The sequence below is a fragment of the Pelobates fuscus genome, chromosome 1 (genome assembly GCF_036172605.1).
Source record: "Pelobates fuscus isolate aPelFus1 chromosome 1, aPelFus1.pri, whole genome shotgun sequence".
Taxonomy (NCBI): domain Eukaryota; kingdom Metazoa; phylum Chordata; class Amphibia; order Anura; family Pelobatidae; genus Pelobates; species Pelobates fuscus.
Genome location: NC_086317.1, coordinates 241,987,844 through 242,059,932, shown reverse-complemented (window position 1 = coordinate 242,059,932; position 72,089 = coordinate 241,987,844). Strand labels below are relative to the sequence as shown.

Sequence of the window (72,089 nt, the reverse complement as noted above, 5' to 3'; positions counted from 1 at the left end):
ATTCCCTTTCGGGGATCCTTCCCTGACTTATTTAGGAAGGTGACAAATAACGGGTCGAACTCTGGTGTGAGAGCTACCTTATTTGGGATGGTTGGGCGAGGGCACTCGGCTCTGAGTTTCGCCCTGATTTCCTTATCAAGTGGTTTACGTAACCACATCTTACAAAAATTAGCGATATGGTCTGGTGGAGACCATTTGGCTGATCGTGGGTGCCTGATGATTCTGGGATCAAAAAATGGGACACCCGAAGCATCCAGGATTATGTCTGAGTCGGTTCCCTTCTGGGTAGGTACTTTAGTATCAGAATATTTAGGTATAAGGAAAGTCTCCTTGACAAACTCCGATGAAGTATCCCCTAGCGCATTCGCCGAGGGATCTTCATCAGAGTAGTCAAGGAAATAATCCTCAACCCTATCGCCCATGTGAAAAGCAGAGCCCTCTAAGGGGTCGATGGTTACGTGGGCGGGTTGAGGGGCAGATAATTTCAAGGACTTGGCGGGAGCCTTGCCTTTGCCAGCAGACTACAATCCCCTTTCCAGGGGCGTTTGCGTGTGGTTTCCTGATCTGAGGGCTGAGAGTCCTCGGAGTCAGAGAGCATGCCTGTGGTGGGGTTGACTTCAGTAGAAGTCCTTTCTTGGAAGGCTGCTAGCGCCTTAGGAATAGACTCGGCGATACTTGAGACCAGCCAAGCTCTAAGCTCTTGAGAAATTGCTGGCTCGGTATTATCGGACATTTTGTCTTATATGATCTGGCCGATAGGCAAAACTAAAAGGACAGATATAGTATAAAATGGGGTTCACCCAACAGTATAAAATGAGTTGTTTGTAATTGTGGGTCACCCAAATTCTTGCGCAGTAAATGAGTAAGGGCGGCACAATAATAAATAGTGGGGTTACCACTAAACATACACAAGTGGTTTGTACCACTATAATAAGAATAAGTGGGGTTCACCACTGAAATATTTGGACAGGTGGTTATGTCCTTATTATAGAACCAGTGTGGGATCACTTTAATTAATGGAATATAAAAAGAGTGGCAGTAATGGTGGGGGTCACCCACAATAAATACTCATACACAGAGCAATATAAGAAAGGTGGGGGTCACCCACAAGGCCTTTTATTAAAGGGTAAATCTGTAAAAGAACAAGAGAAAAGGCGAAATAAAAAACTGAACAAAAAGTGAACTGGCACTTTAAAAGTGCTAGAAAATAAATGGTGTACTTACCCGATCTGGCGGTAGATGGTGCAAGTGCGCCGTGAGAGCCAGAAGACCGCGCAGAAGATGGCCGCCGCAAGTAAAAGGCGGGAGGAAGCGCGTCTGGTAAGTGGGATGCGAGGGGCGGGAAGGCGAAAAAGGGCGCGAATAGAGTGACCTGCGGACTCCTGGGAAGTGGAGTCCGCGTCAGTGTTAACTTTTAAGCCGCGGTCCCTCAATAAAGGGAAATACCGCGGCTAAAGACCTTAGGGGGAAAAAAAACACGAAAGGGTAGAAAACCCAGTCACGGAATTCCGTGACTTAAAGAGACATACTTAGAAAATATGAATTTTTAGTCAGACTTATACTATGCATGAAAAATTAATAACATGTGTATAAATGTAACTAATGAGATATAAAACTTCTTAATAAAATATCAAATAGTATCAAAGACACTAATGAAAAGAATAAAAGGTATTAAGTGTATGAAGTAAGGCACAATAATTGGAATAGACTCACCTGGGAGGCAAGCAGCAAAGAAAGAGGAATTGGGAGGAGCTTCACAAGGCTATATAATACTGATATATACTATGATTGGTTGAACTACTTTACAATATTGTTAACTATTTATTTGCTGCTGGGAGGTTCAGTAAAGAAGCATAAAGAAAATATGAAGCCGATTAGACAGCATGATTATTACATAGGTGTGCCTTACGCTGGCCACAATAAAAGGCCACTCTAAAATGTGTAGTTTTACCGTATTGGGGTGTAACCACGGCTGGTTCCCTTATTTACCACTATAACGTCTTAAAGCATAGAAATTAGCAGGGCTAACCATACAGATACCATAATTTATATAGTTAGTAAGAGATCCTCTATTTAACATATATAAATAATTGAGAATACAAAATAAAATACGGATTGTCTTGGAAGCAATAAAGTTTTATCTTCTGAGATATTTATTATATAAAAATATAAATATAGACATATAAAATCCATTCCAAAAAATTATAAAAAATATTAAATTGTAGCAGAATTTATTAGATTAGACTAAATGCTTGCAAATATCATTAATAGATTATCATAACCTCCTGAACATGTCATCATGTCAGCCTCTCTCTAATTTTAAGATGGAGCAGCATCTGTCTCCATGTCTCTCCTTTGTCTGTCTTAACATTTAAAAGTTCACCTATTTATACCTTAGGTGTCTTCATTTTAGGGTTACCGAAGTTCATATATGAAAAACTCCTGCCTGAAAACACAAATTGCTCTACGATGCCTTCAAGAAGTTCAAGGAAGCGGTGGAGGGCATTGATGACTTCATGCAGGACTTCGAACGCCAGTGTCTCCTACAAGAAGTCGCACCACAGACTGGGTGCACCCGCAGGGCCGGCGCGTCCATAAGGCGGCACAGGCGGCCGCCTTAGGGCGCCAGAGGAGGGGGGCGCAAAAATCCGAATCCCCTGCCTCTGGCTGGAGACTCGGATTTGTAATCTCACCTCTCTCCCTGCAGCCAGCACACAGCAGGAGCAGGGCAGTGAAGTCAGCCTTCCTCCTCTGATGATGTCAGAAGGGGGCGGGACTTCTCCTGCTCCCAGACTCCCCAGCGGTCCTGACTGCACCTCCAGCCTCCAGTGCAGCCCTCCCAGCCGACCAGCAGTTGTAAGGTTCTCCCTCCTGGCCCAAAGTAAGCCTCTGGGAGGGGAAGGGGGGAACTTGTAGCATTTTTTTTTTTTAAATCAAAACGTTTTTTTTGTTCAGCCCCTTTCTACAGCCCCTGCCCCCACCATACTCCCCCTGCCCCCACCATACTCCCCCCTGCCCCCACCATACTCCTCCCTGCCCCACCATACTCCTCCCTGCCCCCACCATACTCCCCCCTGCCCCCACCATACTCCCCCCTGCCCCCACCATACTCCCCCCTGCCCCACCATACTCCCTCCTGCCCCCACCATACTCCCCCCTGCCTCCACCATACTCCCCCCTGCCCCTACCATACTCCCCCCTGCCCCCACCATACTCCCCCCTGCCTCCACCATACTCCCCCCTGCCCCCACCATACTCCCCCCTGCCCCCACCATACTCCCTCCTGCCCCCACCATACTCCCCCCTGCCTCCACCATACTCCCCCCTGCCCCTACCATACTCCCCCCTGCCCCCACCATACTCCCCCCTGCCTCCACCATACTCCCCCCTGCCCCTACCATACTCCCCCCTGCCCCACCATACTCCCCCCTGCCCCCACCATACTCCCCCTGCCCCCACCATACTCCCCCTGCCCCCACCATACTATCCCTGCCCCCACCATACTATCCCTGCCCCCACCATACTATCCCTGCCACCTCTATAGTCCCTGCCCCCACCATACTACCCCTGCCACCTCTATAGCCCCTGCCCCACCATAGTGCCCCCTTCACAGCCCCTGCCCCCACTATACTACTCCTGCCCCCACTATACTGCCCCTGCCCCCCACTATACTGCCCCTGCCCCCCACTATACTGCCCCTGCCCCCACTATACTGCCCCTGCCCCCACAATACTGCCCCTGCCCCACCATACTGCCCCTGCCCCCACCATACTACCCCTGCCCCACCATACTCCCCCTGCCCCCACCATACTCCCCCCTGCCCCCACCATACTCCCCCCTGCCCCCACCATACTCCCCCTGCCCCCACCATACTATCCCTGCCCCCACCATACTCCCCTGCCACCTCTATAGCCCCTGCCCCTTAACAGCCCCTCTATAGCCTCTGTCCCCACTCTACTGCCCCATGTGCCCCTCTCCAGCACTTCTATTTCCCTCTATAGACCCTGCCCCCACCATACTGCCCATGTCCCCTCTACGTCCCTCTAAAGCCCCTGCCCCACCATACTGCCCCATGTGCCCCTCTACAGCACCTCTATAGCCCCTGCCCCCACCATACTGACCCTGTCCTCCTCTACTGCCCCTGTGCCACTCTACATCACCTCTATTTCCCTCCATAACCCCTGCCCCCCCATACTGCCTCTCTACAGCTCCTCTATTTCCCTCTACAGCCCCTGCCCTGTCTACAGCCCCTCTTTCCCTCTAAAGCCTCTGCCCCACCATACTGCCCATGCGCCCCCTATACAGCCCATGCCCCCCTCTACAGCGCCTGTCCCCACTAACCCCCCTATTGCTTTTATGCCCCCCTCTTTATCCCCTGTGCCTCCTCTATTTCCCACTACAGCCCCTGCCCCCTGCCTCCCTTTCACACGCCTCTACTGCCCCTGTCTCCCCCCTCTACTTCCTCTACCCGCCTCAACAGCCCCTGTCCCCCCCCCACTTCCCATTTACCCCCTACCATACTGTCCCTGTGACACCACTTTATTGCCTCAGTGTCCCTCGTTACAGCCTGTGCCCACACCATACTGCCCCTGTGTCCCCCTCTACTGCCCCTGTTTCCCACCATACTGCCCGTTTCCAACCACATTGCCCCTTTGCTCCCAACAAAGCCCCTATACTCCCTTCTACAGCCTCTTACTCCCTTACTTCACATCCCTTCCACTCCCTTTTACCCCATAACTCCAGTACAGCCCCTATTCCCTTACTACAGTCCTTACCCCCACTACAGCCCCTCTCCCCAATTGCTGCCCATATCCCCCACACTACAGCCCCAATTCCCCACTACATTTCCTAAGCCCCCAATTACAGCCCCTAACTCTCAACTACAGCCCCTGACCCCCTACTACAGCCCTTAACTCCTTAATTAGAGCCCCTATTACCCCACTAAAACTCACTACCACCCTTACTCTAGTTCAACCCCAGATTGTTACCATGACCGGGGGTACAGTCGCCGTCCGGGTAGCAGGGGGCTCCATCCACCGTCTACCCACTGCCCCCGTTCACCTTGTCTCATGAACCAGCTTCCAGCGGAAGTGCTGACATGGGCCACCTTACCTCCACCTATGTGGCCCTACCAGCTCTGGAAGAAATGTACCCGGTGATGACCCGACAGCAAGCCTGCACCACCCGGCACGGCTCACACTCTGAGGCTCAGGTAGGCACACATAACCACCCCCATACACCAGTTCCACATAGTCGCTGTGATGAACTACATTTCACCACTGGCTTTTGGAGAGGCCTGCTTGCCAGCCTCTTGCCCTGTGACCATGGCCCCTGGAGTGTATTGCCGTTTAAAAACTCTATTTGTGCTTATTTGATTTTAAGACACTGTTTCTGCCCCTTTAAATATTATTGGAAAAGATTTGCACTTTCGAAATGGCACTTTGGAAACAGCCGAAGTGCCGAAGTAGTCAAACACGTGGCGGTGGCCATCTTGTTTAGCCAAACGCGGCCAATGGTGTTTTGCCGTCGAGTTCATGGAACTCAAATCGGACACACAACGGCGCGAACACCACTGAACTTTACCTTCTATGGAACTTTGATGCTTCAACGGGAATCGAACAGTGTTCGACAATTCGAACGCCACTTTAACATTGGGTATTTGCACGAATGGCCCCGTTCATGCATTCGAACGGAACTTAACTATTGGAAATAGACTGGCCGCGCAGCCAAAAGCTGTGGAACTATTTTAGGCATGAAAGCCATGCTTGCGGTCGGTCAAAAGAGACTTCCATAAAACTTTTGACGCCCTGCTCTGATCTGGGGGATTTTTGGATATGTTGTTCACCCAGATCAGGGCTATCTAGGGATGTGGGGATATGTGGTGTTTTGGGGTGTTTTCTGTGTTTTGTGAAAAATGTGTGTTTTCTGCCTGTGAGTAATTGGGTTAGCCCATTGTCTTTGTTAATTGTATCACAGGCAGAGGGGAGGGTTTGTATTGGATTGTGAGTTTTATGTCCTGTGCCCCACAAGGTTCACATGGGCGGTAACCTTGTGGGGAAATACCGTATAAAAGAAGCAGCTGTACCATTAAACCTTCAGTTCTACTTGACCCTCAACTCGCAGCCTTGACTTGTGTTTGGAGGGGATACCAATAATCACTACTGGGATTGCTATGCTCTTCATACTCCCCTAGCTTCACTAAGTTCATGTAAGAGCTTGTTCCTGTTCCTGCTTCGCTCTCTGAAGGAAGAGAGGTTCACCCAATGGAGCAAAATCCCAACCAAGCTGCGACGTTTCGTGGTGTCTGCAGTGCTTATGGTGTCTGGTGAGGTGCTGATGTTCCTTGGTAAGCGCTAGGAGCATCCGTTTATGGTCCAACCCTCAGCTAGCCTGAGGCAACCGTTACAGTCGCCACTGTAGACAGGTCCCTTGTGCTAGCCCAGTCACCCCGGTGCCCTGTGCTTTCCCCCTTGCCCCAGTCCCCTTGCCTTCGGATACCCCTGCCGAGTTTGGGAGGGAGGTAGTATCTGACCCTACCCTTCAGGTGTATAGGGATATGGCCGCCACTGGTCATGTGGGGAAGGACTGGGAACGATTTATCTGAGATAGGGGATTTCTATACCGCTTAGCGGAAAAGAGGAAGTCAGGGACAGCTCCTACTACCACCAAGCAGTTGGTGGCCCCCAAGGAAATATCGTCATGAGCTATTGAAGATAGTTCACGATATCCTCCTGGCAGGGCATTTGTGAAAGGGTTGTATGCAGCATTGAATCACCCAAAGCTTCTTCTGGCCAGGCATCTCGAGGGATCTGAGGCAGTATTGCCAGACCTGTGATGTCTGCCAGAGAGTGGGGAAGCGGGGCGATCGGAACAAGGCCCCGCTCCAGCAACCTACCCATCATCGAAGACCCCTTCGGCAGAGTAGCTGTCGATATCATCGGTCTCCTGGCTAAGCCTAGCCCCCCTGGGAAGAAGTATATTCTGACCATTGTGGACTACGCAAGTCGGTACCCCGACGCAGTCGCACTGAGCAATATTCAGGAAGAGACTGTGGCCGAAGCCCTGATGCAAGTGTTCTCCCAGATGGGTTTTCTCCGGGAGATCCTCTCATGTTGGTGGTCCCAGTTTACTGCTGAGATGACTAATCAACTGTGGAGATTATGCGGCATTAAACCGATCCTAAGTTCCTCCTATCACCCCCAGACCAATTGGCCTGTACGAGTGCTTCAATGGCACATTAAAGTAGATGCTCTGTACCTTTGCAGCGACTCGCAAAGATTAGGAGAGATTACTGCCGCATCTCCTGTTCGCATATTGGGAGGTGCCCCAGGAATCCACAGGATTCTCTCATGTAGCGGAGCTGCAATATTAAATCCCAATATCTCCGCTGGTAAAAGAAGGTAATCCAAGGAAAGCGCTGAAAATGAAGGCAATATCCCAAATCCCCCAGTGGGGCTGCGATAAGTATGTGGTATAATATGTTTTGTTGCATTTTTTGCAAGCCTTTTGGGGGTAGAAGGAGTAGAAATGTTTCCGGCTTGAGAGGAATTTGTGTGCCTGTGCATTGTTGTACGAGATTTTGAACAGCTTGCCAGTAGGCTTGGAGTTTGTCACATTGCCAACAGGTGTGCAGCATCGTGCCTTTTTGGGCTTGGCATCTCCAGCAAGTGTCTGATATATTCGGGTAGCTGTGTTTGAGCCGGGTGGGGACTAGGTACCATCTATATAGTACTTTGCGCGATAGTTCGACGTGCTCTGCGCACAGGGTCATTCGTTTTTGGGCTTGAATTATTGTTCTCCATTGTGTTAGTTTGTAATTAAATTCTCTTTCCCATGTGGTCTTGAATAGAAGGGATTCTATGTTGCATGTTTTATGTTCTGAGGAATAGATTGTGGAAATACGTTTTTTCGGTGGTTTGATGCCTAGACAGATCCTCTCCACCTCCGCGGGGGGTGTTATTGACTCCGCGGAGGGTCGTTCTTTGTGTTGCAATTTGGTCCAGGAGTGGAGTTGTTGGTATGAAAAATGAGCTACGGAGGGAAGGTGGAACTCTGCCTGTAGGTCAGCGAATGGTTTGAGGTGTGAGTCTTGGAGAATTTGGGATAATGTGTGTACCCCATGTCTATTCCAGATTTTGGGATTAAAATCAGGAATTAGAATCGGCATAGCTGCTATTGGCAGCGCAGGGGGGGTTTGTCTCATTAGACCTTGTTTCGTTCTGTAGTTGTCCCACAATGTTAAGGTTAGTTTCGTTGTGGGTAGCATGTTTTTGCATATGGGTCGTTTGTCTTTGGGTAGCCATGCTAGGTGTGTGAGTAAGTGTCCTTCAGCGAACCCCTGCTCAATCTTCATCCATGTGATTGGTTGTGTGTGGTGGAATGCGGATAGCAATGGGGCTATTTGGGCAGCTCTGTAGTATCCTGTTACGTCAGGCATGCCCATGCCCCCTTGGTTAAATGTTTTGTACATGGTTGTCTTTGCTACTCTGGGTTTTATGGGTCCCCAGATGTACGTGTTAAGGAGTGTTTGTGTGTTCTTGAGGTATTGTATCGGCAGTTTGAGTGGGAGTGTACGGAAGAGATATTGGAGTTTTGGTAAGAGTACCATCTTAACTGCTGCTATTCTACCGGTCCAGGATATATATTTCCCTTTCCAATTTTGAATGATGGTTTTGAGTTTGGTCAGTAATTTGATGTAGTTGGCTTTGTGTAGTTTTGTTGTCGTAGGGGTTATGTTGACCCCCAGGAATTTTATGTGGTCTTTGCGCCAATCATATGCATAGTTTTGTGTCAGGGATGTTATTTCGCCAGTAGGGATATGTAGGCCTTTTGCTTGGGTTTTGGTCAAATTTAGTTTATAGTAGGAGCATTGGTTGTATTTTTCGAGCAGTTTATGGAAGTTCGGTAGGGAGATATGAGGCTGTGTTAGCGTCAGCAGTATATCATCCGCGAATAAAGTTAGTTTGTGTTCTTGTCCGTGTAGGGTTATGCCGTGGATGTTTGGATTAGTTATGGTAGGGTGTGGAACTGCACTCTATCCCTTTAAGCAGTATGTAGCTGGGTGCAACTCAGACAGTCTCAGTACCAGAGACCAAAATGCTGAATAACAAAATAGAAAGACCGTGTAGACCGTGTAGGTCGAAACGTAGCGATGGAGTGGGTTCAATAAAATTGCCTGATTTGTACCTTGGAGTGCCTCGACTTTTCTATTTTGTGGATGTTTGGATTGTCTCGGAACCTCTGTGTGAAAGGTTCCAGCGCCAATATGTAAAGGATCGGAGACAAGGGGCACCCCTATCTGGAACCATTCGATATTGTGAATTGGCGGGATGTGTGCCTCCGTTGATCACTTTGGCCGTTGGCGAGGAGTACAGTGCCTTGATTAGGGATGTTAGTTGAGGGGGAAATCTGAATTTGGTAATGACTGCATGAAGGAAGGGCCAGTGCAACCTGTCGAAGACTTTTTCTGCGTCCAGCGACAGCCAGACGCTCGGGCTCCCACCTCTCTGTGTCCCATATAGGATATTCAGTAGTTTTCGTGTTCCATCTGCTCTTCATCTGCCTCCCACGAAGCCGACTTGGTCCTTGCCAACAATCATAGGGATGATTGGTGCCATGCGGTTAGAGAAGATCTTGGCTAGTAGCTTTACATCTGTATTCAGCAGGGATATAGGTCGTAGGTTTTGGCTTTTGGTTGGGGGTTTGCCTGGTTTAGGTAGTGTTGCCACATGGGCCATTAGCATTTCTGGTGGCATCGAACCTTCTTGCAGGATTTTGTTGAAGGCAGTTTCCAAATGTGGTGCTAGTGAGGTGGCGAAGGTTTTATAATAGAGGTTTGAGAAACCATTCGGGCCTGGTGATTTGCCCGAGGGCAGTGCTTGGATTGTATCAATGATCTCCTGTGGGGAGATGGGTTTTTGTATGGTTGCGCTTTGTGAGGGCGTCAGTGTTGGCAACGTGGTTTGTTGTAGGAAGTCAGTGATTAATTTAGTGGTTGGTTGTGGCACTGTTGTGTCCTCTTTGAGATTGTAGAGAGTGTGGTAATATGCCGCCATCTCAGGTATTCAAACTTTTGAGCTCAACTGTATCTTATTTACACAGACTGATATCTAAACTAGGAGTATTATTACTGTGGAGCTCAGGTATGAATTAATAAAACTAAGCTCCTACAAAAGAGGGATGTTAGGATAGAAAAGAGTTAATGGGATTTGGGCCCAAAATAGAAACATAGAATGTGACGGCAGATAAGAACCATTCGGCCCATCTAGTCTGCCCAATTTCTAAATACTTTCATTAGTCCCTGGTCTTATCTTATAGTTAGGATAGCCTTATGCCTATCCCACGCATGCTTAAACTCCTTCACTGTGTTAACCTCTACCACTACAGCTGGAAGGCTATTCCATGCATCCACTACCCTCTCAGTAAAGTAATACTCCCTAAAATTATTTTTAAACCTTTGCCCCTCTAATTCAAGACTACGTCCTCTTGTTGTGGTAGTTTTTCTCTTTTAAATACACTCTCCTCCTTTACTGTGTAGATTCCCTTTACATATCTAAATGTTTCTATCATATCTCCCCTGTCTCATCTTTCCTCCAAGCTATACATATTTTATTGAAATAAACAATATAGATGTACAACCGATAGATATATGGTTATTAAGGTGTGTAACAGTTAACAATTCAATATTTAAAACACAAGGCATTTTCTTGTTCGTGTGAGGTATTTTCAGTATTAGCTATAACTCTATATATAAAATAAGGGTGTTTTACAGATAAATGTTCCAACGTTTCTGTATTCGATACTTAAAAATGTCATACTAGTATAGTAGAAAAATAGTGCACTAATGGATAGGACAGTTTTAACATGCAGCGAATAGAAACATAGATTTTTAAGTGGCTGGAATAAATATGTTGTATGTCTTTTAGAACAGAAAACTAAAATCCTAAAATGCATGTTTTAAGGAAGTTAAAAAGATCAAATTTTAAGTTAAGACCGTGTGTGGTCAGTGTTTTTAATTTAAAAACCCATTTAATTTCTTCTAAGAGTTTAATTATATTTTTACCCACAGAAATCTTTAATATTGATGTAGAGAGGGCCCTGGTGCAAGAATTCTTTTGGGCCCTGTCACTAGCGCAACAGTGGCAAAGAAATAGATTCCTATCTGTCGTTCAACTTCACAATACTATGCCAGCTGGAGATTTACTATTTGCCTATGCTTGCATGGTTTAATTTGTTAGCAGTGTTTGTGGGTTTGAATATAAACATATTTTTGTATAGAGTATGTGTGTGCATGTAGGGGTGTATTTGTAGGTACAGTATTTAGAAAATTAAGTAGATTAGATGGGCGGAATGGTTCCTAACTGCCGTCACATTCTATGTTTCTATGTTTTTACTGTTACCATTGAAATGCAGTAGTGTACTTGTGTAATGTAGTGTTTGCATTTGAAGGGAGGAGTGTGTTTGAATGTACTGTTGTCTTTTAAATGCAGATGTGCTTTTGAGTGTAGAGTTTGTGTATAATTTTAACATTGTAATACAGGGGTGTGTTTGTTTGTAATGATTGCATTTGCATGCAAGGGTGTATCTGGATGTAGTGCTGTCTTTGAAATGTGGGTGTACACTTTTATATAGTATTGGTGTTTGAATTTAAAGGGATGTGGTTGCATGTTGTGTTTGATGGCTGGCATGTATGCACATACATACTGTGACGGTTACCCCTATGGAGTAGGGTATCTACCGTCTGGGCGTCCTCCGTCCCAGTACTGGAGACCACGGCAGAGCTCAAACTCAAGATCCTGTAGAGTGGGTAGAGCGGGGCTCCCTCCTCCAGCAGGGTATAGCTGGGGCTCTCCTTCCAGAAGGTGTAGCAGTGTAGCAGGAGACAGCTCTCATAAGAGCTAGTAGTGATATAGCTGGCAAGCAGGCTTCTCCATAAGCCAGAGGAACATGGCTGTTTGGCACATGGAAAGCCAGAGGCAAATGGCCTCTTTTTTGTCACACCGGTTTTAAAATTACATATTCTTTCCCAGCAGAGTTAAAGGGTTAGAAATAGTTTTTAACATCCAAGATGCAGAAATTGAGTTTTTAACAGGTAATGCACTCCAGGGGCCATAGTCCCAGGGTAACCAGAGTCTAGGAGCGTGTTCTTGGTTGGAATACAATGCTAGTACCGTGATCCACACCATAACCACTGTGATAAAAATCACCATAACTACTACAAGCAATGAGGGATTTTGTTACACATACTTACACAGATATGCATACACATTAACACACACATACACACATTTTGACACATGCACACACCTTGACACAAGGCACGACCACCCAGTCACCCATGACTGGTACATGTCTCCCAACCATCCTTTCCCACCAAGAGAGGTATTTTTACTTAAGTTGCCCTTCCAGCACAGCGCCCCCAAAGTCACCATAGGCCCATAGGAAGGTTTTAGAAGCACGTCGCACCTGACCGGGAGCAATCTACAACCTTTCTGGAACTCCTGATCTGTCTGGTAAAACTTTGTCCAGAGCACTGTCGGTCCCAGAGTCAACTATTAGAACGCGGTTTGTAGGGGTGATAGAGGAGGTGACTAGGCATCCAACAGTACCCAGGAACTTAGGGAGCTACATGTACCCGCTGAAAGTGCCATTGTTTTAGGTCACCAGTGTTTTCCACCCAGCACTATGGAACTCTGTGCTTTTTGGACAGAGTGTGTGCTCAGAAAAGAGCTTTCCGGGGCCACCATTTGTTTGGAGATACGGGCACAGGAACCATGCTTTTTAATTGAAATTGTTAATCTGGGTCAAGATGTCTGGCCGCTAATGAAATTACTTGTTCAGGCACAAACACCTAGGCGCCAGGTATGTTGCAACATGTATTGTTCTCCTGACGACTCAGGTATAAAAGTGTGTTGTTTTCCCAATAAAAACAGTTCTACTTCACTAATTCTCGGCTAGTGCTTGGGGTGAATCTGCTTAACAGCTATAATCCTCTACTACACGCTCTAGCCTCTGGGCTATAATCATTGAGGGAAAGGCGGCACTCTACTCTTGGTTTAGTAGCTACAATTTAAGCTACAGTGTCACCTTTTTAAAGATTGTTTTATTTTTATAATACAATACTAAAGGAATTGTATCACATTTTTTCTTTTTGGTTTGTATTGTTGTAGATCTTTTCTTTTTTTTTTTCTCTCACTCTATTAATCAATTCTTCATTATGTATTTTTTTCTTTCAGTTTTTCTTTTAGTATTTGTGATTGCTCTCCAAAGTCCTTTGTATTTGTGCAGTTTATTTTTAATTTTAGTTGCTATGTGACCCGAGGGGCATGTTTATATGGCGAAGATTCCCGTCATATTCTTTTATTTTTGTTTTCTTCAGACGTGTACCTGCTCTGCATAGATTTGATAGTGCTTTTGTAATTCAGGCCTTGGTACAATGTCATCATCAATATATCTTGAAAATCTACTGATCTTACTAATCCCTCCCAGCCGGATCCCCCCTATCTCTACATTAATTCTTGGTTTTATGTCTGTCCGTGTTATTCTGTTTATCTGCCTGGTTTGGGGTTATATTCTTCTCCCTTCATCTGGTCTAATACTTCGCTTCAAAAAAAATAAAAAAAAATAAAGGTCACTACGTAGAGCAAAAAAAGCCTAATATATTATCCATCCATGTATCCCAGTCTTCTATTTGCTTATATCTATTTCCTAAATTCACCAGAATACCCCTTTCCATTCTTGCTTGCCATATAACTTGTTTTATTAGTTCATTGGTGCATGGAATTGTCACTGTTTTCCAATTTCGTGCTAAGAGTTATTTAGCTGCCATAATTATGTGGAATATTAACATTGATGTTCTTCTTGTCATATTTGGCCAGTGCATGTTTAGTAGAACCACTTCAGGCTTAAGGGGTAAATTTATCTATGTTATTTGATATATTATATTAATTACTTCTTTCCAAAATGTGTTTATGAGTGTGCACTGCCATCAGATATGGATCATATTACCTTCATCAATGTTGCATTTCCAGCATCTGATAACTCTGGGAAGATTTTCTTTAAGCGTTACGGTGTTAGGTACCATCTATTTGAAATTGGGTTTTTGTAAGGTTTAAGCAGTGTATATTTTTATCTAGTTTATTTAAATAGTTTATCCACTCTTCTTCTTCTATATGTACTTGTAGTTCTTTTTCCCATTTATTAGTTAGTGCTATTGGTTTATCATGTCTCCATCTATATAAAACTTTAGCACATTTTGCCAGTAATTTCTAATAATTCTTTAGTTCAAATAGATGTATAAGATTTATGGTATTCTCCCCCTTGTTTTTGTAGAGGTATTCTGCTAGGAAGCTCTTGATTCACAGATAATTGAGCGTTTCACTGGGGGGAATGTTAAATGTTGAATCATGCTGGCTCTGCCCCTGATCTGCCTCCTTGTCAGTCTCAGCCAATCCTATGGGGAAGCTTTGTGATTGGATCACAACCACCACGTCTGATGGGGTCAGCAGACAGCTGGTTTTTCTGAGGCAAACAGCATGCAGATCTACAGCTTCAGGCTTGGATACAGTAAGATTTTGCTATATTTATGGAGGCATGAGGGGCCTAGGGGGGCTAGATGGTAATTTTAACACTATAGGGTCAGGAATACATGTTTGTGTTCCTGACCCTATAGTGATCCTTAAAGAGAAGTGGGGTCAAAAGACAGCTTTTTTTTGGTGGTGGGATTGATAATTGTATGTTTGAGGGAAGAGGGGAAAATGCCAGTAGACATAGAGAGATTGAAAATATACATTAGGGATGGTGGAAAGAGATTGGTTAAGGTGCGAAGGGGAGGGGATTAAGTGGGCAGGTGAAGGGGTAGTGCTTCCAGTGCTGCTTACCACGCCTCTCCTAAAGTCATCAAGGGTCTCATGTAGGGTCAAACCATTTAGACTCTAGCACAGTGCTAAAAAAGCATAGTGCCAGTGGTATAGCCTGTATATTTTATATTGCATGATAAACAAGGAGAAGCACATAAAGATTATTTCCAGACACATGTTGTCTACCACTGGGGACTACTTAAGACAAACTCAAAACAAAATAGAAGTTAAAGCATGTTTTATTAAACAATACATAATAAATTAAAAAAACACAGTAGCTTTAATGCAATAACAAATGAAAAATGTAAATTCAATGAAAGATATATTTTGTGATCTAGTTCATTTGATCACGAAAGAGTTCAAACAATACATTGCATTAGAGAGCATAGTTGCTTTATCAGTGTATGTCTTTATGTGTGCTGGAGTTTCTTGAAATTTCAACAATCATTTTAGGATAGCTCATCTTCTCTTTTAATTCATGCCACATACTAATGTGATGATGTCATTACCTCAGTCACTGACAGAACTTGCTACACACAGTGTGGTGCCCAGAACAGTTAGAAATAATCCCAGGATTGCTCCTAAAAAAGATTAACCCAAGTTAAACAAAATACATCTATTTTACACTGACAAATACACATTGAATTCATTACTCTACAAATGTTTGTATAGGAATTGCTTTTATAACATCTCACCTTAACTGCAATGTCAACTATAAAACATTGAGCCCTCCTGTAAACACTAGGTTTTTAAATATAAATATACAGCCACTAAACACTACTTAAATGACCGAATTTGGCACTTCATATTCATTATTCACATTCTTATCTAAACAATCATTACAAATAAATGCCATGCATACATTTTTTTCCTTTCCATATATAAATGTTTCTTTTTAGCACTTTATTTAATCAAAAACATGGCTATATGTTAAAGAACCATCATCCAGTGCAATCCAAGTCATGCCACACAATTTAAATTCCGATTGCATTAGTTAGTGCATACAGTAAATAATTGTGCAAATATGTTATCCCCTTAAGGACACAGCTTCTGAAATAAAAGGGAATCATGACGGAATACAGTTGCAAGAAAAAGTATGTGAACCCTTTGGAATGATATGAATTTCTGCACAAATTGGTCATAAAATGTGATCTGATCATCATCTAAGTCACAACAATAGACAATCACAGTCTGCTTAAACTAATAACACACAAAGAATGAAATGTCGCCATGTTTTTATTGAACACACCATGTAAACATTCACAGTGCAGATGGAAAAAGTATGTGAACCCCTAGACTAATGACATCTCCAAGAGCTAATTGGAGTGAGATGTCAGCCAACTGGAGTCCAATCAATGATATGAGATTGGAGGTGTTGGTTACAGCTGCCCTGCCCTATAAAAACCACACCAGTTCTGGGTTTGCTTTTCACAAGAAGCATTGCCTGATGTGAATGATGCCTCGCACAAAAGAGCTCTCAGAAGACCTACGATTAAGAATTGTTGACTTGCATAAAGCTGGAAAGGGTTATAAAAGTATCTCTGTTCATCAGTCCACGGTAAGACAAATTGTCTATAAATGTAGAAAGTTCAGCACTGCTGCTACTCTCCCTAGGAGTGGCCGTCCTGTAAAGATGACTGCAAGAGCACAGCGCAGACTGCTCAATGAGGTGAAGAAGAATCCTAGAGTGTCAGCTAAAGACTTACAAAAGTCACTGGCAAATGCTAACATCCCTGTTAGCGAATCTACAATACGTAAAACACTAAACAAGAATGGATTTCAAGGCAGGATACCACAGAGGAAGCCACTGCTGTCCAAACAAAACATTGCTACACGTTTACAGTTTGCACAAGAGCACCTGGATGTTCCACAGCAGTACTGGCAAAATATTCTGTGGACAGATGAAACCAAAGTTGAGTTGTTTGGAAGAAACACATAACACTATGTGTGGCGAAAAAGAGGCACAGCACACCAACATCAAAACCTCATCCCAACTGTGAAGTATGGTGGTGGGGGCATCATGGTTTGGGGCTGATTTGCTGCGTCAGGGCCTGGACAGATTGCTATCATCGAAGGAAAAATGAATTCCCAAGCTTATCAAGACATTTTGCAGGAGAACTTAAGGCCATCTGTCTATCAGCTGAAGCTCAACAGAAGATGGGTGTTGCAACAGGGCAATGACCCAAACCATAGATGTAAATCAACAACAGAATGGCTTAAACAGAAGAAAATACGCCTTCTGAAGTGGCCCAGTCAGAGTCCTGACCTCAACCCGATTGAGATGCTGTGGCATGACCTCAAGAAAGCGATTCACACCAGACATCCCAAGAATATTGCTGAACTGAAACAGTTCTGTAAAGAGGAATGGTCAAGAATTACTCCTGACCGTTGTGCACGTCTGATCTGCAACTACAGGAAACGTTTGGTTGAAGTTATTGCTGCCAAAGGAGGTTCAACCAGTTATTAAATCCAAGGGTTAACATACTTTTTCCACCTGCACTGTGAATGTTTACATGGTGTGTTCAATAAAAACATGGTAACATTTCATTCTTTGTGTGTAATTAGTTTAAGCAGACTGTGATTGTCTATTGTTGTGACTTAGATGATGATCAGATCACATTTTATGACCAATTTGTGCAGAAATCCATATCATTCCAAAGGGTTCACATACTTTTTCTTGCAACTGTATTTCCGTCGTGTGTCCTTAAGGGGTTAAATTCTTCTATGCTGAATCAAATAAAGGAACAATACCCACGCTGTTGCCCATTTTGATCTATAAGATTCATCTTGAGTCTAAAACCAATCAGCTAACTTCTCAGACTATCATTTGAAGAAAATTCAAACTTTGGAGGTTACGTTGTTTGTATTTGTTAAATACTTGTACTTTTAATATGCTTTGCTATTTCTGTGTATTTGGAATAAAATACAGAAGCTGGTCCATTTAACCCCTTAAGGACCGGACTTTTTTTGCGATGTTGTACATTTGCGACCAGGCATCTTTTTGACACTTTTGTGGTGTTTGTGTTTAGCTGTAATTTTCCGCTCTCTCATTTACTGTTCCCATACAAATTATATATTGTTTTTTCAGGACAAAAGGGGCTTTCTTTACATACCACTATTTATATAATCTCATGTAATTTAATTTTAAAAAAATGAAAAAAATATGATGAAAAATTGAAAAAAATACACGTTTTTTGAATTTTATGTGAAAAATCTTTTACTCATCTACAAAAGCGAATGAAAAAAACTGCTAAATAGATTCAAAATGTTGTCCTGAGTTCAAAAATACCCAGTGTTTACATGCTTTTTGCTATTTTTTTGCATGTTATAGGGCTATAAGTACAAGTAGGATATTGCGGTTTCAAAACATACATTTTTAAAATGTATCAATAGTGACATTGTAACACTATTATCTGTCATAAATTGCTAAATAACACCCCACATGTACATATTTTTTTTAAAGTAGACAACCCAGGGTATTCAATATGGGGTATGTCCAGACTTTTTTAGTAGCCACTTAGTCGCAAACACTGGCCAAAGTTAGCGTTCATATTTGTTTGTGTGTGAAAAAAGTAAAAAACTAAATTGAACGCTAATTTTGGCCAGTGTTTGTGATGAAGTGGTTACTAAAAAAGACTGGACATACCCCATTTGCAATACCTTGGGTTGTCTTCTTTTGCAAATGGTATGCCATCATGGGGGTAATTCTCATTCCTGGGCTACCATACGCTCTCAAAGGCAATGTAACCAACCTGGCCATTTTCAATGTAAAAATATTTGACCCATATATTTGACCCTGTAACTTTCAAAAACGCTATAAAACCTGTACATGGGGGGTCCTGTTCTACTCAGGAGACTTTGCTGAACACAAATATTAGTGTTTCAAAACTGGAAAATGTATCACAACAATTATATCATGAGTAAAAGTGCTGTTTGTGTGTGAAAAATGCAAAAAAAAAAGTCACTTTCACTGACAATATCATCGCTGTGATATGTTTTACTGTTTTGAATCACTAATATTTGTGTTCAGCGAAGTCTCCCGAGTAAAACAGTACCCCCCATGTACAGGTTTTAGGGTGTCGTAGAACGTTACAGGGTAAAATACAGTGATAGCAAATTAAATTCTCTGGACTTTCGGCCTGGATTGGCAGGCAGGTCCCTTAAATTGCAATCAATAAAATAACTTAATTATGTAAAAATATTACGTAAATACGCACGTAGAATTTAAATATATATGCATATTTATATATTTGAAGTCTACGTGTATATTTATATAATTATTTATGTAATTTTGTATATGGACATATGAATAGTTCGCATTCTTTTTATTTATTTATATATACATAGATATATATACAATTTCATTCTAAGTGTATTTTGATATAAATATATATATATTAATATCAAAATACAGTTAGAATAAAATTTCGTATAGATATATATATTTTTTTTAATTTTTATTATTTTAATTTTTTTAATTTAATTTAAATTATTTATTATTCGTATTTTATAATAATATATATATACAATATATATAGTTATTATATATATTATATATATACGTGTGTAAATTAATTATAAGTGTATTTTTATATTAATATATGTACATATTAATATAAAAATACACTTAGCATGACATTATATATATGATATATAGACATATATTATAGGTATAATATATGTCTATATATCATATATATACACATATATAATTATTATTATTTTTTTATTAACTATAACTTTAATTTTTTTTTATGATTTTACACATGCAGGGAGACTGCCTGTCAGCACAGACAGTCCCCCTGCAGGCAGAGACTAGGACACCTATTGTGACCATGTGGTCGCCCTGTTGGGCGATCACATGGCCACAGGGGACCTAAACCGCCATGGGGAGACTGTCTGGGCTGCAGGCAGTCTCCCCACACCGGGACCAACGCCGATCGCCGCCGGGGGAACGACGGCGATCGGGTAAGTACATTGGACGGTTAGGACGGTTCAGGACCGTCGCCGGTCGGCAACGCAAAAATGCCGATGACGGTCCTGAACCGTCCTCCGTCCTTAAGGGGTTAAAACTTCCCTCTTGCTCTTAATAAATATGATACATTTTGTAACAATAAATAAACAAAACTGAAAGACAAAAGTAATGGCTATCAGAAAATAATTATTATTTGCTCAGGCATACGGGATTACATGAAATTTTTAACCTGGTTCAAATGCATGTGATTATAATGCTGTTGTGTGCTGGATATTGTTTTGCTTGTTTTTGATTGCTGGTATGCGCATCGAGACCCTATGGGTAATAAGACTGAGTTTCTTAAGAATTTTAATAAATAAATAAATAAATAAGACAGAGTAATAAGTGGAAGCTCGAAAACTGGAGTGAGTGTGGTTTCACCAAATCCCAAGGATTAACGTAGAAAAGATACAATTTATCCAGGAGCTTTTACAATAAAAAGAAGAGAATGCCTTATAGTTACACAATAAAATTCAAATTTCTAAAAATGAGGAAATTCTTAAAATGCAAATGTGTGTACTCAGGCAGACAAAGTTATACTCAGTATAAAATCACAGCATTATGTTTCATAGCAGCAAATAGTCCAAGTATAAATATATAAGTCCCAAATTGGATGAATAATATATACCAGTCTTTTAGAGTGTGTATCATAAACCACCTTTGATCTGCTGGATGAAATAGCAAGATCAACTGGGGTATTTATGAATTTATATACTTTCAATACAAGAATGATCAAGTGCAAAAGTAGAAAATTAGTGATAATTCGAAAAAATAGATCCAAAATGTCAGTAAATAAACCAAAACATAAAAATGTAAATGGAAATAAAATAAGGGCTAATTAGTATTGCTGACTAACAGCCAAAATGCTTAGTCTCTCACCGAAAAAAATCTGGGCTGACAGCCTGAGAGTGATAATTGTGGCTGTAGCAATCAAAGATAAAAAATATACTGTGTTAAAGTCGTGACAGGATCCTTGTATAATCCGTGTGATGCCAATAAAAGATAAAAACTTGTAGGTGAAAAATAGAGTGTTATTTTATTTAATTAATAAAAAGGTAAATCATCTAAATATAGGTGAATAAAATATTATAGAACTGCTCCAAAAAAGAAGAAAGCAAAATTGGCTAAATAACCTGACCGATGATGCTGGATGGCTGTGGATGATGTTCGTCTTCTACCAAGTGGATGTTGCAGCAACCGGTGAGGACGGCGTCCGCAGTCTTGGTTAGTCCACCTCCGACCTCACATCGAAAGGTGAGCCATCTCGGTGATGTCAGGCAGAAACAGTAGATAGCCAACAGATGCTTTCTCCAAACACGCCTTAGTTCTCAAAACTTTCCAATGTGGATTGTAGCCTTACGCGTTTCAAAGGGTATTGCCCAATTTCATCAGAGGCAAAGGCTACAATCCACATTGGAAAGTTTTGAGAACTAAAGCCTGTTTGGAGAAAGCATCTGTTGGCTATCTACTGTTTCTGCCTGACATCACCGAGATGGCTCACCTTTCGATGTGAGGTCGGAGGTGGACTAACCAAGACTGCGGACGCCGTCCTCACCGGTTGCTGCAACATCCACTTGGTAGAAGACGAACATCATCCACAGCCATCCAGCATCATCGGTCAGGTTATTTAGCCAATTTTGCTTTCTTCTTTTTTGGAGCAGTTCTATAATATTTTATTCACCTATATTTAGATGATTTACCTTTTTATTAATTAAATAAAATAACACTATTTTTCACCTACAAGTTTTTATCTTTTATTGGCATCACACGGATTATACACGGATCCTGTCACGACTTTAACACAGTATATTTTTTATCTTTGATTGCTACAGCCACAATTATCACTCTCAGGCTGTCAGCCCAGATTTTTTTCGGTGAGAGACTAAGCATTTTGGCTGTTAGTCAGCAATACTAATTAGCCCTTATTTTATTTCCATTTCCATTTTTATGTTTTGGTTTATTTACTGACATTTTGGATCTATTTTTTCGAATTATCACTAATTTTCTACTTTTGCACTTGATCTTTCTTGTATTGAAAGTATATAAATTCATAAATACCCCAGTTGATCTTGCTATTTCATCCAGCAGATCAAAGGTGGTTTATGATACACACTCTAAAAGACTGGTATATATTATTCATCCAATTTGGGACTTATATATTTATACTTGGACTATTTGCTGCTATGAAACATAATGCTGTGATTTTATACTGAGTATAACTTTGTCTGCCTGAGTACACTCATTTGCATTTTAAGAATTTCCTCATTTTTAGAAATTTGAATTTTATTGTGTAACTATAAGGCATTCTCTTCTTTTTATTGTAAAAGCTCCTGGATACATTGTATGATACATTTTGTAATTGAAGGTATCTTAAAGGACCACTATAGTGCCAAAAAAAAAACAACAACTGTTTTTCCTGGCACTATATAGTCCCTAGGTCCCCCTAGCCTCAGGGCCCCCCTTCAGCCACTTACCTTTATCCAGCGCCGGGCTCCCTCGGCGCTGGTGACCTCTCCTCTCCCTACGACGTCAGCTCCCAAGTGGAGCTGAATGCACGTGCGCGGCCAGAGGCGCGCGCGCATTTAAACCGCCCATAGGAAAGCATTACTCAATGCTTTCGTATGGACATTCTGCGTGCTCAATGCGATTTTCGCATTGAGCGTCGCAGAAGCGCCTCTAGCGGCTGTCAGGAAGACAGCAACTAGAGGCTGGATTAACCCTGCATTGTAAACATAGCAGTTTCACTGAAACTGCTATGTTTACAGTTGCAGGCTTAAAACCTGGGGGACCTGGCACCCAAACCACTTCATTGAGCTGAAGTGGTCTGGGTGACTATAGTGGTCCTTTAATATCAGTGCTTATCAAGTCACTTACCTCTGCCCCCAATATCTTCTCCAAGAAATGTGCCTGTAACCACCGTGAAGACCAGAGCCAGTGAATTACAGAGTGGGACAGCCAGGGATAGTTCTGTGTATGGGTAAAGAGGCAGTGGTGAGCAACAAATATCAAAGAGGACTATAATTCAAATAATAATAATTAAAAGAGTCTAACCTGCTGAAGCCAAGGTGAGGTAGAAACCCACTGAGCCACACTGGTTCATCAAGAAAGGGACCATATACTGCAAGATAAGGAGTGATATTGTCACATACAGCACACTGTGATAGTATGTTATCAGGAGTGCCCTGGTGCCCTCCCAGAGCATGTAGTCTAATGCGATTTAGTGAACGGTTGAATAACTTACCAGTCACCTCACCCTCTTCAGAATGCCCCTGGATGAAACAACCCTTTCTTTCACTCACTTTAATAAAGTACTGAGTTCCCTGGGTGCTGGCTCCGTTTCCTCCGACATCAGTGTCAAGGGGGGGAACCGAATGTGCATTTGTGGCGAGTGCTGCACACGCATTAGTCCTTCCTCGTAGGAAAGCATTGAATTAAATCAGGGAGGAAAACATACAGCTTTAGAACTACATGTTTGTCTTACGAATACTATAGTGTTTCTTTAGTTAAAAGGTAAGAAATTAAACTCCACTGAATTATGAACTATATTTTAATGGGGCACTTTAGGCACCCAGACCACTTCAGCTCATTGAAGTGGTCTGGGTGCAATGTCCTATCACCCTTAACCCTGAGCATGTAATTATTGCAGTTTTTATAAACTGCAATCATTACCTGCTAGGGTTGACTCCTCCTCTAGTGGCTGCCAACCAGACAGCCACTATAGGGACTTCTGGGCTCAAAGGCGACTTTTGGTCGCCTTAATGACGCTGGACATTCTCACGCTAGGCATGAGGACTTCCAGTGTCACCGAAATCCCCATGGGAAAGCACTGAATAATGCTAAAGCGAGCTTGGCTATTGCCGGCAGGAGGGAGGAGCTTGTGCACAGCCAAACCAGCGCTGAGGGACATTGGCACTGGACCCAGGTAAGTGACAGAAGGGGTTATTAACAAAGGGGGAGCTTTAGTGCCAGGAAAACGAGTTTTCCTGACACTATAGTTTCCCTTTAATTGCATTATTTTATCTTCGTAACCTGTATCTAAATGATAACTTGATTCCTAATAATGCTCCAAATAATCCTCTGTTTTGATGCAACTCCTCTTCCAGGAATTGTGCAAATCTGATTGGGAGATTGCAATTGGTCACCCAATAAAATTTTGTCATGGAGGACACTGGCCATTGCTTCTCTATAAAAGGGAGACATTCCCATACGGCTTTATAAAAGGACTAAGGGGGGCAGCGTGCACAGCAGAAGTAGAAATCTTCCCCTTCAGAGTAACTGCAAGTGAAAGTTTGCTCTCCCCTCCTAAACTGCGCTCGCTCTGTCTGACTTTTTATTTTGTCCTTTGAAAAACTGCGTATGATATGTGTTGGTTCAATAAATGAGAAAATGGAAATTGCATTTGAACACACACATAGCAAAAATGACAGAATTGCTGTGTTCTTAAATTCTATTGTGTTAGGAATTGAAAGTAGTATTGCTAACACTATAGAGCAGTGGTTCTCAACCCAGTCCTCAAGTACCCTCTACCAGTCCAGGATTTAGGGATTATCCAGTTGTGTCTAACGTGTTTTCAGAAAATAAAAATAAAACACTTTAGGCACAACAGGGTAATCCCTAAATCCAAGACTGGTGGTGGGTACTTGAAGACTGGGTAAGGAACCCCTGCTATAGAGCCCTCTGGACCCCAGGAATGTAAAGGGTTGAAACACCCTTTATTTACTCACCAACCAGATTCCAGCGCCGATTTCGGCAGTGGGTCGGGGGTTACCGCCTCCTCCAACCTAATGCACAGCGAGCGCATCAGGCCCTCCCCATAGGAAAGCATTGCCTCAATGCTTACCTATTGGATTTTACGGACGTTGGATGTCCTCAACCAAAGCGTGGGAACATCCAGCGTCAGTTAGGTGAGCTAGAATCTGGTAAACTACTGGAAGCGCCTGTAGAGGTTGTCTTAGTACTGCAATGTAAACAACGCAATTTCTCAAAATCGGCAATGTTTTAAATGGGGACATGGATCATGCACTCAGACCACTTCCTTTTAAATGCAGAAGGACCGCGCCCCAGATAGTGATTTAAAAAAATAATATACGTACACAAAGAGTTTTTTCAAATGTCTCACATATAACCTCAAAGATAAAACCGGAGAGGAAACACAATAGTGCAATATGATTTGGTAAATAGGTGAAGTTGTGGAGTGAATTAGAGCAATATACACTCACATTTGATAGAGCTAACCAGGAGCTCTACCGTAATTCGCATGAACGGAACAATCCCCGTCTAAGGATCTATGTAGAGGCGAAAGACTCCAATATTCCAAAAAGGCGGCAATATAGAAGACATAAAAGGAAACTCCAATAGTGCAATATATTCTGATAATAATAAGAAGAATTTTGGAATATTGGAGTCATTCACCTCCAAGATCCTTAGACGGGGATTGTTCCGTCCATGCGAATTACGGTAGAGCTCCTGGTTAGCTCTATCAAATGTGAGTGTATATTGCTCTTATTCACTCCACAACTTCACCTATTTACCAAATCATATCGCACTGTTGTGTTTCCCCTCTGTTTTTTATCTTTGAGGTTAGATGTGAACCATTTGAAAAAAACTCTTTGTGTACGTATATTATTTTTTAAATCACTATCTGGGGCGCGGCAAATTCTTTTTTCACAAGGTTGGGAATCCTTGTACTGGTTACCGCTGCCTACAAATTAATTTATATTTAATATTGGAGTATCAAGATAATTACAATATTGACATCAATGACATCTTTAACGGTATTGATGATTTAGAAACCTTAGAAAATAATGAACCCCTGATCACGTTTGATGATCCAGAGGAACTACTAAAAGAACTAGAATTTTCCCTGATCAGGGAAATGAAGTTAAGATGGGAGATAGCAACTCTTACCAAATATATTGAGGATAAGATCACTCCCAGAGGACTTAGATTATTTAAAATGCCGACATCTGACATAGACAATAAAATTTTCATGGAGGAGTGGTATAACCACTTAGAGTTTTGCACATTTGGTCTGATGAGAAGTCTCATTAAAGTAAAAAGTGAAAGACTCCTAACTTTAGATAAATAACTTACGAGACCAACTTATTCCGTTTGCAGATACAGAGGAATATTTTAACCAGACACAAACAATAAAAAAGACGGTTGAGAAAACAGAAACAGACATCAAAAAGGTCAAAATAAACACATATAATAGGGACAAACATGATTACGCAAACAATCAAATACACACTTATAATACAAAAAAATCCCACCAAAACAACAAAAATGGAGAAATACAAAATTATCAAAATAATTTTCGCACAGAAAATAGAACATTCAAACCTAAACGCCTCCAGAGTAGAGAAGGCAATGAAAGATCTGATTATCCTTATAGAACTAATCATTGGAACAGATCTCCAAAAAAATTCACAGATCGACATACGATTACTAATAGCACTAAGACACATGCTAACACTAATGAAGAACACAGAGGTAGACCCACACAGGTTCACAACAAACCTTTTGAACACAAAACAAGGGAACAGACATATCGGGCAGAAAATATTAGAGACCAAAGAAAAGAAAGATATCACATTCAAAAAGAATCACCATTGGTAGTCAGACCTAAAACACATAAATTGACATATGCACCAATTTCCCCACAACGAAAACCAAGAGAAAGGGAATACTCTTGGGAAAAAGTGAATTACAAAAAACACAACAAATATGAAATTCAAGAACACAATTCACCAAATGAAGTAACTACCAAGAATAGATATCACGCCCTGTCTTTTTGCGAACAATTCGATGAAACATCTTTTTTGGAGATCCCGTCTAACCGAGAAAGGAATACCAACTGTTTAAAAATGACACCAATAAAGAGTCGAAAAAGAAACCTGCAGGTAGAAGAGAACAAAAAAGGAAGATTCTAAAATCAAAATCTGACACTCCCCAATAGGTATATTTAACCTTTCACAAAAAAAGCTTAAGACAAAACTCAGACATTCTCAAAAGAGGTTTAAAATTTGCCCCTACCAGACCACACAACTCATTTTTAACTTATATTGACATCAATAAATTTGTCAGAAATGCGACTTTGAAATGTTTTTTTCATTTCTAAGTCACAAGATAAACAAGATACCACACATAAAATTACAGATACAAACAGAGAAAATGAATATATGTCAGGATCGGGACAGGGATCCAACACGCAGAGTACAAACAGGTGGTAGGTACGTATACCGGACCTTAGAATGGCCGGACTTAACGTAAGGAGTAAGTAGAGAATAGTCAGAGACAAGCCGAGGTCAAGGGAACGAGAGGACAGGTAAGCGAGGGACAAGCCGAGTCAAAGGGTAACAGAGATAAACAGGGTAGTACAAACAAGCCGGGTCAGAACCAAAGAGACAACTAGAATACAAGAGCGCTGAGTGACTAGACAGGCTAGAACCACGACAGGGCAATGAGCAGATGCCGAAAGCCTTACTTTATACCTTGATTCTAGAGGGTAATCACGCCCCCGACGAGTCCTGATTAGTGCTCGGGACTTGACTGACAGGTCGACCTGGGTTGGCGTCATGACGTCATGACGTCGACTACCGAGCGTCGCGTCATATAAGGAAGTGGATCCCTCGCGGTCGGCTTGTAAATGGCCGAGAGGACCGCGAGGAACGGAGGAAACAACCCCTCTGGGAGGATAAACGTCTAAGTCTCTCACCTCCTCTGAGGCAGAGACTACAGGTACCCTGACAGTACCCCCCCTCTCAGAAACGCCCACCGGGCGGAAGGAACCGGGACGAGATGGAAAACGGGAGTGAAAAGCCCTGCGGAGGCGAGGAGCATGTACATCCTCCTGAGGTACCCAAGTCCTCTCCTCAGGACCATATCCCTTCCAGTCAATAAGATACTGTAACTTCCCCCGGGAGATTCGAGAATCGATGATGGAGTTGATTTCATACTCCTCCTGACCCTCAACCTGAACAGAGCGAGGAGAGGATATAGTGGAGGAAAATCTGTTACAGACTAACGGTTTCAGTAAGGAAACATGAAAGGAGTTAGGAATGCGTAAGGCAGCTGGAAGAGCTAGGCGATACGCAACTGGGTTAATTCGAGCCAGAACCCTGTAAGGGCCAATGTAACGAGGAGCGAATTTCATAGAAGGAACCTTTAAACGAATGTTTCTTGTACTCAACCATACCCTATCACCTGGAACAAAAAACGGAGCCGCCCTTCTGTGCTTATCAGTGTGTTTCTTGAACAACATGGAATTATGTAGGAGAATTTGTCGAGTCTGATCCCACAACTTCCTCAAATTGGCAACATGAACATCAACCGACGGTACCCCTTGGGAAGGAGAAACCGAGGGAAGAATGGAAGGATGAAAGCCATAATTCATGAAGAAGGGGCTGGAACGAGTAGAATCACAAACGAGATTATTGTGTGCAAACTCCGCCCAAGGAATCAAACCGACCCAATCGTCCTGGTGTTCAGAAACAAAACAACGCAAATATTGTTCAATCTTTTGATTGGTACGTTCAGCAGCTCCGTTAGACTGAGGGTGATAGGCAGAAGAAAAATTCAATTTGATGCCAAGTTGAGAACAGAAGGATCTCCAAAAACGTGAAACAAATTGGGAGCCTCTATCGGAAACAATTTCGTAAGGTATCCCATGTAAGCGAAAAATCTCTCTCGCGAATATCTCCGCCAATTCAGGAGAAGTCGGGAGTTTAGTTAAGGGCACGAAATGAGCCATCTTAGTAAACCTATCAACCACCGTGAGGATCACAGTCTGTTTTTTAGAAACAGGCAAATCTACAATGAAGTCCATAGCCAAACAGGACCCTGGTCTCTCTGGAATGTTCAAGGGATGTAACAAACCACATGGAAGCGTATGAGGTTGCTTAGTCTTCATACAGACCTCACATGCTCCGATGAAATCCCTAATATCCTTTCGTAAAGAAGGCCACCAGAAATCTTTAGAGATCAAGGAACATGTCTTGCGAATACCCGGATGCCCAGCCGCCTTACTGTTGTGAAAACACTGTAAGAGTTCCAGTTGGAGTTCAGGAGGAACGAAATGCCTTGCCCCAGGGGTCTGTCTAGGAGCCAGATGTTGCAACTTCATGATCTGACCAAGCAACGGAGAGTGAATCTTAAGACTCGTGTTGGCGATAATATTGCCCCTGGGTACTATAGAAGACAAAACCGGCTCAGATATGGCAGAAGGTTCATATTGGCGAGACAAAGCATCGGCTTTAGAATTCTTAGAACCAGGTCTATAAGTGAGCACGTAATTGAAATGCGTGAGGAATAAAGACCAACGAGCTTGCCTGGAGGACAAGCGCTTGGCCTCCCCAATATAGGACAAGTTCTTGTGGTCTGTCAAAATAGTAACAGGATGTAAGGTGCCCTCCAATAAATGTCTCCACTCCTTTAAAGCCATGATAACTGCTAGTAGTTCCCTGTCACCAATGTCATATCTGCTCTCAGGACCTGATAGTTTCTTGGAAAAAAAACCACATGGATGTAAGGGCTTATCCACACCTAACCTTTGGGACAGGATGGCACCTATACCTGTCTCTGAGGCGTCTACCTCGAGTAGGAAAGGCAGAGTCGTATCAGGGTGAACCAAAATTGGTGCAGAAGCAAACAGTTCCTTGAGTGTTTTGAAAGCAAAAAGGGCTTCAGTAGACCAGTTCTTAGTGTCAGCCCCCTGTCTGGTCATATTGGTAATAGGAGCTATAATTGAAGAGTAACCTTTAATGAAGCGCCTATAATAGTTGGAGAATCCAATAAACCTCTGAATGGCCTTGAGACCCCTGGGTAAAGGCCAATCCAAAATGGACTGGAGCTTATCCGGGTCCATCTTAAACCCTTCCCCAGAAATCACATAACCAAGAAAATTTATCTGGGATTGGTCAAAGCTGCATTTCTCCAATTTGCAATACAGGCCATGTTGAAGAAGCTTGCGCAATACCCTTCTGACTTGTCTGTGGTGAGTCTCAATCTCTCTAGAGTGTATAAGTATATCATCCAGATATACAATAACGCAGTCATGTTGAAATTCCCTAAGAACTTCATTGATTAGGTCCTGAAATACTGCCGGTGCATTACAGAGACCAAAAGGCATTACTGTGTATTCATAGTGCCCATAACGGGTATTGAACGCCGTCATCCACTCGTGTCCCTGCTGAATTCTCACCAAGTTATACGCCCCTCTGAGATCTAACTTGGTGAAAATCTTGGAGCCTTTTAGACGATCAGAGAGCTCGGTAATCAAAGGAATAGGGTAGGCATTTCTAATGGTTATTTTGTTCAAACCTCAATAATCAATAAACGGTCTTAGTGTACCATCCTTCTTCTTAACAAAAAAAAACCCAGCCCCGGCAGGGGAGGAGGATCTCCTAATGAATCCTTTTTCAAGGTTCTCACGAATGTACTCCTCTAAGACTAAGTTCTCTTTAGTGGACAAAGGATATACATTACCCCTGGGAGGCATAGTACCAGGTAGTAGATTAATCTTACAATCAAAAGACCTGTGAGGAGGTAAAGTATCAGCATTCTTTTTGTCAAATACTGCCTTTAAATCCAGGTACAGAGGCGGGATTTGTACCTCTGTAGAGTAGGTAGAATTAATCGGTGTGTTAACTGCGCAAAGTGGTGACACTGTCCGTAAGCACCTGTCCTGACAACCCTGACACCATGAGACTATCTCCCCTAATTCCCAATCAATAATAGGGTTATGTTTTTTTAACCAAGGATACCCCAGGACTATGGGAACAGATGGAGACGAAATAAGCAATAAAGATATGTCTTCCTCGTGTAAGATACCAACAGTTAATTTAACGGGTATGGTTTCACGAAAAATCACAGGCTCAACTAAAGGTCTACCATCTATGGCCTCAACGGCCAAGGGTGTCTCCCTTAACTGGGATGGGATAGTGTGTTTAGTAACAAAAACTTGGTCGATAAAGTTCTCAGCAGCTCCGGAATCTATCAATGCCATAGTTTCTAATACTCCCTTCTCCCAAGTTAAAGAAACGGGTAGCAGAAGCCTGTGATCTTTATAATTATGATTAGAGGACAAAATAGAAACACCCAAGGCCTGTCCTCTAGAGAAACTTAGGTGCGAGCGTTTCCCGAGCGACTAGGACAATTTAGGCGTAAATGGCCTCTGACTCCACAGTACATACACAACCCCTCCCTTCTCCTGTACTGTCTCTCCTCTTCTGAGAGACGAGTATTGCCTATCTGCATAGGTTCTGGAAGAAGTGAGGTTGTGGATTCAGAACTTTGAAATGAAGGAGCTAGTTTAAAGGAAGGTCTACGGTTTCTCTCTCGAGTGTTTTGCCTCTCTCTTAAACGTTCATCAATGCGAGAAATAAAAGAAATTAAATCCTCCAAATTTTCAGGAAGCTCTCTAGTAGCAACCTCGTCAAGGATTATGTCTGATAACCCGTCTAAAAATACATCTATATAAGCCTGTTCATTCCACGTAACTTCTGCCGCCAAGGACCTGAACTCTAGTGCATAATCCACAAGTGTTCGGTCTTCTTGTCTAAGGCGCAACAGTAATCTAGCTGCATTGACCTTTCTACCTGGAGGGTCAAAAGTTCTTCTGAAAGCAGCTACAAAGGCATTATAATTGTATACTAACGGATTATCATTTTCCCACAATGGATTGGCCCATCTCAAAGCTTTCTCGACAAGTAATGTGATAATAAATCCAACCTTCGCCCTATCTGTAGGATAGGAGCGGGGTTGTAATTCGAAATGGATACCTATTTGGTTTAAGAAACCACAACACTTCTCTGGAGAACCAGCATAACGTACAGGTGGAGTGATACGGGAAGAAGCACCTACAGTGGCTACCTCTAGACCTGAACTCACAGGAGAGATAGAAGTATTACGCATCTCCTCTGGTTGATTACTAGAGCGAGATAGTAACGCCTGTAGTGCTAGAGCCATCTGGTCCATTCTGTGATCCATGGCGTCGAACCTAGAGTCAGAAGGACCAACCTGAGTGTTTGTACCTGCAGGATCCATTGGCCCTGTCGTAATGTCAGGATCGGGACAGGGATCCAACATGCAGAGTACAAACAGGTGGTAGGTACGTATACCGGACCTTAGAATGGCCGGACTTAACGTAAGGAGTAAGTAGAGAATAGTCAGAGACAAGCCGAGGTCAAGGGAACGAGAGGACAGGTAAGCGAGGGACAAGCCGAGTCAAAGGGTAACAGAGATAAACAGGGTAGTACAAACAAGCCGGGTCAGAACCAAAGAGACAACTAGAATACAAGAGCGCTGAGTGACTAGACAGGCTAGAACCACGACAGGGCAATGAGCAGATGCCGAAAGCCTTACTTTATACCTTGATTCTAGAGGGTAATCACGCCCCCGACGAGTCCTGATTAGTGCTCGGGACTTGACTGACAGGTCGACCCGGGTTGGCGTCATGACGTCGACTACTGAGCGTCGCGTCATATAAGGAAGTGGATCCCTCGCGGTCGGCTTGTAAATGGCCGAGAGGACCGCGAGGAACGGAGGAAACAACCCCTCTGGGAGGATAAACGTCTAAGTCTCTCACCTCCTCTGAGGCAGAGACTACAGGTACCCTGACAATATACAAGAAGTAACTTAAAGAAAAAATCGACTTTCTATCCTGCCCATACCAAATCTAGTGCATTGGATATGTTTGAAAGAAAAGTATGCAAGGATCTAAAAACTCTAGAAGATAAAAAGAGATGTACAGACAGACCGAATCTAAACAAAACTGAAAGACAAGTATTAAAAGACCTTTAAAATGACGATTCTATCGTAATAAAACCTGCAGCTAAGAGAGAGGGTCTTGTCATTTTATCTAAGGAACAAAATGAAAATGAAGCATATAAACAACTTAATGACCGAGAGACATACATGAAACTCTCAAACTCTCAAACAACCCTACCCTGAAATAAAAAAGTATTTTCAGTTGTTTTTGGAGAGGGGAATGAAGTCCGGGATCCTAAACAAAAATGAATTTCAATACATAAACATTCAACATCCTAGGATCCCGGTCATTTATTTCCTTCCTAAGATCCATAAAAGTCTAACTGACCCTCCTGGTCGCCCGATAGTTTCAGGTATAGGGTATTTCCTTTCTAACTTGTACGAATACATTGATATCCTATTGCAACCTTATGTTGTAAAAACCAAGTCATATCTTAAGGATACAATAGACCTCCTGAATAAATTAGAGAATATCAATTGGGAGAAAAACTTTTTATTAATTACTTGTGACGTCCAGTCCCTATATACTATTATTCAACACAAAAAAGGATGCAGAGCAGTGAGAATAATTCTAGAGAAAGAAAATAAAATGCCGCAGGATCAGATAGAGTTTTTAATTGAAGGTATAGACCTAATTTTAAATAATTATTTTTGGTTTAAAAATAGTTTTTATTTACAAAAGAGAGGTACAACTATGGGCACCAGGTTTGCGCCCAGCTATGCCAACCTCTACATGGCCGAATGGGAGGATAGATACATTTGGAGTGGACATGGCTGGGCAAAAAACCTAGTGTCCTATTTGAGATATATAGATGATCTTTTATTTATATGGAAAGGATCCGCTGCTGAAGGACGAGATTTTATTTCTGTTTTAAATTCTAATCAGGAAGTGATTGTTCTAACTTCAGAAATAAGTGACACCCAAATTACATACTTAGATTTAAATATTTACATTAAAGATAACAAAATAAACACGAAGACACATTTCAAAGAAGTACATGTAAATAACTATATAGATATGAATAGCTGTCACAACAAAGTTTGGTTAGATAGTATACCAAAAAGCCAAATGCTTCGATTAAGGAGAAAGTGTACGGAAAAAAACTATTTTTAAACAACAAGCAGAAAAAATGAAAAAAAGTTTCCTACAAAAAGGGTATGATAATAGAATAATTCAATCCACAATCAAACAAGCATTAGCAGCTAACCAAAAAAAAGGGTTCAAAAACAGAATATATCTCTCCCAATTGTATTGGATTATAACAACAAAAACAGAGAACTTTAAAAAATCTTAAATAAACATTGGCACCTATTGAAAGAAGATACTATCTTAAAAGATTTAATCCCAGAAAAACCTAAGATAGTATTTAGAGGAGCGCCCAATTTAAAGATGCACCTTACTAAAAACTATACAAAGGTAGAAGACAAGAAAATAGACAATTTGATGAAAGGTATTAAGGGTTTTTATAAATGTACAGTATATACTCGAGTATAAGTCGACCCGAACATAAGTCGAGACCCCTAATTTTACCCCCCAAAAAATGGGAAAACTTATTGACTCGAGTATAAGACTAGGGTGGGAAATGCAGCAGCTACTGGTAAATTTCTAAATAAAATTATATCCCCCAAAAATTATATTAATTGAATATTTATTTACAGTGTGTGTATATAATGAATGAAGTGTGTGTGTGAGTGCAGTGTGTGTAGATAATGCAGTGTGTGTATGAATGTAGTGTGTGTGTGTGTATGAATGCAGTGTGTGTATGAATGCAGTGTGTGTGTGTGTATGAATGCAGTGTGTGTTTGTGTGTCTGATGCAGAGCCTTGGTGGGGGGGTGGGCATTTTTATTATTATTTTTTAAAATTATTATTATTATTTTAATATTCAATTATTATTTTTTTATATATATTATATTTTATTTTTATATTATTATTATTTTTACTATTATTAACATATTAATTTTGTTTTATTTAAATGTTTATTTATAATTTTTTCGTCCCCCCTCCCTGCTTAATACATGGCCAGGGAGGGGGGCTCTCACTCCCTGGTGGTCCAGTGGATGGGCTGTAGGAGGGGGGCTGACAGCGAGCTGTAACTTATCTTCACAGCAGCTCCTGTCAGCTTCCTTCTTTCTCCTCCAGTCTGCTCCCACTTTAAGTCTTGCAGGCGCGCGGAGCGTTGCCACGCTCTGCCCCGCGGCTCTCGTGAGACTTACAGTGGGAGCTGACCGGAGGAGAGAGAAGGGAGCTGCTGTGAAGGTAAGTTACAGCTCGCTGCCAGCCCCCAACAGGACTGCCGGGCTTGTAATGAGCCCGGCGGTCCTGTCTGTATTATGGCAATGTAAGTTGCCATAATACAGACATTAACTCGAGTATAAGACGAGTGGGGGGTTTTCAGCACAAACAATGTGCTGAAAAACTCATCTTATACTCAAGTATATACGGTAATTCATGCGTAGCATGCAGAAAGACCAAACAAACATCTAAATTAAGAACCACCTTCAAATCAAACAATACCGGTAAAATATAGAATATTAAAGAGACAATTACTTGCAATAGTAAAAATGTGATATATTTGTTAGAGTGTCCATGCGGCCTCCAATACATTGGACGCACGATCAGACCTTTAAAAATACGGGTGGCAGAACATTGTAGAAATATAGAAAAGGGTTATAAGAACCACTCTGTTTCATCCCAAAATAATGATCCCAAAGACCTTATCTTTATGGGGATTGCCACCGTTAAGAACCACTGGAGAGGAGGTGACTATATTAAGAGAATAGGACGCACAGAAATTGAATGGGTTTACTATATGGACACTTTATATCCCAATGGATTAAATATAGAATTTGATTTGTTCAATTTTTTGTAACTATTAATTTTAATATATATTTTTTTCTCATGCCTATATACTGACCCTTGTTCTATCTCTGACCTCTCCATCATCACTCTGGTATTTATGTTACCTACTATATTTTTCATATATCCTTGTCATACTATAACTCTGGAACAATGTATGTTTCCATCTTTTACCATATGTATATTAGTGCTTTGTTATACATTATGAATATGTACCCATGTTTTTAAGTGTTTTTCCTTTTTCATAATTTTTATCAATAGTAATTCAATATTCTTTTATACTCTTGGATATATGGCTTTTATGTCTGTATCTTTTATATACTCATCCACTTTTTTTTTTTAGACATCTTCACTTTAATATTCCAGTTTGAGAACGGTATGTGCGGATACTAATAGATTAACATGTAATGATTAGCCCTGTTTTAGCTTTTCATGTTTTTCCCATACTTTGCCCTTCACCAATATGGCCAAAATAACTGCCACTTGATTCTGAGCATGCCCACGAAGACCCTGTGATGTCACATCGTATGGACGCCGGGAACACGCGTCCAGCAACAACATATGTGAGGAAGGCTGAACTTGATGGACGCAAGTCTCTTTTCAGCTATGTAACTATGTAACATATAACAGAAGAAAATGGTGATATGTATTTACAATAGACTTAATACTGTCGGAATTCAAAGAATTTTCTTTGTAACTATATCCGATAAGCGATATTTGCTGAATGGAACGCATTCGGTCCCATAATGGCGCTGATGCGTTCCAAGCTGAAACACATAATATTACCACATGTAGTTATGCCGCGTCACTTCCGGTGCGACGCGTGCGTTCCACGAGTGGTAACAGGATATTGGACACACCAGGAAGAAATTTTTATAACTGTACTACCTATATAAATGACATTCTTAAAGACTTTCCCACACTTCTGAAGAAGCCTGTGATAGGCGAAACGCGTTAAGTGGGACTTTTTTATAGCCATCTTGTTTTTGTTTTACTAATATGTCATTAAATAGTGTATTTTGTCCATTTCTTTTCAGACTAAATTCGTCTAGGGTGCAACTGCTTCCTGAAAATCAATTCAGATAGACCAAAATGGTGCACAAATTGGCCACTAACTGCAAAATATATACATAATACATGTTTTGTGTATATATTTTGTTTCACAGATTCCATGAGAAGTAACCAACAGGTGGGGCGGTATCGATTTTGTTTTTACGGCTCCTTTTTTCTCTCTCTTGGTCACTTTTCATTTGATCTGCATCCCTAATATTTGTCGACCTCAGGAAAGGGCTAACAGGGTGTGAAGATGCTAATTGGGGTCACACGGGGATTTCGATAGATTTGCAGCAATTCTTTCACTAATAAAATGCCACCACTCCAGCCGTGAGTCTCACCCTCCAATTGGAGATCAAAAACTTGGCTTCAGACAGGAGCTGCCGGATACTTCTCTCCTCCTTTACACGCTCCAAGCCCTCTGCTCCCTTCCGCAGAAAGGGGTTGGTGGCTCCCCAAAGGAAAGACACCAGGACTAGAGAGCACAGGTCTCGGACAGAGAGGGACATTGGCTGTAACTAGGCGGAGGGGGGCTAATGCAGAACCATACAGGAGTCCAATACAGGAGTCCAATAACAACATGCTCCGGTACCGGAAGTCAATGATGGAACGCACTGTTTCCCAGAAACACACTGTAGCACGCACTTCCGCCTCCGACAACCATAGAGACTAGCGCAGCCCCATCTCTATCACTCCAGCTTCCTGATCCTTTCTGCACACGCTTGTTCCCGGCTCGGAGAGAAGTCGAACCATGGTGAGTAAAGCAGGGTCACAGTATAAATCGCTATATCTGGGCCTGGCCCGGGGGCCGCACCGCTATTGAATAGGGAGAGTTTGTAACCACCCGCATAACCCGGGGATATCCCGAACAGCCATCACGGTGACTGCCAGAGCCTGGCCCTCTATCAGCAGCGAGCCTGGATATAGCAGCCAGCACACTGAGCGTGGCCGGATCCCATCAAACATACTATTCACATACCTAATAAATTAGCGTGTGTTTTTTTTTTTGTTGTTGTTGTAGTGACTATAACATTATTATAGATCCCTTTTACTTGTCATAGTTGCTGCATAAGTTGTGCTTCTCTTAATGCCAGGATGCTTTGCCATGCTAAAGGTATGTGACTTGTAGTTCTCCAACATCTGGGGATCTACCTTTAAGGCATATATAATAGGTTGCATAGAATTTTGGGTTGGAAATTTACTCTTAAAGGATCACCTTAGCATTGGGAATAGAAATATGTATTGCTACTGTGCCCTAGTCACCATTTAGGTGTCCTGACCTAACCTGCACTGACAGATTATTTTATATAAATTATTTTACTTACCTTTGTTCCTTAGTCATATCTCCACTGAGATGCTCTGCCTCTTTGGTTGAGATCACCAAGATCGATGATCTCAGCCAGTGTGCATGCGCAGCAAAATGGTGGAGACCATCTGATTAAAATGGTTTGCTATACAGTGGAAGCACCTCTAGTGGCTGTCAGTATTACATTACAGACAAGTTAACTAATGCAAAGTAAGCATTGCTGTTCCTGCAGAATAGCAATATTTTCTGATGCAGGGTTAAAACGGAGAGGACATAGCACCCAGACCACTTAATTTCACTAAAATGGTCTGCATACCTATAGTGTTCCTTTAAGTTTTCTAGGGAAATGTCCCTGAATTGCGCGATTTAAATAGAGAAATGTAATGCCAGGTAGACAGAAAGCAGAACATGTACTCAAACTGCTGTCACAGCTCATTGCCAGGTTACTTTTATTTTTTAATATACTAGCCCCCTCAACACAGTCTTGTAGCTGCTCCTGACATACTCACAAATACAGTGAAAGAAAGTTATGTCTGAACTTGGGATAGGGTCAGGGCCAAACGAGCATTGAGGCTGTCACTCATAAGACTATGCTACAGCAGGCTTGCTGCTTGTGTGTTGCTATCTATACCGTATAAAGTACTCAGAACAATTTTACGTTAGCGACTATCAGTTGCTATGTTTTTCTTTACCGTCAACAATAAACTTTTGTCATGGGCTGGAACGACAAACAGATTCACAATTCATTTCATTCTATGGCAGAATTTAATGGATGTTGTGCTTCGTAGTATGAGCAGGCAGGAAGTTATGTAGATTAACATATGTATATCATGGAAGTCATAAAACTGCTCTAATCTGTCCTTCACAGAGTACCTTTTTTAGTTTGGATGCTAGTGGTTTATAATCCTCACTGAACAATATAGAGTATGCGCAGGTGGGGCATCTGCTGGACTACCACCATATGCGCGCAGTTTTGTGCTTTCATTGCCGGTCTTTGTACTGGGGTTTTTGCAGCGTCACTGATGTTGCAAGATCTTTCATTTGTGCATGCGCAATGTGGTTTTCTGCATTCCTAAGGATCAGACTTTGGTTGGCTAGAGTTTCTTCTAGGAAAGTGCAAGGAAGATAATTTTTTTTATTTGTTTTTTTATATATATATATATACTTTTTGCAAAGCTAAAGATTTTGAACAAGACAATTGTCCCAGAGTTATGCATCCTGCTGCAAACTGCTCAAAAATAGTTAAATATTAACTGGAGGGAAAGTGCCAGAGGTCTCCAGGCACTGTAACTAATTTAGTGAGATGAAATGGCTATACTGCCTACATGGTCCCTTTTACATAGCAGAATGCATAGCTCCTTCAATTAAAGAAAAGAAAACAAACACTTTTTTTAATTGCATAGCCGTGTGGGTTCCCGGCAATTACATTGTAAATTGTGCCGTATTAATATTACAGATTTTCTTTTTCAGAGGCCCATCCTGCTTCAAGGCCATGAACGTGCCATCACTCAGATAAAATATAATCGTGATGGAGACTTGCTCTTTACAGTTGCCAAAGACCCTGTGAGTACTGCTCCTGACATAGTTGCCTTATTTTTACCTATATTTTATTTATATTCTTTTGTCACCGTTTTTTTGGTTTTACAGATTACATGTCAGTATGCACTTACTTATGCAGACATTTTAATACCAAATATAACTATATATATTTTTTTTTTTTCTTCAAGAATGATTTACACTTCTTTATAATATAGAAAATGATTCTATAATCTTTGTAGCTGGAAAGTGTTAACAGTTGGTGTGCACAGCAGTTGATCATTGTGTTTATTCTACAGGTGGTGAATGTTTGGTACTCCGTGAATGGCGAACGGCTGGGAACATACAATGGACATACGGGAGCGGTGTGGTGTGTGGACGTTGACTGTATCCTTAATCAGCAAACCATTTTTATCTGCATATTTCTGTCAATTGTTATAGTTCACAGATGTGATGCAAATTTTGAAGTAAAACAGTAGTAAGTGATCTACATACAGAAGATTAGCAGTGGGGCATAGTTGGTTATTACATTAATATGGACTATACAGGTTTCAAAATTTCCACTAGCAATTGGCAAATTATAAGTTATCGCTGTGCGAGGAGAAAATCACCCCTAAGGAGTGTAACATTAACCCTTCAGGCTTGAAGTGGCTAAAAACTTTTAAGTCTTGGCTAGTATCATTGGACTTGAAATGTTAAAGGGACACTCCGGACCTTCAAAGCACTTCAGTTTGCTGACATGCTTTATGTGTGAACAGTGTGTCCTTTTTTTTTTTTTTTTTTTTTTTTTTATATATATAAATGTAAAGTGCAGATTTCAATAGAAATTGGCATTTTTTTTTTTTTTTTTTTTTATAAATTAACCTTGTTACACCCCTCTGGCTGTCAACAAAAAAGCCCATGATATTACATCCTATTTGGTTAGCTCAGTGGAACTAAACTCCTGAGGCAGCAATTGTTCAGAGCACTTGCCTTGCAAAGACTTCTTATTGAACTGTATTGAGACCACTGTAATTGGTCAACCACAGAAAGTCTGGGCTGGGCTAGAAGGGGAGGGCTTGCAAAGGGTTCAGGCAAGCCATCTGCAATTTATTAAATGTATGCAGTTTTTAATTGAGGGGTGTATCTACTAAACAGTAAAACTTGTTCTTCTATTTTGGTAGTGGAGTGTCCATTTAAGCCCTGGATATAGATAAAGATACTCTTACTAAAAGAATGTTGCTTAAAGTGGGGGCAAAAAACATCTCTATATTATGACTTAACTTTGCATCTAGGGGACACGCGTCATGTACTGTCTGGATCTGCTGATAACTCTTGCAGGCTCTTTGATTGTGAGACAGGTGAGTATTTCATATGCTACATTTCCCCCAAACCGCACTAGTACTCTTATGATGTTTGACCCAAAGGGCTCCTGCTCTCCTGTGCTGTCTGATTGATATATATTGTACTTATTCCAGGAAAACAGCTGGCTTTGCTGGAGACAAACTCCGCTGTGAGGACTTGTGGATTTGACTTCGGAGGCAACATAATCATGTTTTCTACAGACAAGCAGATGGGATATCAGTGTTTTGTGAGCTTTATTGATCTGCGGGATCCTGCCCAAATTGGTGAGGATGTGGGGAATATTGTTTGGCTGGGGGATTCTTAATTACCATTGAACCTCATTGTAGTGATTATGGTACTAAGATTATGTTGGTGCCATCCCTATGCAGCATAGGGCATGCAGCACTTCCACTCTGCAGCTTTTGACTGCAATAATAGGGTTTACGGGAAAATAACTTGTAGCCTCTGAAGCTTCTCCAGTGTGTGCACCTACAGTACAGAGTTCTGATGTGAAGTCTGAGAAGGAAATATGTGCTCAAGAAGAGTGCGTTTTGACTCTTTCTTCATGTAAGGAAAGCAAGAGGAAACCTCCCTTGTTTGACATTAATTTACTATAAAAGTGCCGATTTCTCATAGCAAGCTTTAAGTGCTTTATGGGTGTGGAGTCATCCTTTAAAGCAATGATAAAAAAAATGTGCTGATTTGCAAGTCCAGTAAAAGTCACTGATTTTAGACATAAAATCCATGTTTAGTTTTATTCCTTCAAAGGATGTATTTGAGTGATCCAAATATGAATTGTTCATTATCTTGAACCTCTTTGAGTTCAATGCAAAAGCTTAGTATATCAAGTGTAAGCAGAGTCTGCATTTATATCTATTTAACTTGTTGCTGCTAATAGAATATCAGATTTGAAACAAGCTCATACTAAAGGCAGTTAAGTGCTATTGTTTTGACTGCCTTTTTAATTGCCATTAATGGAATTTCCATAGAAAATTGATTTGAAGAAAGTGAAGCTTCAAAACGTTTGATCTGGTAATAAACCCGTAGTCCAGCTTTAACCGCAGTGTCAACTCTTTTTCACCGTTGCAGAAGATAATGAGCCTTATATGAAAATCCCATGCAGTGAATCCAAGATAACCAGTGCTGTGTGGGGCCCTCTTGGCGAACATGTTATTGCAGGGCACGAGAATGGAGAACTAAACCAATACAGTGCTAAGGTTAGACCTGCAATTTTGAAGAATTGAAAAGTAAATTGCAAAATGTTATCCTTAAGTTTAGGCGAGCTGCAAAAAGAGCAGTTACTGTGTCTAAATGCTCAACAATCATAAACAAATATATAATAATGTGACGCCTCACTCCTTGTAATGTCTTAATTCTTTGTTCCTATGTTTTGCTTAGTCTGGAGAAATTGTCAACACTATCAAAGAGCATTCTAAGCAGATTAATGACATTCAGAGCTCCAGGGATATGACTATGTTTATCACTGCATCCAAGGACTGCACAGCTAAGGTGAGAGGCATTTTATAGGGTTTTTCTTTTAATTTTCATCAATGCGTTGTGAAAAATGTATGATTTCTTGCTTTAATTCATACTGTTGATGGTGCTCCTGTTAGCAATCTAAAGCTTAACAGCATTTTTTTAATTATATATATATATATATATACCGTATATACTCGAGTATAAGCCGACCCGAATATAAGCCGAGGCCCCTAATTTTACCCCCAAAAATTGGGAAAACGTATTGACTCGAGTATAAGACTAGGGTGGGAAATGAAGCAGCTACTGGTAAATTTCTAAATAAAATTAGATCCTAAAAAAATTATATTAACTGAATATTTATTTACAGCGTGTGTATATAATGAATGCAGTGTGTGTGTATGCAGTGTGTATGAGTGCAGTGTGTATATAATGAATGGAGTGCAGTGTGTGTATATGAGTGCAGTGTGTGTATATGAGTGCAGTGTGTGTATATGAGTGCAGTGTGTGTATATGAGTGCAGTGTGTGTATATGAGTGCAGTGTGTGTATATGAGTGCAGTGTGTGTATATGAGTGCAGTGTGTGTATATGAGTGCAGTGTGTGTATATGAGTGCAGTGTGTATATAATGAATGATGAATGCAGTGTGTGTGTATGAGTGCAGTGTGTGTGTGTGTGCAGAGCATTGGTGGGGGTTGGGCATTTTTTTAATTATTATCTTAATATTTTTTTTGTTTTTTTTAGGTAATTATTTTTTTATTTTATTATTAATTGTATTATTTTTTTTGTTATTATTATTTTAATATTTTTTTTTCTTATTATTTGTTTTATTAATATTTTTATTTTTTCGTCCCCCCTCCCTGCCTGTTAGCTGGCCAGGGAGGGGGGCTCTCACTCCCTGGTGGTCCAGTGGATGGGCTGTAGGAGGGGGGCTGTCAGGAAGCTGTAACTTACCTTCACAGCAGCTCCGGTCAGCTCCCTTCTCTCTCCTCCGTCCGTGCAGCTCCCAGGTCGGCTTCCTCTGCAACTCTCGCGGCCGCGCGGAGCGTTGCCACGGTAACCCGTGGCAACGCTCTGACCCCGCGGCTCTCGCGAGAGTTGCAGAGGAAGCCGACCTGGGAGCTGCACGGACGGAGGAGAGAGAAGGGAGCTGACAGGAGCTGCTGTGAAGGTAAGTTACAGCTCTGCCAGCCCCCCTCTCCCCCCAGTCTGTATTATGGCAATGAAAATTGCCATAATACAGACACTCACTCGAGTATAAGACGAGTGGGAGTTTTTCAGCACAAAAAATGTGCTGAAAAACTCGTCTTATACTCGAGTATATACGGTATATATATATTATACAGAAGCTCTCTGTGATGCTCATGAACAAATAGTGTGGTGGGAAAAAAAAATCTAAATTTCTCTTTAATAAATCAAACCTGTTTTATGCATTTCCTTTCATAATTGGACCAGAAGTGATCATGGTAAATTAATTTAATAATAATTTAATTATTAATTTAATAATAACCCCCTCTGTCTTACAACATACCAATATTGTTATTCCAAAAGTAGACCTTTTGGAATAACAATATTGAAAGTGAAAGTTGTCTATCCTTCACCCCAGTAATTATTGTTGAATTATTGAATGGTGTTCAAAGGTTGGGGAGGTTCTGTACACATGCATGCTTTTTATTTATAAACCAGAAACGTATTGCCTTAACTATACCTTCTAGTAATGACTGGGCTTTGGGTGGCCAGGGGCCCCTTAAAAATTGATTAACAATGAATGGAAGGACCGTGCTAGGGGACATCAGGCACTATAACCTATTTAGGAGTCAATTAAATAATTCTTGGATAAGCTTTTGAAATTAAATATATTTATTTATTTTTATCTTTTTTTTTTTTTTTTTAAATCATTTGAAAAGCTTATCAAAAAATATTAGAAGTTGGAATGCCTAGTGTCCCTTTAAGGTTTGTTTTTGGAAATAACCCTTCTTAGGAGAGTTTTATAAATTAGAATTTCAGGTCACTTAAAGGAACACTAGTGTCAGAAATATAGTGTTAAAGGAACACTAGTGTCAGAAATATAGTGTTAAAGGAACACTAGTGTCAGAAATAAAAACATATATTCCTAATGCTATGTTTAACTATTTAGGTCACCGGCCCTCCTTGCATGAAAAATTTGACTTTTCTCCTATCTCTATGGGGAACATTCAAAGCCTCCATGCACTGCACGGACTCCCTGAAGGCCAGTGCTGCACTCTCTGCAGCACTAACCCAGGAAGTAGCTCTGGTAGTGACTACCACTAGAGGTGTTCCTAGGCAGTAATGTATACACTGCATTTTCTTTGAAAAGGCAGCATTTACAGTGCTCAGCCTGCAAGGACATGCTATAGATACAAAAAAAACACTGCATTAAGCTGTAGTAGCTCTGCTGACTGTAGTGTCCCTTGAAGTAGATTTGTCACTGCTCTTGTAGAATGTTTTTGTTATAATGCACCAATCTATTTCATAACACTGTGCACTTTTTATCTGCCATGCAGAAGTATGCTGAATGTTTAATTTTTGTTCCTTTTGCAGCTATTTGATACTACAACACTGGAACATCAAAAATCTTTCCGTACAGAGAGACCAGTTAACTCTGCTGCCCTGTCACCAATATATGACCATGTAAGGAAGCGGTTTGTTTTTTCATATAGATAGTTCATTTAATGCAATTCTCTTGTTGGCCTCTGACTCTCTGTTTTGCATGCAGGTTGTTTTGGGAGGTGGACAGGAAGCTATGGATGTGACCACAACATCAACCAGAATTGGGAAATTTGAGGCCAGGTGAGCTTCTAGTATGTGAGCATATAGCGTTCCCACAGTGCGTAGACAACCATCTAACCTCTTGTCTCTTGTAGGTTCTTCCATGTGGCCGTTGAAGAGGAATTTGGTAGAGTGAAGGGTCATTTTGGTCCAATTAATAGCTTGGCTTTCCACCCAGATGGCAAAAGGTAATGAAAAGATATTGTGTGTATTTGTGGACGTTTACTAAAGTGAGAATTGTTAGGAATTAAAGTGAATATCAAATTTAAGTTCAAAATAGCTGAACTTCTCCAAGTTAGCTATTTTGGTCTAGAATTTGAAACTGGCTTTACTGAATAACTATGACAGTGTGTTTATTTTTTATTAATACGTGTCCACTATCTCTTTGTAGTTACAGCAGCGGAGGAGAGGATGGATATGTCAGAATACATTACTTCGACCAGCAATATTTCGATTTTGATTTTGAATGTTAAGATGACTCCCGCTTTCGGACAGATTATTTTCTCAATAACAAAACTTTCCTACTTGGCAGTCCACACCATGAGTTTAAAAGTCTCCAGTTCCAAATTGGGATAAACACAAAGGATATGACTATTTATAAAATTCAAGAATTTTACTATATCCTGTTTAAGACTTTATTTTCTAAACCCATGTACTTGTATTTTTTTTCGCCCCTGCGTTACTTATTGGAATTTGCAATTAAATATGGCATAGAAATAAATTCCATCTGATGCGTAGCAAAATTAGAGACTGAATTTTTTTTTTTAATAATACTAGACTATCCAGTGCCCACTGGTATCCAGTATCTCTGTGCATGTTATGCCATTTTTCTCCTTTAGATTTGCTTGCTTTCCATCTTGATTTGTGCATTTTATCTTGCCATTAAGGAGTGATATATACAGTCTCTACCTTGCTTTAAGAAACATGTTTTATTAGAGGGAAGCCTGTTGCCATAACACGTTTGTCTCCATCATACAACAACTTGACATAAAAAAAAGTTCTAATTCCAAACTCGATTTTTCATTGTGATGTAATTTCTGAATGCTTGCAAATGATATATGAAGAAAAGTCTTTTATCTTTAGTGGTCAGTGGGATTTGCTTTGCTCAACAAGTTCCAATATACGTTGCCAGGCAAGTTCTGTGTTTTTTGAGGGTAGCAGGTACCGGAGGAAGAAACCTGTTGGAAGACGGAGAAAATTAGATTTATACTGTGCTACTTTTCTAAGTCTGCCCCAATAATTATCACTTCTTCAGTCATTCTTACCTTCCCACAGTTGTAAGCTTTGCGGTGCCACTGATGGCCAGATGGTAAGGGGGTTTGGCTTATACATAGGGTTCAGTAGCTTGGGCCGTTGCTTAGATTCATTGAGGAAACACCACAGGGAGAGTGTTCGGTCTTGCACCTCATAAACATTCCTAATGGAAAAGTATATATTTAACACCACTTGATAGCTGCCTATATTTGAATAACTGATGTAGACAAAGATTATACGCCTGATTTGTGTAGGTTTGCAGAAGGTGGCATCTACATATTTTAAAACTAGGTTGAATACACATGAGTTATGGTCATAAAACACAGTTGAGGTGGATGCAACTCAAGCATGGTAAAGGGACACTATAGTCACCAGAACAATTACAGCCTATTGCATTTGTTCTGGTGAACTGAATAATTCCCTTCAGGCTTTTTGCTGTAAACAATGTCTTTGCAGTGTTTACATTACCGCCTAGTGATAACTTCACTGGCCACTCCTCAGATGGCTACTAGAGGTGTTTCCTGGGGCAGTCCTGCTTAGTGTGCAGCACTGCCATTCAGTGTCTCCACCCTCTACACGCAGACACTGAACTTTCCTTGTAGAGATGCATTTATTAAATTTGTCTGTCTGAGGAGATACTGATTGGCCAGGGCTGTGTTTGACTTGTGTTGACTTTGCCCCTGATGTGCTTCCTTGACGGTCTCTGCCAATCCTATAGGGAAGCATTGTGATTGGCTCAGACCATCACTTCTGATGTCAGCAGACAGAAGAAGTTCACGGGCAGAGGTAGCAGCTGCAGACTTGAATACAAGTAAGATTTTACTATATTTAGGGGGGCTAGATGGTGGTTTAAACACGATAGGGTCAGAAATATTTTTGTGCTCCTTTAATGTAAAAGCACTGGTAAAGTTCACTAAAGCAAATGACAAATGACTAAAGTAGCATAGCATTGTCATCTGACCCTAAAATCTTTATGAAAAACTCATATTGACTCTGTTGGGATTTCACAGGTATTCATATCCAGTCAAAAGATATACTGAGACAAAGTTTGTCTCAGTATTTTTTTTTTCTACGCCTTACACTTCTGGACACTTGGAGTTACCTCCTTCTAGAAGTGTCAATCCCCCCACTGCTGCAGGGAATTGACTCTGTCTATGATGGGTCTCGTGGGATCTCAGTGCTGTACTCTTACACATGTGGAAGAAGCTGGTGGTGCCCATGAGGGACAGGGTCAAATAAGTTAAACTAACGCCCCCATCTGGCCACCGGATCCCAAGCGGAAATATTATGCAAAGTTCACAGATGGTGACAGTGCCACTTTAAAGGCTTGCTTTCATAAAGGCAGGATGCTTTAATTCGTGCATTTTTAGGAACGTTCGGTGTTGGGACAGAATCGTTTCTTAAAAGAACACTCCAGACCCCTTAAGCTCTAACCTTGCTAAAGTGCTTTGTGTGTAGCGTTGGTCTTTTTCATTTTACAAAATAAGTGTAGATTTAAATAGAAATTTACACTTTTTTTTTTTTTTTAAATCAATTAAACTTGTTACAACTCCCCATATGTCAGACAACCTGTTTTGTTAATTTGAAGATGTTTAGAGCAATGAAGCCAAACTCAGGAGGCTGGCAATTGCCAGCAAAAGGCTTGCCCTTGAGCTGCATTGGGAAACTGATAAGTTTGAGCTGAATTAAGAGAGGAGATGTTTTTAGATTTACCCCAATGAAAAAATGCATGGATATTTTTTATTGTGGGATTATCTGCTAAATAGTCAATTTGTATTTAACAGGGGATTGTCCCATTTTATAGTCTTTTTAATACAATTAATGTTGAAAACAAAAATAAATATATTAAAAATACCAAAATAAAAAACACTGTTTAGCAGATATCACAAATTAAAACATGCATGTATTTATTAATTTTATGCATTGAATTTTGTTCTTGGAAAAATACCTACAAATAACCCCATAAATAAGCATTGAGTAATGCTCTCCTATGGGCGGTTTGAATTCACACACGGCTCTGGCTGCACATGCGCATTTGGAGCTGATGTTGGTATGGGGAGGAGAGGTCACCAGTGCTGGATTAAGGAGAGTGGCTGAAGGGGTTTTAACCTCTTCGGCCCAGCAGGAGGGGGGGACGGACGGGACGGGACCTAATAACCCTATAGTGCCAGGAAAATTAGTAAGCTTTCCTGGCACTCTAGTGCTCTTTTAAAAGTAACTTTTATGAAAGGGACACTATAGTCACCAGAACAACTACAGCTTATTGCATTTGTTCTGGGGAGTGGAATCGTTCCCTTCAAGCTTTTTGCTGTAAACTTCAGAGAAAGGGCAGTGTTTACATTGGCCCTTAAGGACACCTCCAGGACTACCACCCCCCTCACCGACCGAAACACCAGCTCACTTACCGGCAATGGGGCGCAGATCCCAAAAACCTGCGGCAGAAGGCAGAGACATAGGCGCGCTGCTGCAACGCCCGGCGCAGTCGCGTCCAGCACCCATGCCCATGGGAAACAGAACACACTCCCCACCCAGTGCAAGGGAGACCAGAGACCCCTCCGACCACAAAGACAGAGCTGATACAGCAGCCTGAATCCCCTGACGACGCTGCACCAGCCACCATGGGAGATCTCAAACTCCTGCTCGCTGACATACACAAGCTCTTAGCAGCTGACACGGCCCTCCTCAAGACAGAGGTGCAAATGGTCACGGACCGGGTAACAGCCTTAGAGCAAGACGTGGTGGAGTTCAAAACACACCTAACACTGGATGAATAGGTACAAAATATACAGCATCATCAAAAACTCATGGCACTCAAAACGGCCACCATAGAAGATCGACAAAGGCGCACACACATAAAAATTAGGGGAATCCCAAACGCAATCGCAACCGAGGAACTGCCTCACTATGTTAGGCGCCTCCTGTCCAGTATACTCCCCCACGCAGCTGCAAAGAATCGCCATAGATGGAATCTACCTGCTCCTGACCTACACACACCTGAAATCCCCTGCAGCTTGAGACGTTATTCTAAGATGCGTAACAGTTCAGGACAAGCTCCATATCATTGCGGCGCTCAAGGACCGAACACCACTACCCTTTGAGGACTCAGAGCTAATCTTTTACCAGGACTTATCGAGGGCCACGCTACTATGGCGCAAATCGTACGGCCCGGCCACCACACAGCTACGTGCTGCAGGTATAGCCTACAGGTGGGAAGCGGGGGGGGCGCCCTGGAAATTACCCGCGCAGGGACCACACAAGTCCTCACATTGCCAGATGAAGCCTCCAACTACCTGAAAACTCTTGGCTTGCCGAACCAGGCACCGAAACGCCACGGAGAGCTGAGGGAGCACATGGCCGTCTCACCTCACACTCTGGGAACGAGTGGACTGGGGTCTCAGGTTCCGGGAACGAGTGGACTGGGGTCTCAGGTTCCATGAACACTAGCCTGATTGCAAAACCCAAGATCTGACTAAGTCAGACTATTATTCCACACCGTCCTCACCCCAAAAGGAGAAACTCCCAGATGTTATTTTAATGTTTTATGTTTACTATGATTTTTTTTTTTTCCTGATCTGACTAACTCATGGACATTCAGGTCCCTGGGCCTATAGCCCACATAGGCTAGGAGTCCCCAACCCCAATGTAGAGGCAGAGCAAGACACCCTCAATGACAGCACAGGTACAAATACACCAGACACAAACACAATACCTATGTCCCTGGCTTACTACACAGCATGATAGACACGAGCATGGAAGATTTAAACACCCACAATGCTACTCTGAGGGCATACGACCAGACAGACATACAGCTGATACAAGACACCGTGGTGCGTTTGAACCACCACGCCTGCCCAGCATTCACACCCTACCACGATTAGCTAGTCCCATAGTAGACTACAACCTATCACATAGATTACATAGCCGAATATCACACAATACTGGACCAACTCCACTGTGTAGATGTGACTAACCAAACTGTTAAATGTTCCTGTTATTCCTTATTGAATAACCTAATGTGCTAAATACCTCTATGCCATGCAATTGTCACTCTAAATATATTACATCAAATCCTGTTACCACTGAAATGGCAGCACATGCCTGTTTGAAAATGCTATGCACAACAGAATAAAGAATTTTAAAAAAGGATCGAAGGACAGAGAAGAGATCCGGATTAACCAAATTCTGTGCCTTCGAGTGCACCTAATGATTTATTAAAATAAGTCTTTAGTCCCTGAATTTGCCGTCAAGGACACTTCAACTATCAGGCTGAAAAACAATGATCAACTATAGCCACAACAAGATATGTTAACTGTGCTAGGTGCACTATATATTCCTCTTCTTGAAAAATACATACATACATATATACACATACTGCAGTATGCCAAGCAAATCAAAACGGCAACTAAGTGGTATACATTAAGAGCTCCGACGTGCGTTTTGCTGGTCAGGTGGCTCTTCAAGTTGGAATAAGCATCCAAACTCTTAGCTCTTACAACAGGTGCTCATAATCCCATTATACAGCGCAGCAGAATTTGTTAGCGCTTTATAAATAATAATAAACGCGATATTCACCAATAAGAGGTCCAGGATTTGATCCAATAAAAATGCAGGAAGAAAGGAAGGGTCTGGAGTCAAACAGGCAGAGACGGAGAGTGGCCCACCCGGTTGTATCCTCTCAAATGTAAACAATGCAGCTTATGATTGCACATCGGAAAATCTAGATGTAATTAGCAACCAGGACGAGTATTGGGAACAGTAATAGAAACATCCCAAGGGCTAATTGATAGGAGAATGTAAAATTAATAATGATCTGTTAAGGAAAAAAGGCAACATATTATGTAAACGGTAACTAACCAAAACTTAATTTTCTAAGGGTATCTGTGAATAATTGGAATAAAGTTCAATATATGTAACAAAAAAACTATACTATTTTAGGTATTGGTTTATAAATTGTCACATTAAGTTCAGATAGTGATCCCAAATAGTTAATTAAGGTGGAACACACCATAGGATTCCAGGGCAACAATCCAAAAGTCGTGGGACGTAAAGTATAAAGATCCGTCAGTGCTGAGGACCTTAAGTAAGTAACTTGATCATCAATAACCAAGTCATAGTTGGTTTTAATTTACCCAATTACAGCTCCTGAAGTTGATCAATGGAATGGAAACCATAAGAAATAGCCAGTGCAATGAAATCAAGAAAAAAGGGAAAGTGTCTCATTCACAGAGCCAAGAATAAGTAATAGTGGTTAGAACTGATCATAGTAACGCGCAGTGGTAATTGTAAATAATAATGCAAGTTATCCATTGGTATACTGGGCAAATCAAACCAGTACTAGAGACAAGGAAATTCTACAATATGTCTAACCATAAATATGGAAGATGTCATGACAAGAATAAAAAAATAACCTTTGATGAACACAACCTTATATTAGGACTGGAAATTTTATAACATGACAGGAGGCTTCGTATTTGCTTAAGTCTCTCTTTACTAGAACTCCACAGCAGCACAGAAAAACAACCAATCAGAAAAAAGTTAGGTACTATAAAACTCCCCTCCTCATGCATCATTTCCTCTTTCTTTGCTGCTCCGCATCAGTACAGGTCAGAGTACCACTGCCTCCTGCTAATATTAGTGGGTGGCCTTGGGATTTATTTGTTTATTGCTGTAATTTGAATTTATCTATCTGGGAGCTTATAATTTTTTCTGTAGCTTTATTCCTACATAGCATGCCTCTCTGTAAGGTGTTCTTGTCCTTTCATGGCAGATGCCCTATTATTATCTGCCTGCATTCTTATCTGATAGCCATCTTTGTATTCGTTTTGTCAGCTATCTATGGCTTCTATTATATATATATATTCCTTATATGTTTGTGCATGGATTCGGGGGTCTTGGTGGGCTTTTTCACCCTTACTGTACCCGTGTTTCTCCCCCTCTGCTACCCCCCAGATACTATATTTGCGTATCCCCTGTTACCTCTGCCCCGCTTGGCGGGCTGTAGTTTCCCCCCGCGGTCGGCTGGGGGCTGACTGTCTCACCCCCTCCGACCTCCCGGGCTTTGCCTTCCCTCAGATGTGGGCTTACCGCCTCTGACCCCCTGGGCTCCGAGACCGCGGAGTCTCCTCCGACAGTCCCGTGCCTTTCAGGCCGGTCCCTGGGGCACTCGTGATCGAGCGCGAGTACCCGACGGCCGGATCTTCTTCCTCACTTGGCCCCATGTCGCGGCCGCCTCCGCACCGCGTGTGTCCGACCGGTGGAGGAGGGGGCGCTTAGATCGCGACCCCCCCCCCCCCGGCTGTGCATGCTTCTATGGAGATCTGCCTTCTGGTTTGTTGCCCTAATGGAAGTCGGGCTGCTGCCTGACTTTGTGTTCTATCCTGCCTCAAAGGCATTCGGTTTTGTTGTTTATACCTGCAATAAATAAAACTTAGTAGACTCTCAACCTTGCCTTTTAGTACACATCTATGTATATATCCTCATACTTGGCTGTCTAGGTTTACAGCTTAGACTTTCTTTTTCTTATAGTGTGTTTTCGTTTTTTATGTACTTGCTCTTCCTTTGTGTTTAAAGCACCCAGTCACCATTTTTTACATTAATCACTACTTCTTTCTATTGGGGCAATTTTCAGGTGCCCATATCAGGCAGTTATATATTTTCCTTGACCCTGCGTCAGATTTTACCCAGACAGTCATTACTGCGAGTTCTGCTATCAGGATATATCACAGCTTACTGTGTGTTACGGGTATATTGGAACTGTTATACAGGCTCTGTACAGGGCGTATTCAGCGCCAGCTAATTCTAGGATTCATGTGCTTCTCAGTATTTATTTTTCTGGCCCACCTTTGAGGCCTCAGATGAGACTACTCTCGTAGGGTTTCTCTGTCCATGGCATATATATGTTACCAGACCCGGCTCTGACTCTAACTGGTAGGGGAGATCAGTCTACGCTGATAATATACAATTTTATCGGGTTCTTGGGGAGAGTCATTGAGTTGGCTATTGTTTAATCCTACTCCTGGAAGAGTCCATGGTTACAGTACCCTTCAGGTGGTATGGTGATGGTAATCCATAAGATGCTAAGAAATTTCAAACGGATCTGTGAGCAAGTGCATACCAACTCACAGTTTAAGGTGAGTATTGTTCAGTGGATCTTACACCCATGGACATGATGGTAACTGGAACAATTTCCGCTTATACCCGATACAGCTGGAATACCACTATTATCCTGCTGGGCATTTAGGGACTGCCAGTCCCGGTCCAGGCTATTCACATGGCATTACGCTGTCTAAAAGGGTTGATTGTCTAAGAGTCCTATGTCACAAGATGCCCTGTGGATCTACAATTTTTAGGGACCTCTACCCGAACTCAGAGGTCCCCGTTACTCATTCAATACCCACCGTAAGCGCTACGGAATTGGAAGGCGCTATATAAATACGTGTTAATAATGATATTATGGTAATACACAACCCATGGATTGGCCCGCTATGTCTGTGCCCCATTGATTGGCCTGCTTTGTCTGTGCCCATAAGAACGGCCTGCTATGTCTGTGCCTATAAGAACGGCCTGCTATGTCTGTGCCCATAAGAACGGCCTGCTATGTCTGTGCCCATAAGAACGGCCTGCTATGTCTGTGCCCATAAGAATGGCCTGCTATGTCTGTGCCCATAAGAATGGCCTGCTATGTCTGTGCCCATAAGATTGGCCTGCTATGTCTGTGCCCATAAGATTGGCCTGCTATGTCTGTGCCCATAAGATTGGCCTGCTATGTCTGTGCCCATAAGATTGGCCTGCTATGTCTGTGCCCATAAGAATGGCCTGCTATGTCTGTGCCCATAAGATTGGCCTGCTATGTCTGTGCCCATAAGATTGGCCTGCTATGTCTGTGCCCATAAGATTGGCCTGCTATGTCTGTGCCCATTATATTGGCCTGCTGTGTCTGTGCCCATAAGATTGGCCTGCTGTGTCTGTGCCCATAAGATTGGCCTGCTGTGTCTGTGCCCATAAGATTGGCCTGCTGTGTCTGTGCCCATAAGATTGACCTGCTGTGTCTGTGCCCAAAGGATTGGCCTGCTATGCCCGTGCCCATAAGAACGGCCTGCTATGCCTGTGCCCCATTGAATAGCCTGCTGGGTCGGTGCCTACTTCAATGGCCGGCTACGTCTGTGACGATTTGCTTGGCTAACCTTTCTGTGTCCATTCGTTTGGCCTGCTGGGCCTATGCCCTCTGACGGGCTGACGGGTAATATCACTGTGGAAAACCCAGTGCGCACCAGTGACATGGAGATAGGCAGGTGTCCAGACAAAACACCATTGCCATAGTGTTCAAGAGGGCACCAGTATACGGCCACCTGAATATGGTGGGAAGGGTGAAGGCCCTAAACCTCAGGCCTGAAGGGCGAAGTTTCTTATGAAGACCCCGGACACGTCCACGGTTTTACTCCAGACCGGCGACGGCACATCTCCAAGGAAAACTTCGCACAGACGAGGACCGGTACTCGGACTCCTCCAGTAGAAAGCGGTGTTTTTTCCTTGTCTTTACCAGCTACTCCGTACCTGCTTCCCGGAATCCTTATAGGTTCGGTAGCTTTTTCCTGCGTTAGGTTAGCTCCTGGCCCTGTCCAGTGGGACTTACTTTTCTTACCTTCCGGCCTGCTGCTTGCCTTCTATCCGAGATAGAATGGGTTTAATTTCTCTTATCTACGTTTATTGTTGCTTTTTGCTTTTTCATGACTTTCTTTTTCCTTTTCGCTCGGGTCGTCGTGAGGCCTGACTTGGCCTCCTCCGACCTCCCGGGCACTCGTGGATTGCGGAGAACGTCTCCAGCTTTCCTCGGACTACCAACGGTCTACCTGGACCCCGCGCGCGCGCACGGGATCCGGATAGTCGGTTGATAGTTTTTCCATCGTTGTTTCCCAGATTGCCCTCAGCCTTATGCTGACATTTATAATTGGTGCGCCCTACAGTTTGGTCACCCTGAATCTCTGGGGACTCTAGTTTGCACCACAGGAGGGTGCGGCCCTCCATCACCTAGGTCCGAGTATATTTACTTTCAGGAACAGAGGGCGAACCCTCTCATACAGAACCGGATACTGATTTGTTATTAGAGGGCGCAGCCCCTCACTCGTCCTCAACCAGATACTGGGCTGGATTCAGAGGACAGGTTGGGTGGACCCATTCTCATAGAGAGAATCGATCACGGATGTAGACTCTGTCGTTGGTTACTAACAAGGCGGCCCACTCAGGCTAACAGCCGGACGCTCTCATGATATGCGATCACAGTAGTAGAGAGCGCGGCTCTCTCATACACTCGACGCTCCACAGTACCGGCCATTTGTTCATCTCACAGGCTTGTGCCTGTGCGAGACATTGATGTCTACATAGAGGGGCGTCCCTCCTGCATTCAATTAGAGCTGACATCCACGCTATTAACTTCGTTCTAGAGGACAGCCTTGTCATGCAGGAATTACATGTTTAGACTAGATCCCTCTTTTATCTCCTGTGATGGATCTACTGGAGCCGGACCGCTATAAAACACGCGAGAAATACTCGGAGGTATAACGGGGGGAGTTATTTACACACACTCCTGGAGATGGTACGGCTACCGGATGGTCCTCCGGTATTATGAGTGCAGGTTTTTTGGCATATTCTGCACCATATAATACAGAGATTGCTTTCTGTTTTGGATATCCAGACCATTACGTACAAACTGCGCAGACAGTTTCTCCCATGTCGAGATGTCAGGATATACGGAGACCTTCATGGAGCACACGGGCACTGCTTTGCTCGGGTAACAAGATTAAGGAAGGCCTATTATCCGGTCTGAAGGCAAACCGTACGTAGGGGTCACAGGATAAGACCGGAAACCCCAGTTGTCTTGACCCCCCCGGTCATTACGATCTTGGGATAAGAGGGCAGGACTGTCCCGTCTCCTCAGAGCGCATACCTGGTGAACAGGGTTCGGAGATGGTGGATCCTCCGTCTATACTTTATTTATCACTCACGGGAGCCGTTTTGTTTTTTGGATTTGCGCCGACCTACTTTTTAACTCAGTCGAGGAGACCTACGAGACCTTATGGGGATACCTGGTGTACCCCGAATCCTACACAGACATCTTTCACGCTTAGACAAGGACATATATGGGTGGAAATCTGCGCTCCGGTTTGCATTTCCCATCCCTTTGACTATTTCTGGGATTCACTATTCCCAGAATAGTCGACCACCATTCCTCCTCACGAGTTCAATTCGGAACCCTGAATGGACGTCCTTTTGGAGTCTTTCCCCTACCGCATCCGAGGATTACACAGTCCACTTGGAATATTGGAATCACTTAGGATACGGCTAGTTTGACCACACTCTGGCGTGCATTAGAAATGTATTCTCGGATGAGACATCTCACCGGGTAGGCCAGGAGGGAACGAAAGATCCTACTTGGTTCTATTGCGATTTGGTGGTGGACTTAGGCGCATTCCTTGAGATTGAAGATCTACCTGCAAGACCGCGTTGCCGGGTTACCCTGGCACGATCGGTGGAGCAACCTTACACATCAAGAGTTGAGACATGGTGGCAGTGTCTTATCGCGGCCCTAAGTCCGCATATGACTTTCAAAAATTTTTCACTGCAGGGAAATGGCTAATAGGGCGGCTTGTCAGCTCATGGACCAGCTGGTAGGCAACAGGTTACATCCCCACGTACAATGGATCTGTCAACGGACGTTGTTTTTTCAGTTTTTGGGATACTTCTCCAGCTGGCGTCTCCATCGATCGATGTATTGTCATCTATCGCAGTTGGAAAGTCCATTTAGGATTGCTCGGGTAGCTCCGAGCATAGGTACCAGCGGAACAAACAGCGTTGGTTTTGTTGTCTGAGCGTTGAAACAGCAAATACGAAGCCTCCTGTCATGTTATAAAATTGTAGATTATGCTAGCTTTAGTGTACCTATAATCTTAATTTTATTAATGACAGGAGGCGAGTATTTCCCACCCATTCTTTTCCCACCCTTGTTTTATGTTAAAAAATTGGATTAATCAGGTACGTATGCAACTCTGTTTGTTGTCTCTGCTACCTGTCGCCTGTTCTTATATCTATGTTTATTTTCATAAGTAGGGTTGGGATATTTTCGTTTTAAGGTAATTTTGGTTGTTACATTGGGTGCACACATGTTTATTCAGAGTACTTTTCATTGGATAATCAACCTGTTCGATTCTGTTTTTTCTCTCGTTTCAGTTTACAGTCCATCAACACTATCTGGTTTGGCAGTTCTTCTCGGATGGTGGACATCGTTGTATTCATCGTATCTAGGACTTTGCTTCTCCCCATTATGTTTTCTGCTTTTTGTTCTGTTTTTGTCGCAGCTTGAAAGAGGAAATGATGCATGAGGAGGGGAGTTTTATAGTACCTAACTTTTTTCTGATTGGTTGTTTTTCTGTGCTGCTGTGGAGTTCTAGTAAAGAGAGACTTAAGCAAATACTCGCCTCCTGTCATTAATAAAATTAAGATTATAGGTACACTAAAGCTAGCATAATCTACAATTATTACACTATGTGCAATTACTGTACACTTTATAATCATCATCTATTTTACAATTTTTTACATGTTGGTGTTAATATACACATTTATTTTTACCTTTTAGTTAAGTACTACACCCCTGTATATCTAGTTACGGCTAACTGCCATAATAAACCGCTAGGCATTATCCCTGACAAGAGACACCTTATCAAACCACAGTGGCTATCTATTATATATTTTAGGCATAGCAGGACTGTAGCTATTTGTAGTACACGGTTCCTAACAGCCTTTTTGACCTTTTAGTGGCTTGTGTAGACACACATGTTTATAGGTGTGTTGAGGTATTATTAGGTGGACTCTAGGTTGCAGTATTTTTTCCTTGGTTTATAGTGGATACATACCCTATGGTAGGCACACAGTATTTTTTTAGGTATGCTGAGCAATAGGCAGGAGACAGCTTGCTGGGGTTTTGATTTAGGTCCTCTCTGTATGCCTCTTTCTGCTATATATGCCTTTATTATTATCTTTAAGTTTATTTCTTTTTCTGTTTATAGAGGTTTATTATCTTTTTCTTGGCACCCAGATCTTAGGTGTACTGAGAGATCTGTGTCTAAGGGATATAGTGTTAACCTAGGGACAGGGAGATGTTTACCGAATATTCCCCTTTCTGTCTTTTTCTTACCTTTACCAACCTGTATCCCTGCTATTCCTTTGTTCAGCCTATTTTATTTATGAGTGGTCACACCCGGGGTGCCCAAAAGGTAGATCCCCACATGTTTTTAAACTATAGCTTCCATGATGCTTTGCCATTCTAAATCATTCTAAATCATTCTGTGAGTTCTACAACATTTAGGGTTCTACATTTTGGGCACCCCTGGTCTACACCATAGATAGCTGTTTCTACTTACTTTGTCCAATCGTATCTCATCAAATACAGCATTTTAGTCCACCCTGCTAGGTGTGAAACATACCATTTGTATCTGTATGTATTATCACAAGCACATATCCGATTGATCCAGGTGTAATAAAGACCACATTTTATCTTGTTTTGCTACTGATGCATCCAATATATTAATCCCCCCTTTTTTATAGATCCTAAACTTCAGTGACCTACAAGCCACTGTGCACTGTGGTTTAATAAGGTGTCTCTTGTGCATTGACACTTTAAGGGTTACCCCCTACCGTTGAGCCTCTGGGTCGGGTTTTACTTATCCACAGGCTTCTTTTCGCTACATACAGTTAGGCAATATTTATCTTTTACTTCTCACTTTCTCATGTAAATTGGACATCTACATTTTGCATATACTATTGTAAGTTACCCCCATAACCATCTGTCTCTATTATTTTAGGCACATTTATTATGTTTCGATTATTATACTTGATATCATCTCTTTTCACAGCTAAGAAGATATTAAATATATTTATGTGATTTTAGCTATTTGATTCTCATGGGTGTCCTCTGGGACAATTAATGAATCTGTACCTAGATACTGTTTTTTTTTTTAAATATTAATCTATCCCCTTCTTTGAGTATTGTTGATGACTCCCCAGGATATTTATCTGAGGCAGTCACTATTACAATCTTGTAGGCTCTGCCACGTTTGATCTTATTGGTTAGTACAATCTTGTCAGGGCTTCTTCCATATTTATTGTTGAATGTTCTTGTCTTTAATACTGGTTCGATTTGCCTAATACACCTATAGATACTTTGCATTAATATTTACACTTACCACATGCGAGTTACTATGACGGCTGCAGGAAAATTAGCTCTTTCTATGGAGGATCCTACACTCTTCTACAAGGGATTCTCTAAGACTTCAATGCTGTATTCTCATGCATGTGCAGTCACATCTGCCCCTGACACATGAAGTGCCAGGAGCAGACTGAAGATGATGGTGGCGCCTGCAAGGGACAAGGTTCAGATAAGTAAAACTTACCTTTTATAAATAAAATCTGAAATGTAGTGTAGAAATTTAAATTTCAATATTAAAAGGATACTATAAGTGAATGGGACATGTCAGTGTTTTTCTTTATCTTTGCTATTTATGTGGTTTGTAAACAAATTACACTATGTTTTCCATTTACTTCTTTCCTTGAGGAATACACTATCACCACCACAAGAGGGAAGGATTCTCCCGCAAAAGGCTCCAAGGCGATTAAATAGAGCCAAATTTGAGGCTCTGTTCATTGTGAGTGCTCCTGACGACGGCGTGTTCACACGCCGAAACGCGCGTCAAGTTATTTGTTTATTTTCACTTTACTCACTAGGTAGCACTATGCACGAATTTTAGTTAGTTTAGTGTGTGATTCTTTTTAGTGGAGTAAGGGACAGGGGCTCTTGTAGGCACTAGTGGATGCCCCACTGTGCCGAGGTATTTTAGGGTCAGCCTAGCCTCTCAGTTTATGGGTGGCTGTGTGGGGTTTGGTGCAGAAAGGGAGGAACTGGGATTTTCTCCGTCTTTTTGCCTATCAGGATTTTTTCCTTTTTTCCCAGCTAGCCCCCTTTTTTACTGTGAGCAGGCTGACATATCTTCAGTACCGCTGTAGCCTCATTAGCAGTCTAATTCACTGGCTAATAGCAGCCTCCTGGTTTGGGGCTGCCCCCTTCCACTTATTTGGTATATACATCTTTTTATTTCATTTAATTTTTTCCTTAGTATTATTAAAGGTAGGGCTTCCCTTTTCACTATTATCCTCCTCTCTGGACTCTTGTCCGTCTGTCTCTTTTTCTAATTTTTCTTTATCTTTGCTATTTATGTGGTTTGTAAACAAATTACACTATGTTTTCCATTTACTTCTTTCCTTGCGGAATACACTATCACCACCACAAGAGGGAAGGATTCTCCCGCAAAAGGCTCCAAGGCGATTAAATAGAGCCACATTTGAGGCTCTGTTCATTGTGAGTGGACATCCATAAGGGGGCTTTTGGCGTTAATATATAAATGTATCATACAATCTGCTCTATTATGTATTAATCTTGTTTTTAAGGTCCCAACTGATGTGAAAATTCGATTGCTGCTAATTATTGAATAATATAACACCTTTTTATTTGGTTTATGCATCAACACTATGGCATTTAAAATGTATTGGCACTTATATGCAAATAGCCCTTTACTTATATTTGCTGCATTTTGCACTGATTTACACTAAATTGATTGTGTTTGTGCATTAGCTCTTTATAGGTGATTCTGATTCTAAGCTTTGCACTTATACACAAATAATTATATGTGTGTACATTTTACATGTTGTGCACGATAACATTAGCTTTGCACTGGATTTCCCCTTAAGCACTTTAAAATTAAGGTTAAAATGTTATATTGAAATATGAAGAGTACACTATGTTTTAAATATTTGTATTTGGTGTTAGAGAAGGCATTTTGAATGGTGTCCAGCAGCTAATTAGATACATTTATTAATATTAATTTCACATTAAGAATAACATTTAAGCGCCATTATATACACCTTTACACCCTTTTTATTGTAAAACTCATCTTTGAATGCCCCCACCAACGATGTCACTTTCAGGGTCTTTGTAAATTATGCAAAGTCACCAGATGATAACAGACCGCTTTAAGGGGGTTAACCGGGATTAAGTGCCAGGACTCTTTTCCAGTGTTCTCTGTAGTCCAGTCCGCTTCCATCTTCCCATCTGCCCACTAACATCCTCTCACACAGGAAATGCCTTGCACAAGGAGTAGGAACATCATTTAGTGTTGCACAATGTATCTTTCTACTGCAGCTTAACAATCACTCATATCAGGTTCACTGAACTACAGAAGACAGAGGGCACTTTGAAAATTTCCCTTCAAACTCCACCATTTTCCCTAAGTCTACATTTAACCTCCCCCAAAACCTTAAAGGACCACTATAGTGCCAGGAAAACAAACTTGTTTTCCTGGCACTATAGTGCCCTGAGGGTGCCACTCCCAGCGGGCTGAAGGGGAAGGAAAGGGGTTAAACACTCACCTTTCTCCAGCCCCGGGCTCCCTCGGTGCTGGGTACTCTCCTCCTCCTTCGGTCGTCCTCAGCTGAATGCGCATGCGCAGCAAGAGCCTCGCGCGCATTCAGCCAGTCCATAGGAAAGCATTCTCAATGCTTTCCTATGGACGCTGGCATCTTCTCACGGTGAAAATCACAGTGAGAAGCACGGAAGCGCCTCTAGCAGCTGTCAATGAGACAGCCACTACAGGCTGCATTAACCCATATGTAAGCATAGCAGTTTCTCTGAAACTGCTGTGCTTACAGCTGCAGGGTTAATCCTAGATGGACCTGGCACCCAGACCACTTCATTGAGCTGAAGTGGTCTGGGTGCCTATAGTGGTCCTTTAACTAACCATTAGTTCCAAATGTGAGCAGTATCAAAATACAAAATAAATAAAAATCAATATTTTGTAGATCTACCTTAAATGAAAAAAATGTATTTAATTATGCATGTTTTCATTGTATGTATATATAAATACAGCTTGCAAAACCTACCTGCAGATCTCTTGTCTGCATCCTTTGCAAACCCTCCCCTTCTAACCCCACCTATACTTTCTATGACTGTCCAATCACAGACTTTCCAATGCAGCTCAATGAAAAGTCTTTCTAAAGGAAGGTGCTGTTGGTAATTGCTGCCTTTTGAGTTTAGCTCCACTGAGCTAACTAAACCAGGAAGTAACAGGACCTATCATGTGTTTGAAAGTCAGGAGGTGTAACCATTTTAATTCATGCAAGTGTCATTTGCTATTGAAATTTGCACTGTTTGTAAAATTATAAAAAGAGGACACATTAGCCTGAGCAGCAGTGGGTGTCTGTAATTGGCTGAGAATGCTAGCTTACCACATTCAACCTATCACAGTGCCCATTCAGGTATGAATAGGTATGGCTAGAAGGAAGTTCTTAATCTGCCTTAGTTACACCTCCAGTAGGGCTGGGATGTGGGTGACCAGGGACACTGTTGTAGTGTTAAACTGCTCGGAAATGGTTTAACACTAATAAAGGGACAAAGCCAGGGGACTCCATGCACTATAACCAGTTTGATGAGATGATATTATGTTATGTTTACAGTGTCCCTTTAATTATTTCACATACCTTTTTAATACATTAGCAACATAATGCATTGAAAAATGTGGTAAGTTCCAGCCTGCAGTGTTCCTTTAAATACTTCCAATATTGTGTTTTAATATATACCAAGGGGGCAAACAAGTATTTCTGTGTCTGTATAACTAATCATCTGAGCAACATGTACCTCTCTCTCTCATTGTTGCACAGGAAGGTTCCATACTCAGAGCTGTACACATGCTTTGCCAACATGCACAGGAAAGCTTCATTAAACTCCATCGACTGAGGAAACTGTCGTGTAAGCTGCCAGCAGCAATCCAGAAAAAGCAGAAAATGGGGTGACTCATGCTGAGAGCGGCTTTGGGACCACCCCAATCTGGCACAGCGAAGCTGAAAAGGATGTCCTGCCTGCATTAAGCAGAGTTAGTCAATATTATACAGGATTTATACAGCTCTAACATTTTGCAGGATGTAACTACAAACATCAATCCTCCACACAGAGATATCTATGGTTATAGCAGGTCAGGGAGTTTTGTTAAGCACAAAATTGTTACCTGTAACCACTCACGCTCAAGAAGGTCCTGAAATCCTTCTAATGTACGACACTCAGGGGACATAATAAGCTGAGCAAGAGATGTCATCAACAAGGTGTTGTCAGTTCCTTCCTCGCCGTGGACAAGCACACATGCACCCTCCCTAAAATGTATCGAATGCAGAATTTTGACGTTTATTTTCTATGGCAGCTGTTTTGGTCTAAAATTTTAAATTCTCCCCTCCCCTTCCCTCCCTGCATTGACTCTCTGGTATTCCTGATTCATCCCAACAACTGTCTCTTTAAGCCGCACTGTCACCGTCAGTGGACCTTGTCAAATTCGCAAAGACCTGTGCGGTGACTTAGCCGCTCGAAGATCTAGTGGCCGGTGGAGCAATAAAAGATGTGCATTACTTACCTGAACCTGTCCCTCGCAGGCGCAGCCATCTTGATCCATCGGGTCCTCTGGACATCACTGCTGTACTCTCACACATGTGCAAAAGTACAGCATTGAGGTCTGTGGAGTTTCCTGTGAGACTCTCCACAGACACATCCAGTTCCCTGCAGACGTCACTGATGACGGCTGATGGGATTGGCACTTAGACTCTGCACTGAGTCTGGGGAAGTCAGGAGGGGGAGAAATACAGAGACAAAGTGCTCACCACTTTGTCCAATGTATATTTCTTGATTGGTTTGGAATTCCAGTGAAAATCCAACACAATCAAAATGAGTATTTCATAAAGATTTTATCTTTATGAAATACGATTTCTCCTGCTTAAGTAAACACAAGGCAGTTTATTTATTTAAATCAGAATTGTGGAGAAAGGATACTGGAATTGCAAATTTTAGGCCAAAGTTACTGAGCATGAAACAGGTGCTTGGTCAAGTTATTTTATATCTCACTTTTTGTACTACCTCCCTCTTTCCAACATCTGCCATCCCATATAACTCTTCCTATATAGTCCACCTCACCTTTCAATACACTCAGAAATGAGGCCAGCAATGCTTAAAGCTTCCTTGACATTAGACATCCAACGAGAAGCCTGTAACCTGCTAAGCCAACGGTTCATCAACTGAGAGGGCTCATAGCATGCAGTCACCAATCGAGTTAAACTCTCTTGCAAAGCTTGTCCCCTAAGAGAGTACAGAGACTATTCAGTTGTGCATCAAAGTAAGAAAGACCGTTATATCATATACCACGCTTGCTTAACTCCCTCATGCATACATATCCACCTCACCTCTCTAGTGGTCGGTGTAGTATTCTCCAATTGGGATACCTGGACTTTTTCTCTGTGCCACCACCTGCACTTCGGGCCTGTTTGGCTTCCTGTGCAGAGCGAGTGTCAATAATAAATCCTGGCAAGTCCCCTACCAAAGCTTCATTGAGCAGAGCGTTGTCTTCCACACAGCATCGACGAGAAGGGCCAACCATAGGTTGAGCACTACGTAACAAGACCTGAGCCACACAGAGAGACAATTAAACATTTCCAAGTTTGGAAATCATGTAACTCACAGAATTGTGCTAAACTGGTATCCGAGTGGCAAAACTGAGACTAAAATAGCAACTAGCTAAACTGTAAAATGTATTTTTCAGATCATCTATTTTAGTCTCAATTTTCAGATTATTTGGAATTTAGTGAATAACTCAGACTAATTTAAAAAGAGGATTTGGAGGAAGATAATCATTAAGGCTAGAGAAAAGGAAAGGGCATGAACCCAGTAAATATAATACGAAATATTATACAGAACCAGAGAGATCCAGCCTAATAACGTTTGAAATATAAGCTTTATAGTCTATTCAATAGAAAAAACATCCGTAAAATACAATCTTAAGATTCAAATCTAGTGTGTGTCTTTATATAGCCCCAGGAATTGGATATCAGATAAGTCAAACCTGTTACTATAGAGTTATAAGGATATACCAAATATCAAAATCTTGAAAATCTAAATTATCTTGAACTTCTAAGGAGAACAGTAAGGAGACTATAAAATAAAAGTGAGAGAGAGCAAATAGAGAAATAAACAAAAAGGGGGGTAGGGGAATATAAAAAGCAAAACTTGCTAACAGCTATTCTGTGCCTTCAAGGGCACCTATGCTAAATCCCTTTCCCGCCTATTCTTACTATATCCCAAGGCTACAAATATAACTCAGCCAAAAATAAGTGAGGAAAAATAATCAAAATGTGATGTAAACCAACCAAAATGTAGTTATGATAATAATAAAATTGGAAAGAAACCTTGTATATGATCCAATCTGATTGCTAGCTAATCAAGCATAATAACTATTGGAAGTGAGTCTCAGTGCACATCACTACCCCATATTGACAATGATCACACATTGAGTATATAGAAGTCCTGACACGCGTTTCGCCACAACCGGGCTCTTCCAGGGGAGTCTATTCAGTGATTAGTTGTGGGATCATCGATACCGGAGTTTGACTTATCGGATATCCTATTCCTGGGGCTATATAAAGACACACACTAGATTTGAATTTTAAGATTGCATTTTACAGATGTTTTTTTCTGTTGAATAGACAAAAAAGCTTATATTTCAAACGTTATTAGGCTGGATCTCTCTGGTTCTGTATAATATTTAGTGAATACCTCTGTGAATGTAGGTGAGCCCTGGTCCTTTTATCTTTTCAAGATAACTTAAGAGTATTACTATAGAAAAATTATAATTACTCGTGACCATTGTGAACATTGACACAGAAAAGAGAATTGAGGAGCAAAGATTGGAGACAGTGTTTTGAAGAACTTACCATTCCATTGGTACTGTGGTAGTAGCTCAGGATGGGAAACCTGCCACCCTGTCTAAACTTTGCTGCCCTTTTCAAAGTGTCATCAGAGCAAGATCGTGGTACTATAACCTTTGCTGGGTAACTAGGACAAATTTTAAAATCTTCATTCACTTCACTCACACGCCAGGCGTCAGTCTGAGACAAGAAACATCAGTTTGTGAGATCCTTGCGATGGTATTGCACTATGCACAACAGATGTGAAGTCATATAGTTAGCATGTTATGTTACCTCTGCTGAAAACCTCTGGTAAAAGTTTTCTGTGGTATCTCTTGGCCAGCCTTTCCCCAATATGCCACCAAGTGGTCGGTGAAAAAATGGGTAAGTCAGAGTAATGGAATTTAGTGAGGATAAAGCCTGTGGATAAAATAAACACATATCAAACAAGACACAACCAAGTCCCAAGACACATACACATTTAAACAACATAGTAATGATGGACAGATAAATCCATGTCACACTTGTCAGGACTCCCCATTAAAAATGGATAGCGTTAGTAAAAAGATTCATTGCTGCACTACTTGTAGGTTACTTGTAATTTTGGCAATGGCCTCCTTGTTAAAATCTGGATACGGTGCTCTTGGTACTTGTCAGGATAGTTATTTTTGTTTTTTTAGTAAAGAGAGACTGAAAATCCATATTTCACTAATAAATTCACTGAATGTTATAAAAGAATGCCCATTTCTACTACATTTTCTGCCCTCATCGTAGAGTAGAGAGAGAATCAAAAATATATCTCATTGACCAACACAGACAACTCTCATCTCTCTTTACCTCTTCTTGTATAACCACAATAACTAAACTCTGTGTCACTAACCTGTACAGACCGTGCAATATTTAGCGTCTCCTCCATGCCTGGAATTTCCAGATGTATGACTCTTAAATCCTTACATTTTAAGGTGACTGTTCCCGTGCCAGACTTCACTGTCCCGTCATGTCCGTAATCCGTATTGTGAAACATACCAATATTGAAGACACTGCAATAAAAAACTGATCAACGTGGGGTGCTCCATACGTGCTTGGTTTTGTATGCATAGCTTAGGCAGAAAGCTGGGATCCGGCATTGCATGACCATTTCTCCAAGTGCTACTACATACCTTTTCTCTACTGTATCTACGTCAGAATGTAGCAGCCAGAAATCAGATTCTTCTTGCTTTGTACCTTCTTCAGCAACTGGGCAGAGCAGTAGGTGATGGCTGGAGACACATAGGGTTCCAGTCATGGTGGGAAGCATAGGACAAGACACACGGACATTGTCCACTTGGGACGTTTGTATAAGATCAGACAGTTCCATGTGAGAATATTAAGTGTGACAGAGAGGCAGAAGTCTCTGTTTTACAAGATTCAAAGAGGAAATCATGAGCTGAGTTGATGCAATGTATAAGAGGGAAGTAAACACTTAAGCAGAGTGGGTGGGTGATATTAAAATAATAACAAAGTATAGAAAATAACACTACAAATAACTGTATCACCTGTACACTCCAAGCACTGGGAATGTCTGCCACAATGAAGGCAAAGATTTAGAAAGAGACAGTTAGAAATATGAAATCGCACACCCTAAAAGTACAAATCTGTCTGACTGTCCCTTTATAGCTGACATTACTCTGTAAAGGAGAGCCCTAATCTATCACTGTGAGCCTGTAGAGACACGAGGAGGTGGTATGGTACTTTCTAAAGAAGGAAGTTGTGGTTCTTCTGACACAGATGTCAACAACTGTGCGTTGAGCTAAAATTTAACGCTTCCCGTGCTGGATCCTACCATTACACTCCTTGCACTGTACATTAACCCCTCCGATTCTCAACATGTCAAGGACCTGCAGAGCTCAACACACCCCATTTTACACTACACAGCATTTCACAATACAGCATTAGAGATTGTGCCTTTCTGTTTAGCTACATCTTGGTGAGAGCCACATCCTTTAATGTTACCCAGCAGAAGGCCATAGTCTTAAACGTACAGCATGTTACACTAGCTAGAGTCACATCCTGCATAGCGCCCTCTGATGTTGACTGCAGAGCTTCCTGCTCTATAATGTTATAGTACAAAGCATTACATCCTTTAGTATTATGCTAAAAAAAATTTTGTGGCTTTCAAAGATTAACCCCTTCACAACAAATGATGTGCTGGAACTGGCCATGATACAATGGATTTGCCTAACTTTGTCTTAGCACCAACAACTCATCATCAGGTAACCTGAAAAACATCAGCTCAGTGTTTATTTCAATACTCAGAGAGGGCAGATGAGTGCTAGGGCCCTCCATATTCTACGCTGCTATGAAAACTATAGCCATTCCATCTCTCTAAATTGCTTATTGCGCCTGGAGTCTTCTGGCACTGTCCCTCCATTTAGTGTTAAAACATTTTCAAACAATTTAACACTCAATAAGGGTCTCTGGTTTATCACAGTATGGCCCCTTTTGGTTGTGTGACTAATTCCAATTTGTACCAGCAGTAGGTGCAGTGATAGGGTTAAAGTGGTCAGCTGTCACTCTCAGCAAATCACAGCCCACATCATTAGCCCAAGCAGCGGAGAGCAGAGGCTGCTGGGTACTTTCTTTAGCAGTGGCAACTTGTCCATAGGGGGCACATGGGGCAGCGCCCCACCAGATTCTTTTTCTGGAGGGGAGAATGGTAAGCCAAAAATATTGGGGAAAATTAGTGTCTCTTTAATTCTGTAAAAGGTTTTAGTTTTGCAGGGGCTCTCCACCTCATTAGTAGCTGTTTGGAGAAGCTTTCTCGAGAGAATCTTAGGCATTGCAAAAAAAATGGGGCAGGTCTCACATAAATCTAGTCTCCTTTAAGAAGGAGTTTTTGGAATTTCCATTGAGTTGCCATGAGTGGAGACAAGCTATTGGTCTCTCTATAAAGGGGCCATCATTGGCTCATAGCACCAGTGGTTGAGGTTACAGGAGAGAGAAGCAAGAAGCCATCTTGGAAGCAGCAGAGGGAGAGCACAGCAGCAGTAGCTGCTGGCCCCTGCCAAATGTAAGTGTATAATATCTGTTTCTCTCCCCCAATAGCCATATAGACTGCCTGGGATCTAATTAAAAGGATACTATAATGCCAGGAATACAAAGTTGTATTCCTGGCACTATAGCTCCCCCCACTGCGGCGAATAAATGGTTGAAAGCTCTTTATTTACTTATCTGATCCTAGTGCCGATGTCCCTCGACACTGGGTCGCGAATCTGCCTAATATGGCGTCACTCAATCAATCCTTTCCAATATGGGGAAATAGCTGACACTGGATGTCCTCATATAGAGAGTGAGGATGTCCAGTGTCAGTTAGCGTACCAAAAGTTGTGTAGGATTTCTGAAGTGTCTCTAGTGGTTGTCCGGTAGACAGCCACTAGTGGCTGTCTTAGTGCTGCAATGTAAACATTGCAGTTGCAATGTTTTACGTTGCAGCACTAAGTGCAATAGGGACACTGCACCCAGACCACTCCAATGAGCTGAAGCGGTCTGGGTGCCTATAGTGTCCCTTTAAGCAGGGGGATTTACTCAAATATAGAATTAATATTCATTAAACCAGGGAAACCCAGAGAGGACATGGGAAGGGGCACATTTCTGGCCCAAAACCGTGTACTCCCTGTCACTTATAACTCCTACTGCGCACTCTTCTTTAAAGAGCTCAGTCACTCTACAGCTGAGACACTCAAGTTGTGCCTAGGTGAAAAGTTGGGAAGCTTCAAACTGCATGACTGGGCTGTGACTCTAAGGACTGATCTGATTCTGATTTTGATCAGTTTTAATCTGTAATCATTGTTAAGTCTGTTACCATGTCAGCTACTTGTTGGCTCCATATTACCACTGCAGATTCATGATATTGCCAGCTGCAAAGGTAATAAGGAATCATCTTGTTGCTTAAACCTTGTGCACACTGTGTGCTGAGAGCTAATAGTAAGTCAGGAGTAGCTGACATGGTTGGAGTATATCAGTATCTTCATGCTTTATCCCTGAACACACTGTGTGCTGAGAAGTTGACAGGTTTCATAACAGCAGCAATAATTGTTTCTATTTGAAGCGTTTATAACATTTCTGATTATGCATACAAAGACAAATAAATATAGAACAATGAGAGAATATGTTATACGGTATAGATGAAGACAGTTATGTTACATTCGTGCATATCTCATTTTTGGTTTTCTCTCTTAATTTGTTGATAGACCACATCTAGTAAAACAAAGATAAATAAAGAACATTATAAGACTTGTCACGGATGTCGTTACCGTAACACATAGGAAAGAGGATACCCACAAAATGAGGTTCCAAAAAGCCGTATTACCTGGCTTTAGAGTCAGGAATGCCCAAATGAAGGAATACACAAACACGGATACACGAAAAAAAAGCCAGGTCAAGATGCCAGAATTTCTCAAAGTCAAACAAAAGCCAAGGTCAATAACAGGAAATCACAACAGAGTCGCTTAAAGCACTAAACGTGTAACTAGACAGAAACCACAATAGGGCAATGAGTAAGGGCCTAAACAGGCTTTAAATAGCTGCAAATGTGTTCTGATTGGTCCACATTATGTCTGCGACTCCATACAGCATAGGGTCGTCTAGATCAGTGTTCCCCAACACAGTCCCCAAGGACCACCAAGAGTCCAGACAGGGCCGGTGCAAGCATTTTTGGCGCCCTAGGCGAAAACAAATTTGCCGCCCCATTTGCTTCACCCAATCATGTAAACTAAGACACACGCTGACTCAAGTAGACACACACTGACCATGCAAACTGACACACACGCACTAACCCATGTAGACTGATGCACACAGACTCATATTCACACATTGATCAATGCAGACACACACATACAGACACACTGACCCATGCAGACACACACACATACACACTGACCCATGCAGACACACACATATAGACACACTGACCCGTGCAAACTGACACACACACTGACCCATGTAGACTGACACACACTGATCCATATACACACACTGATCCATGCAGACACACATATAAAGACACACTGACCCATGCAGACACACACATTGACCCATGCAGACACACAGTGGCCCATACAAACACTGACCCATACAGACACACGATGACCCACACAGACAGACAATAACCCATGCAGACACACAGTGACCCATACAGACAGACACACTGACCCATACAGACACACACTGACCCATACAGACAGACATTACACACATGACATACACACACACTGACCCATAGAGACTGACATACATAAACATACTGAATGAAGCAGACTAACACACATTCTCTGACATACCTTACCTTCATTGTTGTTCGTTGCCTGCGCCTGGCTGCCCATCACATCCTTTCTCAGCACATTTCTTGTTCCTGCTATGCTCCCGCCTACTACTCCTCATGTACAGGGGAAGTGGCGGGAGAGAGGAATTAAAGCTCCTGTGCGCTGCCGCTGATGCCGCCGACGCCGCCACCGCTGCCGCCATGGATCTCTGAGGGCTGTTGAGTATGCCGCCGGGCCGGTATTCTTCCGGGCGCTAGTCAGCAACAATGTAAGTGTTTCCGTGCGCCCGGTAAAATGGCTCATACTCATAATAACTGATGGAGGGGCGGACGTGTGTAGAAACATAAAGCCAGCGCCCCCCTTAAGCAGGGCCCTAGGCATCCGCCTTGCTTGCCTATAGGGAGCACCGACCCTGAGTCCAGGTTTTGTCAGTAATTCCATTGAAATAAAACACGGACACACATAAATCCTGAACTGTTGGTAGTCCTTGAGGACTGGGTTGGGGAACACTGGCCTAGAGGACATGGTCCATTTAAGAGCGAACGTGATGTCATGATTTTCACATCTATTTATCAATAAGCCCTTGGAGTTGGCACCTGAACATATGTCAACAGAGAGCAGCGGCTTGTCAACTACAGTTTCACAGGGGAATTAAATATGTAACACATGGACACGTACATGATTTAAAAGTAACCCAGATCCTAATATTGGTGCTGGATTAAACCCATATGTAGAAA

General features: G+C 41.9%; 3 protein-coding genes across 3 annotated transcripts; 1 reads left to right on the top strand and 2 right to left on the bottom strand.

The window, feature by feature from the left end:
- Positions 1 to 15,272: 15,272 nt before the first annotated feature.
- On the bottom strand, positions 15,273 to 37,143 carry TMEM234 (transmembrane protein 234). Its single transcript, XM_063456073.1, has 4 exons — positions 36,894 to 37,143; positions 22,924 to 22,990; positions 22,747 to 22,839; positions 15,273 to 15,439 (listed from the first exon to the last, which is right to left on the bottom strand). The coding sequence occupies exons 1-4, from the start codon at positions 37,059 to 37,061 to the stop codon at positions 15,369 to 15,371; spliced, it is 399 nt and encodes a 132-aa protein (XP_063312143.1). The 5' UTR covers positions 37,062 to 37,143; the 3' UTR covers positions 15,273 to 15,368.
- A 71-nt stretch (positions 37,144 to 37,214) lies between these two features.
- EIF3I (eukaryotic translation initiation factor 3 subunit I) lies at positions 37,215 to 45,999 on the top strand. The gene is made up of 11 exons (XM_063456059.1): positions 37,215 to 37,306; positions 39,329 to 39,421; positions 39,694 to 39,781; positions 40,669 to 40,734; positions 40,852 to 41,001; positions 41,807 to 41,934; positions 42,116 to 42,226; positions 44,756 to 44,845; positions 44,931 to 45,004; positions 45,079 to 45,171; positions 45,375 to 45,999. The coding sequence occupies exons 1-11, from the start codon at positions 37,304 to 37,306 to the stop codon at positions 45,454 to 45,456; spliced, it is 978 nt and encodes a 325-aa protein (XP_063312129.1). The 5' UTR covers positions 37,215 to 37,303; the 3' UTR covers positions 45,457 to 45,999.
- On the bottom strand, positions 45,894 to 67,702 carry LOC134611803 (myotubularin-related protein 9-like). The gene is made up of 10 exons (XM_063456047.1): positions 67,213 to 67,702; positions 66,933 to 67,092; positions 66,347 to 66,472; positions 66,080 to 66,253; positions 64,556 to 64,773; positions 64,290 to 64,451; positions 63,340 to 63,481; positions 62,973 to 63,193; positions 46,249 to 46,400; positions 45,894 to 46,161 (listed from the first exon to the last, which is right to left on the bottom strand). The coding sequence occupies exons 1-10, from the start codon at positions 67,407 to 67,409 to the stop codon at positions 46,070 to 46,072; spliced, it is 1,644 nt and encodes a 547-aa protein (XP_063312117.1). The 5' UTR covers positions 67,410 to 67,702; the 3' UTR covers positions 45,894 to 46,069.
- Positions 67,703 to 72,089: the final 4,387 nt, after the last annotated feature.

Bases quoted from the DNA above. Each gene is read 5' to 3' on its own strand.
- TMEM234 (XM_063456073.1), bottom strand. From the start codon at position 37,061: ATGTCCCTCTCTGTCCGAGACCTGTGCTCTCTAGTCCTGGTGTCTTTC. The intron at 22,840-22,923 runs GTTAGACTCTTT...ACCCATACACAG, and splicing joins CCTCACCTTGGCTTCAGCAG to AACTATCCCTGGCTGTCCCA. The intron at 15,440-22,746 runs GTAAGTGACTTG...AATCTTTTTTAG, and splicing joins AGAAGATATTGGGGGCAGAG to GAGCAATCCTGGGATTATTT.
- EIF3I (XM_063456059.1), top strand. The intron at 39,422-39,693 runs GTGAGTACTGCT...TTTATTCTACAG, and splicing joins TTACAGTTGCCAAAGACCCT to GTGGTGAATGTTTGGTACTC. The intron at 42,227-44,755 runs GTGAGAGGCATT...TTCCTTTTGCAG, and splicing joins CCAAGGACTGCACAGCTAAG to CTATTTGATACTACAACACT.
- LOC134611803 (XM_063456047.1), bottom strand. From the start codon at position 67,409: ATGGAACTGTCTGATCTTATACAAACGTCCCAAGTGGACAATGTCCGT. The intron at 46,401-62,972 runs GTACATGTTGCT...CTTTTCCATTAG, and splicing joins TGCAACAATGAGAGAGAGAG to GAATGTTTATGAGGTGCAAG. The intron at 46,162-46,248 runs GTAAGAATGACT...GTCTTCCAACAG, and splicing joins AAGCTTACAACTGTGGGAAG to GTTTCTTCCTCCGGTACCTG.